Below are 72089 nucleotides of genomic sequence, written 5' to 3'. Positions count from 1 at the left end.
TATATGAATCCAGTTCATTAAGTTTTGCATACAAAATGATGAAATTGGCAAGAATGCTGTAAAGGACAATATTCTCAGATAAGAAATATAAGATAAATATATACCAAAGCAGCTGCCCCATGCTTCAGAGCTAAACATGCTGTATTAAATATAATGTCTGTGGAAATCCTGATGAATTATATCTGGAAGGATGATTTTTAGTTCAGTGAGTTTCTGAAGTCGTCCTTTGTGATTCTTGTGTATTACTAAAATCTTGTGTGTGCATCTAATTGGGTAGCTATATTGCAATTAACCTTCTGCAGGACAGAAAGCTGAGAGACTGAGTATCTCTAGTGAAGATCTTGGGAACTGGACATCATAACCTCTCTGTGAATCAGAATACTCTGACTAATGCTTTCATCTAGAATTTTCCTCACAGGTTTGGAGTGTGCCATACCAATAGCCTAGCAATGCTGTGAAGGTTATTATGGAAGCATTGTGTCCCCTCTTCACCATTTTGTTCTGCAGCAGTGGGCATTGTGATAAGCAGCAAAATATGGCAAAATATGGTGAAAGAGACATATTTCAAATCATATCCCAGAAACAGAATGTCTGTAAATCTGCTAGTCACTGCAAACTGGAAATGTCAATACCCAACAGTTATAGCCATGCAGAGCCATGTCTCACAGGTGGCAAAAGAAACCGTCACAAGCTGCCTTTTAGCTTGGCTGCAGAAAACAGAGTACACGTTTTAACTGGAATGTCTTCCGATGACTGGGAGGCAAACTAAAGCTCAATATGTAACTCTATAATGAAAATACATTCTGCTCAAACTAAAAGTTCTTGGGTGTATTTTACAAAAAGTGAGTAAAAGAATTTGTCTTACTGTTGGTTTCCGAAAAACTTGGTAACACTGAGTTTGAGATGAATGACCTAGCTTTTTAGGACCGAGAAATATCATAATGAATATCTGAAATATTTTGTTAGAAAATTCTTACTTTTCCTAATAACACAGTATATATGCACTACTTGCAAACTAACTTGATGGTGAGCACTGAAGGTAATCTTTGGGTTTAGACTTATTAACTCCTATTTCTTAGGTTGTAGCTAAGCTCTTATGAACACATCATTGGTCAACTAAATATTTAATAAATATGTTGCATTGTAGAAATAACTAGACTGTTTCAAAATACAGTATGTAAAATAAATATATCTTTTTTCATTAAACCTTATTAGAAGTGTTATGAATGTTATTAATAAATGCAAAGTTAGCATTCTTAAGCAATATGTCACTAGATATACAATGTTTATTGTCTGGTTAATTTTATCTATTATATCTCTGCTTCTAATATTTTACCTAGGTAAAATGTACACATATATATATGTAGCACTCATTCTAATGCCAAAGAAAATTGTGCTTAGTATTTTAAACCATAGATTCCTTCCCTTTTGGTTTTGATCTCATTCAAAAAAGATAATCTGTAACAGATTGAATACACTTCTTAGAAAGGTTTGTTTTGTTGGATTTTTTTTAACTCCTGTTATAGAAGATGTTTTTAAACTCTTATTATAAGAGAGGTGAGGGGAAAAAAAGAATGATCTCCTATGATCTGCTAAGAGGAAGAAATGCCTCAGATGTAAACCACTAAGGAGTCTCTTAAAGATTTGTAAATCAATTTTAATATTAAGGGTTTTTTTTTTTAATGCCAAGAATACACTGAAAATACCAAAACATGATTAGGATAGTGAAAGAAATAAAAACATCTACATAATACAACATGATTTTAATTTTCATGTAGTGGAGTCAAATCTGTTATGTTTTAGATACCAAGTAGTATTCATTTTAAAGTGATTTTCATAACAAACTATATAAGAGGTAATAAACTCTATAGGAATTATGGAGCTGGTAACAAGAAAGAATGAGAAATGTGCTAAGGTGACAGTGTAATTGGATTTGGGACCAGATCCTTGTCTTTTTTTGACTTCTATTTATTTATGGTAAAGCAATATCAGTCCAAACACCATTATTTTCCTTGTGCTAGGGACAACCTAAAACTACATGCTGCTTCTAGGAAACAGCTTCAGGATTGGAGTCTAAGGAACTAAAGTAACAACTGTGCTGCATGTTCATTTACCTTTTTTGCTCCTTTAATTACAGTCACTACTTATTTCGAGTGAAGATGTAGCCTCAAGTACAATATAATTTTATTAATCTCAGGTGTATTTTACATATTGCTTTGTGATAAAAAACACTTCAGTATATGGTAATGACTTCTTTAGGAATGCGTTGAACATTTAACAGAAAGTATTTTACACAATTCAATCTGAATAGAAGAAAAAAGAGAGCTAGAAAAAAAAAGAATAAAAAACCTGGAAAGATACATAAAAAATTCTATGCCATTTGCATAGGTAATTATTTGAAGCTTTTACCTTTCAGGTTAAACATGCCTAAATCTCAATAATCTTCTCCTCCATTGATAATTTTGTGGTCCTATCTAGAGATAGTTACATTTATTAGAGATTTACTGAAACTTCATTGAATTGTGATGCACCTTTTTGTTATCATTTATCCCCTTCTTGGCTGCTTTGAAGCTGAAATGTTACTACGTACTACATTTTTCCCAGTTGCTTTATTCAGTTGCTTTAATATTATTAAACCAAATGGTTTGAACATTACACTTTCTCCCTTATGATCAGCCATCCTGCTGCAAAATAAAGCAGGAGGATGAGGATGTTAGAGAAGAAGCTTATCTCTAGTTAAAATTTTTAGTGTCATTAAGAAAAATATTGACAAGCATGTTAACACGAAGCACAGATATTAATTCCTTCACCTAGGCTGTTGAATTTTGTCTGCAGTAGAAAAACAAATATTTCCAGAAGGTTTACTGTTCTCTAGTATTTAGATCCTTTGGCATGCACTGGCCTGTGCCTGTGTGATTGAATTTTCCTAACTCCCCAAAAAGGACACTTGTATACAGATTGCATACTGAGATCATCCCTCATCTTTGCTAACTCCTATAATGAGTCCAGAAGATGCCTGTGCGAATGCCTTTTGGCCCATTGCAAAAATCATGCCAGGGACCATTCTAATAAGATAAGATCATGGATGTTTGAATCTCAGCATCCAGGAACATTACCTGACATTATTCAATTTATTATTTTAGAGTAGCCAATAAGTACAACTAAAGGACAGGTTTTGCTTTCTTATGTGAAACTGTGGGAAACTTGACTTTAACAGGACATATAATGGTTTTCTTTGTGGAAATGTGAATGGTTTGTATGTTGTTCATCGAAAACCATCCCACCAATACAGGAGGAGAGGCCAGAGTTATGTCTCATCCTGTTTACTGCAATATAACGAATCTCTCAGGGAAAGTTATGGAGCAATATTCTTGCTTTAGAAAAGGGCAAAGGAAATCAGTAGAACCTTTACATATTCTGTCAAAGTTAATAGAATAAGAAACTAAGTTTTTGGATAGAGCTCATATGGTTAAACATAGACATCTACAACTGAATAATTGTGTTATTCTCTGCTTTTAGCTAGCAGAAAGAGTTGTTTATAGACTATGTTTCGTATCATCCTCAAATAGGTATCTGAAATAGGTTGTATGAGTCATATTCTAAAACTGTCAACACATCTCCTATTGAATATAGAGGTATCTTAAGTTTCTTATTCAGTAGATACTTGTTAGGTAACCTGAATTCCCACCTTTCCTCCATGCTAGTACCTTGCCTGAACTTTCATGCAATAGCCCACATTCCACCTATGCATGCTTTTTTAAACTGTCAGAGTAGGACAGTGTTACTGTCATGGCTTTTTGTTTTGTTTTTCCACTTTGTAACCATAATGTAAAGAACATCTATGTTCAGGGTTGCAATAGGAAACTGTGTGAATGGACTTGTCATCAGAGTCTGCTTAAATGAAGAAAGAAAATTAAAAGCTGTCTGATGTATTTCATTAAAGTTTAAAAAGACTGCTTAAATTTTGCCTTATTTTCTTTTCTTCAACATTTTAATCCGGAACACATATCTTATTTTCCTATCAAATGACTTATAGTTTCAATCACAAGTATTGCAACACACAAAGCAAATAGAATTATTAAAAAGGAAGCAAATAGAATTATTAAAAAGGAAGCAGTGAGGTTCAAAAATCTAAGAGAAGTATAATCTAAAAAGTAAAAAGAATTAAAGGAAGAATTGAAACCTTATTGAAACCTGTTATTTAATGCTTACTGTATAAGCATTAAATAACAGAATATACCAGTAACCTATCATTGGCATTTTTGGGGTGTGTTATTCACATTTCCTTTTGTATACTATTGGGATACGTACTAGACCTCAGCTCTCTAAGCTTTGTTTTTCCAATCTTGCGAAAGAGAGACAATAAAGATATGTTTCGCTTAGAACCTCCCAATGTAAATTTTTTTAATCTCTACTGTTGTTTTCTGTCTTTTTTTGCTTTTTTTTTTTTTTTTTTTTTTTTTTTTCTGTTTGTAGGGGGGTTTTGTTGGTTTTTTTTCCATTTTTCCTCAATTTTTTTTTCTGATGGTTTTGATGTTTTATCTGACAGTTTAAGAGAGAAACTCTGAAAGAAGAAAATGAGGGCTGCAGAGGTTCATGCAAATTATAGAAGAAATTTACTTGCTACAGAGCTAGGAAATGACCTTTGATACTAAGAATTGTTTGTTTTCCTTAGTTTTGCTGTTTGCTTCTTACCATTCATTAGTACATGCTTTCTTAAGTAGTTCTGGTCAGTTCTTATCAACTTCAACTTCAATAACAAAAGTTATTACTTAACTGGGATAACACAATGTTAAAAAAATCACGTGAAGTCAATACAATGCGTAGGAATGACCGTGTTGCTGTGAAAGCACTTGACTCAGACTCGCGTAACCTGAACTCAACTAGTAGTCTTCTGGATTGTCTTGGGAGAGCATTTAACATTGCTACTATGTGTACACTGCCTATTTTCAATAGTCTTAGATATATCCCCAAGGACAAGTTTCCTTTCTGTTTCCATACTGTTTTGTCCTTGGAACACATCTGAGCCATAATAGCACCCAGGAAGCACCAGTTTGAGTATATGCTCGAGATTGGGTATGGATTTTCCCTCTGCTACTCTGCTTATGACTCTACTGCCTTCTTGCCCAGCTATCCCATGCTTCCCATCCCCTGCATGCCCTGTCCCTCCCCAGGCTGAAAGCTAAGGAAAGCCTTTTCTTCCATAGGAGACTTTGAACTTCCAATCCATGCTGACACAGAAAATTCTGGAGTGTGCTAGGTACAGTTGCTAAATGTTTGTGCTGGAAAGGACAAAAATGGAAAATGCATTGGAGGATGTATTATGCACACACCAATAAGAAAGAACTGTTCAGCTGATGACAGCCTTGACTGAAGCAACTATGAGATGGCAAAACTTAAGAGTCTGAGGAAATGGAGTAAGGCCAGCTGCAGACAGGAGATCCCAGATTTCAGCAGAACAGACTTTGGCTTGTTCAAGTGGAAGGGCTTCCTTTCATGAGGCCTGTTTTTGGGGACAGCTAAACCAGGGCTCCTCCCCATGGAAAGTGAGTTGGGTGAGCACAGGTGACCCAGTGCTGCCCAGGCAGGGTGCTGCACTACTGCGAGAGAGCACAGTCTGAGCAGAGTGAGCAGGAGAGTGACAATGACAGCAACATGGACTTTCAATGCTCCAGTGATCATGGGAGAAATTGACATAGTGAGTCAGATCCATGATCACACTGGTAAAGCAAAATGATAGTTCAGAAAGAGCTGGACACAGGTTTACTTACAGCATAGCCTCACGTGTCCATGCAGGTCGGGGACTGGCTAGTTAAGGAGCTCTGTAAAAAAAGACTCTGCTGACTGAATCACCAGTACGTCTTGCAGAGATGAAGGCTAATTGAATACTGGACTGCATTATTAGGATTACAGCCAGCAGGCTGGAGGAAATAATTTTTCTTTCCTACTTACCACTTGTGAGTCTTCATCTTGAATATTGTACCACTTATGGGCTCCCTGGTGCATGAGAGATATTGATAAACTGGAGACAGCTGGTGGAGAGGTTAACCTTGGGGAAAAAAAGGCTAAAGGGAGATCTAATTGCTCTTTTCCAGTATCTAATGAGTGATTAAATAAAAAACACTGCTGAACTATTTTCAGATAGAAATGAAAAAAAGAACCAATTGTTGCAACAAGTTGTAAAAATGGAAATTCTGACTGGAGAAAATGTGGCAGTGGGAGACATCACCAAAAAACTTGTTAAATACTGGAATAGGTTGCCCCAGGATGTTGTGGAATCTGTCCTCAGAGATATTTAAAACTTGACTGATTACGGTTCTAAGCAACCTGATTTAACTTTGAATTTAACCCTGTCTTGACTAAATTACTCCAGAGGTCCCTTCTAATTTGAATAGGTGCATGATCTTGGAGTATAGCAAAGGGCTAGGAAGAGACTGATGAAACCCACATGGAACTGTCTCGTACCCAAGCCAAGTTTTAGTTAACTTTTGAGTATACATAAGAAAGCTAATCCGGACGTGTCATTCACATGCTGTGGATAAGGCACAACACTTGTAGGTCAATACAGTCATCTGCCCATGCCCAGGGTCTGCCCATGTGCCAAGTTGCTTCTCTCATCTTGGTCACAGTACTGCCCAGCAACGTGTATCCTGGCTTACATACAATATCCACCATCCAAGAAGACTAAAAATAGTGCTATCATCCCCTTTATGGTTCCTGGGATAGATCTCTTTTTCAGGGATGCTGCCAAAAACCAGGAGCAGATCTGGCACTATCTGCATGCTAAGAGTATCTCTTCTGCCACTGTATAATCATTATTGAAAGTCAGGTGTTGGGCCAGCTGGAAAATTTTGCTGGCTCCCTCAGGGAAGTTCTGGCAGAATAATGCTATTAAGACAGGTTTCCACTGTCTGCCTCATCTTCTCTTCATCTGTGTGAAAGATACCTGCAAAATAGTAAAATAACACTCTTTCCAGCCTCACCTGGAAATTCTGAGGACAGCAAGACTTTGTTGATGTTTCTAAAAATGAGCTAAGGGAAAATATACCCCAAAGCACAATTTGTCATATAGTTATCTTAGTTTATGTATGTCTGCATACCAGAGTGTCTATTTACTTTATGTACCATAGTCATGTCTGAAAAAATGAAGTTTATCAGTTTTCCATAGGCCTTTATGAACACCTGCTCCAGAAAACATCCTGAGAAATCAGAAACTCAAGCATTAAAAATAACTTCTAAATTGCTTGGAGAACAGCTAGAATTTGTGAGTAAAGATTTTGCTGTAATGACTTTTGGGGCCTGAACGAGGTAGAATGAAACTTCATTTTCTTTTTGGAAGGGGATGGTTTTGTACAGTCACACAGTTGGTATTTCCCCTCCTTTCTATTTTATTCCTGCTGGCTTTTCCTATATGGAGGTATTGAGATGTCTTCCAGAAGAATCTTTCTTTAAGATAAATATTGTTAAAACTTCAGTCCTGAAGAGCTTTCATTGTTGCCCAGAGGTTCCTGAGCTATGTCTGCTTTTAAAAAGATATTTTAAAAGATATGTAGAGGAAAATCCAGACGTTCACTCCAATATGAAGAATCTCTGAGGATTGGTTGTGGGAGTTTGCTTGGAAAAAGATGTATTCAGCTGGGAGAAGTGCTGGAGTTGGAAAGAATGTAAGTGGGCAGAAAAAAAATCTGTATGCAGTGAAAATGAAATTGGAGGGTTCACTCTAAATCCAGCCTCAGTGGCATGTGAAAGCCTCATTTGGTCATCTGTACCTTCAGCTATGCCTAATTCTGGTTGTTTTAAGGAAAAAACACCTTGAATTCCTTATTTTCCTCTGTCTTATATATATTCATTTAATGCTTTTTGTTTTTCACCACAGAAAAGACAGGGGTTTGAAATTAAATTATCCAATAATTCAACTCTGAACTGTGCACTGGAAGAAATTCTTTCTGACTCCACTGCAGTGAACAACTTGTGCCAGAGGCATGCTATCTAATTACCATACACTTTCTTGACTAGTATTGTGGGGAGGGAAAAGGTAGTGTGCGATCAACTGAAATATGAAACAATAAAATGAATTAAACTGCACGTAGCAAGAGGAGGAAAAATGAGATGGGAGTTGTTTTTGTTAAATGTTTACTGTTCATGCACTGCCTAAGGCTTAAATTTTTGACTGTTAGAAGATTTTACAGTTTTGTGGATACCATCATAGGATTTTAAAGTATTGTGTTTGTGTTGCAATTCTTGTTGAAAGGTCACATTCCTTGCTTCTCAAATACAATATGTGGTTTTGTGGTTTATTATTTATTTCTTGGAAAAGGATCCTTCAACCTTTCTTAGCTTTAAACCCAACTGTAACTAGACTGATTCACCCAAAAAAAAAAAAAATGTCACCAGAAACTCTTTGTGTTCTTTCTCTCTTTTTAAGATCTTACTCTTTTCTTTTGCATTTCACTCAGCAAAATCCTTACCAAAGCCTTTCATTTCCAATAAAGGAATAATTGTACATGGAGACTGAGATAAAATTCTGCTTCTAGTCATGTTTTTGTAATTATCTTCTTAAGCTCTGTCTTCAATTAGTTATGAATTTATTTAGAAAACATCCTGTCCATCAGTACTTAAGTAGCAAAGAAAAAAATAGTATCGTTATATGGAGGAGAACATGTGTCAAAAATTCCCTTAAACCTTGAAAATAATCTTTTATGTAGGGGAGATACAAGTCTTTGTGTCCCTTTGGGAAGTTAACGCAATCACAAGTCATTAGCAGAAGACTGAAACTTTTTCTCCTTTCAACTTCCTTTGTCTCATCACATACATTTCAACTAAAAGATTACCACATATTAACTGATGCACACAGTATGCATGAAAGCAAACATAACTAAGCAGACATAAAGTCTTTTGTACCTCTGAAAGGTACAAAGTGAGGAATTGCTTGCGCAGTCTAAATTCCATTTAATTTTTTTTGATGGGTAAGATACCTGATTTTTTATGTGCAGTAATGGAAAGTAAAGATCTGTAGACCATTTCCACAATAGTCCATATTTAACTTTGTTGCTATTACAAGCAATTTGCATGAGAATGCCAGTGTGGTTTATCTACTATGTTCTCTCTAGCTAGCTCATTTAAATTCCTTGAAAAATTTAAATTTTTACTAAATGAAGACACTGTTTCTTTTTGTGCAGATAATTTTCTAAGCTTCCTCAAGAACCTGGCCAGAAGTCAGAACTTTGAGTATATTACCTCGCCCATGCAGCAAATGGCAGTGATGAAAACACACCTCCTCCATGAGGGGCAGGCTTAAGATTCAGTTACAGATTGTCTGGATGAGACAACTTTTGTTAGGAAAAGCTTTTTTTAACAAAATCAGAAAGAACTTTGTAGTTTCATTTTAATGGCAGAGTAACCTTCTGCAATTCATCATGGTTAGGCTTCACGAATGAAGATTTGGGATGAAGTTTTGTTCTGAGAAGCCCCCTTGAGGGTTAATCTGTGTAACTCCAAACCAGCACTGTGGTTTCATTTGAAAAGCTGAAACTGTTGAAGTAAATCCATGCCTGCTAAGAAATCAAAAGAAAAATCACAGGGTCATGATCAGAAATAGAATATATAGATAAGACAAACCTGCTCCTGTATATCTTGCAATTAATCTGATTAACACTACATAAAGTTATGGGTAGGAAGGTTGGGACATTTTATGGGCTCAGCACAACAGCAGACTGGAGAATCTGTCAGTCCAAGAGTTGTCGGCCTGCCAAGGCAGTAGTATACGGGAAAGAGTGATTTTTACTTCTCTGTCTGAAGTCTTTTTTCCTGACTGTGAGGATGTAATTGGTCTGCATAGAATATTGGCTGCTGGATTAAAGGCTGCTTCAGAGGAGGTAGGACTGAATGACCACATGATAGTGTGTGGTAATGTATTTTCCATAGGCTAATGGTAAAGACAAATTATTGATCCTCTCTATTTCATTCCCTCTCTTCCAGTAAAGGTGGAATTAGTACATTTATAACAGTAGATTTGTACTTTTTATTTGAGATTCATCAGTCCTGCTTTTCCAGGAATGTTCAGACTCCTATACTGCACAGCTACAGGGAATTAACTTTAGGAAGGACAATAACTTTTGGGAAGGGCAGATGTCTGTTGCAGTTATAGTGCTTCTTGGGGATTACCTGCTTGAATTGTTCCTCCCTACCCAACTTCTTGTCATTTTAGAACTTTCAGAATCATTCTTTTTTGGATGAAGGCTATTTATATATGGCCAATGACTACTACTATCTAAAAACAAAATAGTAACTTTCTTTTCCTCTCTCACTTTCTGAAAATGAAACTAAAGAGTTAATATGCTCAGCGACTACTGTAATATAATCACTTCCTAACCATTATAGAGTTTCTTGAACAAAGCAATCTGGAAAAGTTAGAATGCTTCCCTTCTATGGTGATAAACATCTATGAAAAAATTTTAGAAATATTATTAGTCACCTAATAGCAAGGACATTTATGCAGTATACTTAAACTTAGTAGAAGCTTTTATGTATATTCCTTTTAGTTTTAAAATACAAAAAAAATATTTTCAGAAGCTTTTAGATTACATGTAACTGGTACAGAGTATATAAATGCAGAGAATAAAATAAAATGTCACACAAAACAGTGCCAGAGTAATATTGCTAATAAAATATTTTTTTAAAAAATTGCATTGTTTACTTGAAACAATTTTTTTAATTATTAAATACATATCTGGTGTGTTAAGCCAAGAATGTTATTTTTGTATTTAATCACGAAATTTTCCAACTTTATTTCAGAAAAAAACAGTAGGATAAGTCTAGAAAATGTAATATGTTCCCAACTGCACTCCTTATTTTAATGTTAATTTCCAAAATATTGTCGAATACTTGTACACAATAGCCATTCTTTTAATGAGACCTTTCATATCAGTGAGCAAACCAGGATCCAGCAGGGATTTGTTTTCCTTTTTTCACTTCATTAGCAGCACTACAAATGGGGCATATAAAGTCAGCTGGAAAAGCAGAATACTTTTGCTTGCATACCTTCTTCCTAATGACACCACAGGACAATATTAAATTAGCTATGGAAGCTGATACCTTATATTGTAGTAGTTGATAGCCTAACAGTCTCTCTTCTAAACTACAGCAAGTAAATAAATTACTTATTCCATTTGACCACATTTCAATACCCTATAAATCTGTGATGAAAGATTTAACTTACATAAATAATTTTAGATAACAAAAAGCTTTTCATATGGAATTCCATGACACTACTTTCAGTCTTGAAAAAAACCCTTCAGATGAAATTGTAATTTATATTAATGAAAAAGCAGAAAAGGAAAAAATATATCTCCCTACTCCAATAATAAAAGGATGTGGTAAAACATCCTCTTTATGTAGAATTCCCATTGATTCCAGTAAGAACCTCTACCTAACAACTGACTGGTAGTAGGAAATGTCGATGTCATTATCTCTACAATAATTTCCACAAAAATGACCCACATGTTTCTGAGTTTCACCTCCACAAGATGAGGAAATGAACAACACTTTATTATAATAGCATATGTCAAATAAGACAAAAACTCCTACTTGTTAACAAGCTATAATACAAACAGAAAAATTATATGCAGTTCTTCAGAAGAACTGATATCTATGTGATATGGGAATAGGTAGGGAAACGTTGTGTATGAAGTTTTTAAAAATAAAGATCACAGCTGCATGCCTATTTCTTAAGCTCTACTTACCCCAGAGTGGATGGAAAGGACAGAAGAGGGGAATGAGAAGACACGCTGCAGTCTCTCACATGTGGTAAGAAGCCAGTGAGCAGAACTGGCCAAGTAACAACCTACCACTCTGCCTGTCTCTATGTACTCCAACAACTGCTAACCTGAAGTCTCAGGATTGTTTATAAGTCTCCTTTAAAACACAAGTCCTTAGGTTTCCCATGATATCATTAGCCAATACTGGTCACTCCAGCTCCCACGTGACAGAAAAATTGACAGGTTTTGGAAAAAGATGAAAATGCACAGCAACCAAAGGGACGGAGCAGGAAAATTGTCTCAAAACCTCGCATTATGATTCAGTTTAACTCCACACTTCCTGCTAACGTGTCTGCACAGGAGAAAGATGCTGTGATGAGACTGATGATGCTCAGCTCTCATTAAGTGCCAGCGACAGTTCCATTGGGTCAGACTGCAGCTCAGTGAACTTGAGCATTGCGAGCTTTTGGTTCAGGACAGAAATGTTATTGAAAATGTAAGGCAGTACCTGTCCCATTTTCCAGTCTTATCTGTCTTTTTGTCTTTCATGGAACATGTCCATACTGTTTCTGTAATGCTGCCAAGAAAGTAAAGGATCCCTATAGGGCTCACTCAGAATTAACAGTCCAGCAGGAGTTCCTGTCCTAGAAGAGATTTGCAGTCATAAGTCTATGTCTTAGCATAGTCAGAAATGTCTTCCTAGCCAAGAAGTTAAGGCCAACACTGGGACTTATCTCCAACAAGTTACTGCAACTTTTTGCCCTGCCCTTGGCACACAGAATACATCTTTATCTAAAAATTATGTTAAACGTCTTCAGAGATGCTCTAAGGTTGCCTCAGACTTCTGGAGGCAATGTCACTGATTTTCAGGATGACAGAGACCTGTTCTCTAATGGACCAGATCCATTGGCATATGCCTCTGAATGAGTCAGAGCATGACTGAGCTTGGAGAGAGGATGTGGACCTTTGTGGAAAGAAAATGAGGAGGTGATGAAGAAGGTGATTTTGGGTAAGAGTTGCCTCATGGCTATAAACTACATAGATCAGACTGTATATGTCATGTATATGTCATCTATAGAGGCTCATCATGATTTCTGAGACTTACCAGCACGGGCATGTGTACTGCTCTCACCACCCAAATATCAAGGCATTGTTACTGAGAAGCCAACAGCTTCAGGGTTTGGTGAGGTCCAGTTATGTCTGTGTAGTCAGTGCTCACTGGTGAACCTGAGGAACTTGATGCTTATGTCTACAGCCCTTCCCGTGGTCTGCAGCTTCTTCAAGACACATTCACCTGTGCCAGCATAGGTTCCTCCATGGACTGCAGTGTGGGTATCTGCTCCCATGCAGTCCTCTTCACGGGCTGCAGAGGAATCTCTTCTCTAGCCCCAGGAACATTTCCTCCCTTCCTTCTTCTTTCTACTTGGTGTTTGTATTTTTTTTCCTTCACTTCTTACTACTGTGTGGCATTCTACTGTTTCTTGGATATATTTTTACTCTTGCTTAGATATATATTTGTGTAAGTGTCAAAAGTATACTGTAGATATCACAAAGTGGTAAATGAATGAGTGTGAGAGACTTGGACTGTCCTTACTAATCATGTGGTGCAAGTATGGTAATACTGACATATGTCACCATCTGGTAACTGAACTTAACTGCCTTGTGAATGCTGATGCTACACACAGTCCCAGAGTCTGAGGGAGCTGTCAAGACTGATTTCTGCCAAGCACTAGGATGTCTGAAACATCTTAGTAGATGGGAATTATGTGCTGCTATATGAAGATCAATGAATGATAAGCGACTACTAAAAGCAATATGCTCAACACACAATTCATAAGGAACCTATGGACTGAAATATAGTTGCTTAAAACATGTCATAAAAAAAAAAAAAACAAAACACACAAACAAACAAACAAAACCCTCAGACAATTTGTACAAACAGAAAACTTTGTGTTTTGAGTAGTAGAGAGTTTAAGGTTGCTGCTGTGGAAATGGCTTACAGCAAACAACTCAGTCTAGTTTCTGCTAGTATACTCTGTAAAGATAGTTCATCTGTGGACACTGAGAGCTGAATCAGCCGTCTGCAGATTCAGGCTTTAACGAAGTGACTTTTGTCTGAGAGTGTATGGTGCCACAAACTGCTGGAAGTTACCTGGTAATGTTAAGTGATCTCTACAAAAAAGGCAGGAATTAGGAAAGCCAAAGCTCAGGCGTAGTTAAAAGGAGTAAGTGATGTGAGGGGTAAAAAGAAAGGATTCTTTAAAAAATGTGCATCCAAGAGAAGGCCTAAGAAACTGTGAATCTATGGCTTAGTGTTACAGGGGACATCATGAAAGGAATCGCGAGAAAGGCAGAGATTCTCACTGCCTACTTTGCCTTAGTTTTCATGGATAAGGTAAAAGCTTGCCCACAGGTTTAGTGAAACTTTGTAGGAATGAGCATTACCGAGAGCAATGTAAGATGGAGTGAGGGAGTACTTCACACTTTTGAGCATACACAAGTCCATGGGACCAAATGTGTGCATCCAAGGGTGATGAGGAATGTGGCCAATGTCACTGTGAAGCACTATCTATGATCTGAAAGATATAGTGACCAGGGGAGATTCCTGAAAATGTGGAAAAGGCAAAGTTCACACTCCTCTTCAAAGAAGTGCAGAAAGGGGTGTCTAGGGAGAGACAGACTGGTCAACCTCATCTCAGTATCTCAGAAGACGATGGAGCAACTAATTCTGGAAGTGGTTGCCATCCTTAGGAAGGCAAGGAGGTGACTGGGATCAGTAAACATGGTTTTGTGTAGAGGAAGTAGTGTCTGACAAAACTGATTACCTTTCGCTGTTAGATGACTGGCACTCAGGACAAAGGAAGAGCTGTGCGTGTTTATCTTGACTTCAGTAAAGCCTTCTATATGGTCTCCCATAGTATTCCAACAGACAAACTTTTGGCTTATGGTCTGGACAAGTTAGCTAAGAGGTGAATTGAAAGTCAGCTGGATCACCAGGAGCAAAGCATTGGGATGAGAGGTGCAAAGTTACAGTGGTGAATGGTTAGAAGCAATGTCCCGCAGGGGTGAACACTGGTGCTAGTAGTTTTTGATTTGTTTATTGACAACCTGGGCAATGGTGACAGCGAAAGTCTGAGCATGTTACAAAACTTGAGGAGAGAAGGGCTGCTATGTTTCTGTGATCTGGAAACAAGTAAGGAAGCAGCAGGAGTCTAATGGCTGAATGAGGAATCAGATGCTGAGATGAGCATCTGGGGAGAAATTTGAACTGCACAAAGATACTAGATTCAAGAACTGTGAAAACCAGGAAAATGGTAATGGGTAATCATTAAGTTTACATTAATTATAAATTAATTGTTCATTCCACCTTTATCTTTGCATTTCCTACCTTTTCAATGTTTTATTCAGTAACCTTAAAAAATATTTTCTTTTTTTTTTGTACAGTCTGATAGACACGAGTTGTGTTTCTATTGCATGTATTAGAAAATACTTATCTTTTAGCATGAAAGGAAAGTCAAGGAAAGTTGCAGTATTGAAGTGTTTATTTTCTACAAGAAAAAAAACAAACCACCACCAGCTGTAATTTGGAGGTTTTCATAATTTATTTTTTCATCCAAATATGTCCTAAAATACAGTAGAAAAATAAAAAGTAAAGCTAAGCTATACAAAAAATTTATAGAAGACAATAAAAACAGTTTAGTAGGTGGGAAAAAGGAGCCCTTGTTCACTCATATACTACTTCATATGTCATATAAATTAAGTCAGTAATCCTGTGTGTCTTGAAGTGGTCTGTAAATATCATTGTCTTATAAATGCATTTATTGGCAGATGTTTTTCCATAGTTTGTAGCAATCCAATAGATTTTGCTGACAATAAGCCATTCTTCAGAGGATTCTGTTTGAATTCAACATGTAAGACCAGAAAAGGTTCTCCAGAAATGACTTGAATCAAAAACAAAGAAGACAGCTGGTGGATAAACAGGTCCATTTTTCTCATTACGGTACAGAAAAAACAGCCTGCTGCATACAGCCTGCCCTTCTCACCTACTGCAGTGAAGGCAAAACAGTCTTATCAGGTAAGGTCATTCTGCATGGCAGCTCTGCAATTTCTGTCTCACCCTTCATTAATCCACAGGGGCAACCAGTAAGAATCCAACAACTCTTCAGTATCAAGAGGCATCAAAACAGGTTGTCAGGAACCTCATTTCCTTCCACTCTATGTGAATAAGTAGGAATCGCAAAAATCCAACAAAAACAAACAAAAGCCCACAACCAGTGGAGATTTCACTGAGGGGAGGGAAATGTTACCTTTTTTAAATTTTCTGTCTTTCTTATTCTGATCATTAGGACTGTGATCCCCAAGTCTATTTTATTTATAGAAAAAAAACCCCATACAATAATTTCAGCATCTTTTTGCTGCTTAAAAACCTTTTTTATAGACTTATTGTAAACTACTCTCTGCTTAGAATTCAATGAAATTATGTCTGTCTACTGAACTAAATAGATACCTCTTTTTATAAGAAGAATATGTTAGAATGTGGACATTTAAAAGACAATCATCATCATCATACATTTTTACTAAAGAGTTTCTCTCTCCTAACATTTCTATGAACTAATAGTTTAAATTAGCCTTTTGCCACAAGACTTTCCATAGAGATCAATGCTCCCGGTGTGATGCATCCTATCATATGACAACCATGCTGAATACTAAAATTTCATGCTAGTAAAGACATATTGTGGATTTTACTATTTTTAGCATAGCAACTCAGAAGAAACGTAAGCAACATAATAAGAACCTGCAACAGTATTTGGGCAGAAATTGTTGCCTGGCACCAGGGAAGAAACATCACTAAGAATATGCTGATAAATTCCCAAATCATCCCCTGCTTGTAGCAGTGCGGTGTGCTATGTGTGTTTCTTCCATCCATGATGTTTACTTCAGCAGCCCAACGTTCCCCAGTGATAGTACATGATTAAAAGAGCAAACAGTAAACTGTCAATTTATCACAACTCTACTAATGCAACCTCCGTATGGTATTCTATTCCTCTTGTCTTCCTTAATGCTTCTTATCAATGTTTCAGAGCGGTTGCCAAAAGCTGTTCAAAAATCTGTTATTCCTAAACATTATGTAGCTTTCCATAGACTGCAGAACTCCAGTGGAGGCTGTATAAACAAAGCACAATTTGGCATCCAGTCAACACAATTTTTAAGAGGACATAATGCAATTTTATATGGCATACAATGTAAGTTTTAATGTAAAACTTTTTTTCTATTGATAAATGTTGCAAAATATAGGTTAGTTGACAACAAAGGCAAAGAGTCAAACCCCATAACATGTTTTTTTGGATCAAAACTGGGAAAAACTAGGTCAGTAATTAAATAATGTAGCATACTTGTTTCAGAAGGCAGAACCTGGATTAGAAAAATGTTTGCATTAAACAGTATGAGGGTAAGTGGTTTGAGAAAGCATGCTACTAGCACCAACACATGGCCAAAACTATTTATTAAGCTTTGACCTGTTTGATGTTTTCCCTTTGCACTGAGTCTTCTGTGAACAAGTAAAATGAAGGAAAAATGAGAAAATAAAGAACTGTCTGAATGAAGCAAGTTACAAAAGAAAAAGAGAGCAAGATTTAGAAGTAAAATTCATTATGGTTGAAAGTCTTTACCTCAGCTCCAGTACACAGCTGTTTTTCCTGCTTGAGTGCATATGCTAAGAAAAGCTTTTTTGTTTTAACATTGCTCCAGTGAAAAGTCAGAACAGACAAAAGAACATTCGAAGTGGATACTTAAGTTTTCTTAAAAATATCTGATCATATACCTAGCTGTCCAAATAGTTTAGGTAAGGAATACAGGTTACCTTATCAATGTAAAATTTAACTGGATTCTGTAAAAGAATAGATTTTCCTTTCTATATGACTTTGTCCATGATGTTCAAGAAATGTGTCTTGATTTTGTGGGAATTTTTGTGCCTCTTGCAATAAATCCCAGCAGAAACAGTGATTGTTGGCCCCATGGTAATTTATTGTTAGTTAAATAGCTTTCTCTGAAAACTGATGCTGTCTTGATACCTTCATCTTGTCATCAGTGAATGGCAATCAGAACCTTTTTTGTGCTTTTTTAGTTGTTGATTCATTCAACAACTCAGTGTTTCAGGAAGTCAGTTATTTTGTTTAATTTCGAGAGTTTCAGCCTGTGGTTTTTCTTTCCTTTCATGTTATGGTGATATTTTTCAACATAAAAATCTAATTTTTTCATTAATTACAGAATTTTTGTTAGTGGTCTGTCATTTAAAGCTTGGCATATAACCCTTAGTTTAAGAAAAGCAAAAGGGAAAAAAAATCCTAGCTTAACAACCCTAATATGAATCTGATTTAGCCAAAAACTTTAATAGACATAATTTTAAAAGAGCAGGGACAAATCAGGGCCTAGGATCCAGGTGTATGCGTTCTCAGTCTTCCTGAACCTATCTTTGTTACTTAAGAGAGTCTGCCTATTACCCCTACACACTGCAAGCCTCAGCATGTGAAGCAGAGAAAAACAGGGAGCTAAGTAGCAGGAAGGAATGCCAGTGGGTCTTTTTGGTTTTAGGTATTCCAGATCTCCCTCTGTTGAGCACAGCAGGCACACCTCATCTTTACCCTATCTGGGTGCCACTTTCAAACTGCATATTCTAACTTACCAAAATGGAAGATGTAATTGTGGGAATCTTTATGCCTCTCTCTGAAACCAGCACTTCTCTGTTGATCTTATCTTATTTAAATGTGATTGCATTTGAGGCTCTGATTATCAGGCGAATACTTCAGGAAATTTTTTTTGCCTATTTATCAGGCATTCACTTCTTCACCACTCGTGGTCTTTGGTACGTTATATTACAGTCACAGGTCCATATGCATCCTATTCCAAGAAAAATTGTTACCCAAATCTATCTTTCTTTTTAATAGCACTTGAACAATTTGTATTCTTAGGAATAGTGGGATTTTTTTTTCCTTTGATCTAAGGCTCCCATGAATATGACTTGTGCTTAATGAATGAAAAAGGAACTGCTTTCAACTTTTTAAACAGAGCCTGAAGATACTTCTTTGTTTTCCTCCTCTCTAAATTTTACTCAATACTTCTGGTGAGTGGGTCAGTATGTCTTTAAAAATCCCCAACATATTGCTAATACTTTTTGTGACTTTCCTGGAGAAACTAAAATTTTCTCTCCTGTTTTTCCTTTTGTCTTACTCTTGAATATGTGTCACATTGGCATGATGCTTTTAATTTTTTGCTGAAATAAACCTTTTAATGACCTTCATAGAACAGTAGAAACATATATTTCCAAAATGTAACCATTCAAATTCTGTAAATCGATTGCAAAAGTGTCACATATATAATGCAAATGAGTGGAGGGAAAAAAAAAAGAAAGCTTCAGCTCTCTTATACAATGTCTTCTAATAAAACTCTGTCTCTAAAAGACTTGTGGAGCAGAAAGTCTACGCTACTGGCACATTATAATGAGATGAGGTGAGATGACAGCAGGAATGTGAACACAGCTTTAGAGAATTGTCTGGATGACAAGAGAAGCATTTCAAAGTGTTTTGTGGAAGTCACTCTGCTTTTCGTTTTTCATTGTTACATTTCAGGTAGGGGCTCCCCCAACAGGGATTGAGTGGCAACAAGGATAAAGGACATTGGCTGTCAAACCAACTCTCTGTTTCTGTTTCTGTCTGTCTCTGTTTTACTCTTTCTAAGAATAGAATAATCCCATCTCTTCATAATACAGTGACATTGCTCAGATCTTTCATTATGCCCGGATTAAGAATAAAAACCAGGGGTGGAGCTGCAAGGGGAGCTGCAACTTCAGTTTGATTCTTCTTGTTCCACCACCTTCCCTCTTTGACTCGAGATGCAAATCAACTTCACCTTGTGCTCTTTTTGATTTAAAGGTTATTAACAACTACAACATTAACCTGCTCAAACCTTATTTTCATTACTTTTGATAAAATGGCAGGATTAAGCTAGCTGGAACAAGCATGATGTGATTTAGTTCTGTTTGATGCTTCTGCCTTAGTAAATGTCAGAAGCAGGGAACACAGTATTAATAATCATTTGCATCCAGTATGCTAACAGCAGATCTCCAAGAGAATACACTCTGTAAAATAAAGCTCCAAGGAAGCAATTGCCTAGCCTTGCTTTTAACTCAGCAAAAAAATAAATGCAAACAAGCCCTTTCAAGACATATCTGACAAATGCAGGGTTAAATAAAAACACTAGTATCTATTTAAAAGCAGAGAAGCAGTTTGCTGGAGCAGTTATTTCATGTTAATCACTTTGTATTTACTGCAGCTTGAGAAAGACACATTTGTTATGCAGACAGTGTTCATTGTCGTAGCTTGATCATTAATGCACTGCTGCCAGCAACAAAATGAATTAGCTCTCTGAATACTAAACTGGGAAACCAACGTTGAACCAGAGAGCAGCACAATGACACTTAGAGGATTAAAATATACTACCCCACTATGAGAGGGTACATTTGTAGCCTTTGTTAACTACCAACTATTTTTAAGATTAGTATTAGTAGGAAACCTCTCTGGAATGGTTGAAAATTGTAGGACAAACAATAGTGATCATTTATGTTCCCATGGAAGTTTATACTCTTTCTGGAATACAAGTCTCCCATGGATTATTTCCCATGCTTGACCACAGTCATTTTTTCCCCATCAACAATTTATCATTTATCCCTTTACATGCATGCTTTGAATTTCTGCAATTCCTAGCATACTGTAGATTCATAGCAGCACTGTGGAAAGTACATGAATACAAAACACCGAGGAATCAAAGCCCCACTGTGTCTATGAAGAGATGTCACAGACATGTGCAGAAGCAGAATAACAAAGCAAATGCCACCTGTCACTCTGAATGTTTTTATACTGCTTTTCATGTCCCTATGTCACAAGAATAACAATAATCTCAGAATGGTAGGTTGTTACTGTTAGCTATATCTTGCTCTGCACAGGTCAGTAAACTAGAAACATCTGATTGTACACTTAAAATAAAACAAGGGGGAGGGGCAGAGGCCAAGTAAGAGGAAGAAAGGAAGAAAGAAAGGAAGAAAGAAAGGAAGGAAGGAAGGAAGGAATAAAGAAAGAAGAGGAAAGAAAGAAAGAAAGAGAAAGAAAAAGAAAGAAAGAAAGAAAAAAAAAAACAGGAGTAAAAACAACCTCAATCAGCCAAATTTTTCTTTGTGGATTTACACTGTATCTATTTTAGTAGGAGCTCAGGGCTTGCCCTGTAGTAAAAAGTGTTAAGGCCAGAGCAGAAAGCAGTAGCTCCCTATTTCCTAAAAACTATGGGCTTGATTCCCTGAGGTATTGCATGTATGACACTCCCAGACACTCAAAAGGGAGGAAAGGCAATAGGAACCTATAAAACACTCATTGTATCTTTTAGAAAAGGTATCATGTTCATAAATGGGGCATAAATTGAAGCCTAGGCATCAAAATCTTTAACTTAGGTGTAGTGAAGAAATCCAGATTCTTCTTGAATCTTGAAGTATTCATGTTCTACTAGAAAGGAAAAAAAATGATCATCACAATATTCCCAACTCCTATGAGAGTTCTTTCCCTTCCAATTAGAATTCAAAGTTGTTTTAACACTTACATGCAAAATGAAACATGTCAGAAAACACAACACAGCCCAATCACCTGATGCAGAGAAATGGTTAAAAACGATTGTATAATTGATGCTGATGGCTGATTATTTTTTTGGATTAGTATATTTTAAATCTCATATTTTATAATTTAATATATAATGGAATTTCTTGTTCTGTTTATTTGCTTACATTCTTTGTGAGAAACGCCCACCTTCATGTTTAAAAAGGAATTAATTCAAGATTAATCTTCAAGAATGAAAACAAGCTATGGGATAGGGAAATTGTCATCAGCATTATGCAGATTTCTGACCTCAAAGACTATTATCTAAAATAATAATAATGTTCATTTACTAGTGAAGTAACACTCTGAAGTTAATTAAATATTTGTACAGTACTATGAGATTATTAAATAAGTATATACCACAGATACCAGATTTTCATGGAAAAACAACATCAAGCTCCAAAGAACGTCCTTTGCATAGTTTGCCACAGTGCTCTAGTCAGTTTTTAGTGGAACATATCAGCTGATTAGCAGTAGAACATATGACTTGAAGTAACAGAATATAATAGAAAAATATGTTGTCTAAATTAAACCTATGGTAATTTCTGTAAATAGAATGTAGATATCAAAAGTCGAATCTGATACAGTTGCAGTGACAAACTGTTAAAGAGAGATATTTCATAACCAATAAGCTTGTGAGAAAAATATGTGCTGAAAAATTCTCAAAGGTGAACATCGTGACAGTGAACCCAGGTGACAGTTGAACCCCACACAGCCACTACTCACCCCTAGTGGTAGAGGGAGAGAATCAAAAGACCAAAAGTGAGAAAAATTGTGGGTTGAGATAAATACAGTTTAATAGGTAAAGTGAGAGCTGTGCATGCCAGCAAAGCAAAGCAAAGAATTCATTCACTGTTTCCCACTGGCAGGCAGGTGCTCAACCAGGCTCCACCACATGTAACAGTGTCTTGGGAGGACAAATGCCATCACTCTGAAAGTTGCCCCTTCCTCCTTCTTCCCCAACTTTACAGGCTGAGCATGATACCATATGGTGTGGGACATCCCTTTGATCAGTTGGGATCAGCTGTCCCAGTTGTGTCCCCTCCCAGCTCCTTGTGCACTCCCAGCCTGCTCACTAGTGGGTTAAGTGAGCAATGTCATCTTTTGTCTTGTAATAGTTTTAGTTATATTGGTTAAGCATCTTGAAACCTAAAGGCACTGAAGTTATGGTTATAACTACTATTAAGAAAGTGGACTTCACATTTAATTATTTATCTTTCTCCTGAAAGATTGTTTGAAAGACAAAAATAAGTAGTATCAAAGTTCCTTTTTTCATATCTTAGATCAGAAGTTAAATAGCACACTGTCTATAAATGTATATACCACTGAAAGAAAAGAAAAGTAATGCTGGAGGCTATGCCATTGTCACTTTGCAGGGAGAAATATCCCTGCATAGTAAGGAACAGATTTCCTTATCTTAAGGAAAAGTAAGCCCATATCCTAACACTACCCAAAGCTGTGTGAAATAAGAGAAAATAGGTATAAAATCTACTGAGCCCAACTGCAGTACAAGAATGATTTCTTATAGATCTTTTCCTATGTAATGCTGGAGCTTCCACTTATGTTCCTAAGATAGTCCTTTGGATTGCTTTGCCTAATCTTAACAGTGAGTCTAAAAAATACTTCTTAAATATATATATATATTATGTTATTATATTTATATATTTATATATAAAAATTATTTTTTTACCCCAAAGTCATCCTATTTGCAGTCTTAGAAACAAATTCTTCTATGTCTAAAATTAGAAAAAATATATTTTTGAAAGGAACATTGGCAAGTCTCTCTTTGGCAAGTTCACCGTTGGTAAAACCAAGAATTCAGTACTCTACATTGGTAATTATGGGTAGATTGGGGCTTTTCTTCTCTTTTCCTCCTCCATTACTGATTCTTGGCTTTCATTCATTCTAGAATTTTTAGTCTTGTAAAGAGGCAGAATAGACAACTGAGTGAGACAGTTAGGTCTTACTCATTCTTTCAATAATCTTTTCTTAATACATTGTAATGTTTGTATTTCTTGCATACTTAGGCCTTTTCAGACTGTTGCTATGGGTCTCCACAGTATTAATCTATATGGGACTTTTATCTTTGCCTTTAAGTATTCTAAAATATACGTATTGACATTTTTCATAGAGTTTAATATTTCTGTTATCTTTTTTTTATTCCGACATCATAAAAATCCTGATACTTTTTTCGTTGACATAAATAAAAGGTTGAAATATTTCCTTTAGATTTCCCATCCATACACAAATTTCTACCAGTTCCTCTCTGCCCACCCTCCTTGTACACAGTTTCTTGCTTAGCAAAACTTCTCTTTTCTTCTCCACTATGGAGTTCTCTTCAGGGGGTTTGTAGATTGTTCTATCTTTGCTTCATTAGGTACTCCTAACAAGATCTTTCAGAGACTGTCTTCAGTCTCATAAATTTTATTAGTTCCTCTCACTGCCCCATTAATTTTGGTCTTAATTTTGCAAAATTTCCACTCATGAAATCTAACTCACTTGTCTGGTTGCGTGAAAGGAATTAACTCCCTCACTGGGGAAAAAAGCAATCTCCAAAACAACCAAAAATATTAAAATTGGGGTTATTGGGTAAATTCCAGCTGTCTGACAAATATCAGAGGAGGACAATTTCCGTAAGTGGTTACTTCATAATGGTTACTAAATATTACACATACAACAATCACAAGGTATGATAACACTTTTATTTTATGTGTATGATCTGAAAATTTTATCTGCACCTCAGAAAACACCTGTCTTTTACATTCAATTTTAAAAAGTCTGTCTGAAGCAGCTGCTGCATAAATGCTAAGGGTACTTGCATGCTGGAGATGCATTATTCACTTTCTCTGCTGTTGTATCTCACTGTTTATCCATCTCCAGGTACTGTAATACAAGAGGCGCTTGACCGGGAAGAGAGATCGAGGAAAAAAATAGAAGGAGAGATTAGAATTAATGGAAACATGGAGAAATAGCTCCCACTGAAACAATTAAGAAGGCTTATTTTTATTTTCCCACTATTTTTCATCACAAATTATGTGTCTGCTACTAACCATACCACCCATTTCCTTTTCAAGCTGCAGAAATGTGCTGATAAGTAATTTCTGGTGAACTGCAAGCATTCAGTTGTAGAGGAATTCTTTTAAATAACGCATATTTTTATAATAAAGAACAAAATATTGTTTCACACTAAGAGACAGAAATGAACTATCTCTGAATTAGTCAAATAAATACATAAATACATGTGTATGTGATTTTGTGTGCAATCCTTTTTCTGCAACAAGAAAGCAGAATGGAAAAATTATGAGAGGAAAAGTTGTGAGAAGAAAAACTGAAGAAAAAAAAAAGAAAATTCCTTGAATGAAAGTTGCAAATGTAAAGTTATTTCCATGACTTACAGTACTGTACACCAACTGTCTTACTCATTATAGTATGACCTAAATCTTAAGGGTTATGTTTATGATGTAACAATTGGGGCATTACATTGGCAGCAAATTTTTACTACAAACATTTGACACACACAGAGTATACATTCACTCTGTGAAATGGCCCAGTAGTCCCTGATATTACCAATGGAATCACTGATCACAGGTTCAGATCTAGCTACCTACATTGTAAATATTCAATATTAAAGGAGATGAAACCCACCTAATATCCATGAAAATCTGATCATTACATCCTCATTTGCAAAGTGGACCTAAGTTTCTAGGTAGCTAACCAAGTCTACAGGTCATGGTAGGCCTGTGTAAAATTGTCAGATGTAGTAGTCCTCAACAACTGCACAGGTATTTTTAAGTTTTATTCTTCCAGCATGTTTTTGCTTCATATCTGTAGTAGTCAGTTCACACCTCTGACTTATTTATTGCTTCAGTATTATCAGTTCTTATCTTTTCTGCCACCATCGCTGTTGAAAATATAAATATCATTATGTTAATTGAAAGTAAGAGTGTTTTTCTTCTTTTGACATGTAAAATGTAAGGAGAAGGGAGACTGTGATTTCAAGCAAAAATTATCTGCTATGGTCTGTTAACCTTTGGGGTTCACTTAATACATGTGTTGCAATGAGTTGGTCAATTTTTTCAAGGGAGAGAGAGAGGGAAAGAGAAGACATACTTGCACTGTAAATACAATCATACTTTCCTTTGCACATGCAAGAGTTTTAATCAAGTATCCCATGCTCATAAAAGTACTCCGGTTTCTTTGAGCAATGCAAATAGTTTCAACAGGCTACTGTTGTTACTGTTATCAATAGTGTTAATCAAAAACAAACTCATGATTTGATCTGCAAATGATCTAAAAAGGCATGAAAAGCTTTTTTATTTATTATCTGTGAGAATCCACTCACTTCCCATCTCCCAAAACAGGGATTTTATTGATCACTCCTTCTACCCCTTCTGGCCTGCTTATTCTGTCTGTAAACTAAATCACCACAGAATTGTGTTGCAACAGACCTAGAACATATTTGCTCCAATTTCCAGTCTGTGTCTTGTATTAAATCTATGATTATTCTATTGTCCTCTAGCAAAAATACGCCTTTTGGTTTTCTTTGTGTACCATCCTAAGTATATATTTTGATTCTGTAACTATTGGCTTAAATAATTATTAGAAATTAATATATTAGAAATATAAACTTTGATCTTCTCCATGGGATTAGTCATTTTATTCTTAAGAAAAGGTCAAAGGCAAAGCGGACAAAACTTAGTTGTTTTCAAATTCACTGTCATGTAATTTTAATATTGGTGCACTTATTTCAGCACTATTATATTTTAGATTATAAAACTAATTTGATTTAGTTGCATTTAAGTCCAAGACTGAAAACAACCCAGAATCTTCAGGTCAGGTAAAGTGAGTAAAAAGGAAAGTGTGTAGAGCACAGTTCCATCTCATATGTTCTTTATTTTCTCTTGATAAAACTATTACAGAACAGGTTTTAACACACAAGAACAAAATGACAAGAGCTAGGAAATTGTTCTATTGTAGGAGATGATTCAAGAAATTAAAGGTTCCTGAGATTAAGTGACCAGTTTTCTCCTAGATATAGTAATATAGGAACTTTGAATGTTATAAGTAAGCAACAGATATGGAAATTATAGTGCACTGGTTAGATACTAAACCAAGATTTCAATTCCCCCATCCTACCTAGACTTTTTCTTATTTCAAGAAATTTGCTAATTCAGCACACTTAATTCTAGGAAACCACTCAGTAGTCCAAACATGGATGTCTTGTCGTATTTCAAGAGGTACTTGAGACATTCACAGAGGTCTGGAAGACAAGACAAAACAGGGAATACCCTTGTCCTTCTGGAGGAGCATCTTAAGGCTGGAGAAATTATTTAAAACAACAGTAGACCTCCTCATGCTTTGAGATTAAATATGTACTTCAAGCTACTCATATAGAGTTCAGTTCACTTTCTCTGACATTGCCTTGCAATCCTGTTTCATCTAAAGTCGACGCTCAGATGATCTGTGGACATCGTACCCACACTCGGAATCAGAGAATTGTTAAGTTTGGAAGGGACCTCTGGAGATCATCCAGACCAATCCCCCTCCAAGGCAGGGTCACCTAGAGCAGGTTACACAGAAATGTGTTTTTTGAATGTCTCCAGGTAGGCAGACTCCGCCACCTCACTGAGTAGCCTGTTCCAGTGGTCTGCCACTCTCAGTGTAAGAAGTGCTTCCTCATGTTAAGGTGAAAGTTCTTGTGGTTTAGCTTATGGCCATTGCTCCTTGTCCTGTCCGTGGGCACCACTGAAAACAGTCTGGCATCATCCTCTTGGCACTCACATTTGAGTTATTTATATACATTAATAAGATCCCCTCTCAGTCTTCTCTTCTCTAGACTAAAAAGGTCCAGTTCACAGGGTTTCTCATCATAAGTGAGATGCCAGACTCCAAATCATCTTTGTTGCCCTCCACTGGACCTACTCCTTGTCTTTCTTGTACTGTGGAGCCCAGATGTGGACACAGAATTCCTGATTTGGCCTCACTAGGGCTGAGTAGAGGAGGAGGAGGATCACCTCCCTTGACCTGCTGGCCACAGGTCTGATGCACCTCAGATACCATTGGCCCTCTTGGCTGCAATGGCACACTGCCAGCTCGTGGTCCACTTGTCATCCACCAAGACTCCCAGGTCTTTCTCAGCAGAACTGAGAAGAGGCCTACATAGCAGCCTCCTCTGAAGGTCTGAATCACTGTCCATCAGGGCTTCTCAGTTTCCCTGGCCATGCAAGCACCCTAATTTACTAACTGAAACTGATGGCTTAACTTCCTGTATGAATAAAAGTGCATGAGATGAATGCCATAATAAGTTTTCTTTCTTGGTGTTTCTGTTGACTATCTTACCTCACAGGGTGATATGAGAATAGATTCCCTAAAAACCCTGGAGCTATGGCATTGATGAGTGGAGCATAAATACTTGTGTGAAGCTCTGCTCCTAAGTGAGAATGGGTGACAGATGCCAAATTAAAATGTCTTTCCAAAAGAAGAAAAAGGAACACTCAGATACATGGATTTATAAAGTATAATGCTGAAGATGACTGGTTAAGCCAACAATAAAAAAAAGGGAATTTTTTGTTTTCTTACTATTTTTCACCTTTATATTTTTACCTGAAACTTGGTTCAGAGGATCACTTAAATAATGTAACACAAATAAATTACTTCAGTACTTTACTCCATATGTAACTAGTTATATGATGCTGCTCTGACCTATCAGCTACTGAAAAAATCTCTCCATATGATATTCATCTGAATAAGTAGAAATTACACAATACATTCAAAGGTCTTTCTGTTCCTCAGATGTAAATAATTTTATTTCATTGACTTTACTGCATATTTTGTATACTCATCCATAAAATAGAAGTAATTTTTTTTTTTAGACACATATACACTTAAATTTGAGTTTCTATTTTAAATTTGACTGATTAAACAATTTTGTGGAAGCAAAATATAAAACAGTATTAAAATACTGACAAAAGCAAAAGAAACAAAAATATTTTCTGTAAAAAGGAAACAATGCAATGTTTGGGGAAAAAAATTCCTTTCCAAGAAATGTCTTCTAATAGGCTTTTGTAAACTTTTTTTAGAGCCTAATCATATAAAAATATATTGTACTATAGGATTGCTGTTCTTGAAAATAATTATTGTAATTCAGTACTACACAGTGCAAAGATAAATTAAAAAAAAAAAAAAGAAGAAACCTTTGTGTCAGACATCCTTGTAGCAATCATTAGTTCTACTTTCAGCCACTGTTTCACAGGTATCAGTCTGTACGGGATGTCTGAAAACAGAACATTTAACCAGATTAATGAATTATTTCATTATGTGGAAATGCTTGATGAATACATGGTGAAACTGCTGTTATCTTGGTGACAGGAGCTGTCTAACTCCACTAACTCTATGCAGTAAATTTCAAGACAGAATGATGCAGTACAACAAGAGAAATTCAGCATTCAGAGGGATTATATAAATTGTTTAAATTTATCATAAAATATAGTAACTATTAATATTCCAGTAGTAAAGGACAGAATGAAACATTATTTTAGCCAGTTTCTGACTGTACTTCTCATGCACCTGAAAAGGGCAAAATATTTTGGCCTACCATTTATGGAGTTGAATCCTGTGGGTTTTTACGTGCTCCTAGGAACACATGGTAGACAACTGTGTGCCTACACATTCCTTTATTATTTTAAACACACTTAAAGACTAAAAAGGTATAGAATGAACTATCACTAATTTTGTAGTGCATATCATTCATTTAATTTCTTGGTGTTCTTTCATTTGACTGCTGTAAGTTACAAGCAAAAAATGTAATTGGAACAGGACAGAGCACAATGGTTACAGCATGATTTGGGAAGATATCATTTGCACTCACCAGGTAAAGCAGCATAGAGTGAGTGAAAAAAACTGAGAGCCTAAGGTTAAAAGATTTTTGAACACTTAGTTTTCCATGTAGGTGGCAATGAGGCTCTGTCCTCAGTAGTAGTTCAGGAAGAGTAAATTAAGATACAAACCCCAGACAATATTTTCTAGGCAGACAGACTTAGCTCTTATGGAGATAACAATCTTCATACTAAGATAAAAATACATTAATATATTTGCACTCGATCTTCTGATTTAAATTCTTTCTCTGAGTGATATGTCCCTTTGATAAAATTTTGTATAAAGTCATCCAGATGATCTCCATGGCCAATGTTACCTGGCACCAGAGTGAAATTTCCTGTGGGTAACTTGGTAGTAGTGGTAAATGGTTTTTGAAAACTGTTAGGACATAACAAATACCAATTTCTTATTGGTCCAGTAACACTAAAGGAGTTCAGCAAGCCAGACATGAAGAAAGCAAAATATATGTTGTTCACTTAGGTGTGGTGAAATTATAATCTTCCATTAGAAGGAACTGGAAGGAAATCAGATGTGGTTATTTCCTGTTTCATTAATACCTTCACAGTTTTGTGATAGTACCCAATTCTGTACAGTGAGTGGGTACAACACTGTACTGCAACACTGTACTGTAACACTGTACTGCAAATAGGAGATGAGTGAAGTCTTCGATGTGTGAACCGTCAACACAAGCTAAGTAAAAAGAGTGTATAAACTGAGATTCCTGTCAGGTAAAATACAGTGCCCAGAATGTATGAATAAATACCCATAAATTTTGAAAGACTCTATAATAATTTAATTCTGTTAAGAAATAATTATTTCATTTTTGTGTGACCAACTGTTGCAACACTGTTGACTGGTAGACTTTTTTTATAATGCATTGCCTCAATAAAAATTTTATTGCATTCTTATATACCGTGACATTTTGTGAAATCTAAGGAATCATACAATCATTTACATTTAAAATACCTTTAAGCTTGTTGAGTCCAATCATTAACCCAGCAGTGCCAAAGACACAACTAACTCATGCCCCTAGGTGTCACATGTACAGGTCTTTTAAATGCCTCCAGGGAGGGTGACTCCACCACTTCCCTGGGCAGCCAGGACAGTCTTCTTCCCCTAGTCTTTCAGGACACAGGGAGGATGCTCCTGTACCTTTAAAATTTACTTCTTGAAAAATGTCCAGCCTTTCTGGGATCCTTTGCTCTTCACGACTGTCCCCTAAGGGACTCTAGCAACCAGTCTCCTAAACACGCCAAAGTCCAAGGTAACAGTTCTGCAGACCCTGCTAATTACTTCTCCAAGAAATGAAAACTATCATTCTGTGATTGCTGTGTCCCAAGACAGGCTCCAACCATCACATCACCTACCAGTCCTTTTCTGTTAACAAAGAGCAGGTCCAATGGGGTACCTTCCATAGCTGACTTCCTCACCAAGTGTCAGGAAGTTTGACAGAAGTTAAATCATGTCATTAATAAGAGTTGTACAAAATTTTCCCACAAATACTTCCAATACTTCTCCCGGTTGTTCTTAAGACACTTCCATTCACATCCTAATATATTGTCATTGTTTGTGGACAAGCTCTTGAAACCTTACTCATTAAAATTCAATAGAAACCAAGTAATGACATGAGAACTTTGTGATCTTTAAGCATTCATTTTCTCAAATATTCTGTATAACAAGTACATGTGAAGTACATATATGCTGGTTGTTTTCTGCAATTAAAAAAATAAACAAATTATAATTACATACTCATATAATTACACATCTGGGTTGCAAGTGCACATTGTCACCTCACGTCCGGCCTCTCATCCACCAGCACCCCCAGTGACATGTACTGTTCCAGTTGATTCAATTAAAATAATTCCTTTTATACATTCATATCAAGTGGGGAGAAAAAAAGAAGCACTTGGCAATGACAAGACTTAGAATAAAACCCCCCATAATCGTCATTTTAGATGCTGCATTTTATTCAACTGCTGAGAGCTGAGAATGGATACAGGTTTCTTAATAAAACGAGTTGAATGAATGGAGCTTAGATACTGTATCATAAATGAAGCATCAGTTATGCTCTGTCACATTTTCCCATTACTTACCTCATGTTTGCCATAGAACTGATTTTTTGATGATTTTTTTTCTATAGCTGTTGTTAAGCCACACATTTTTAAACATTTAACACCAAGTAACAAGTTTGCTTTCTACACATCCTTGGCTTATTAATTGTTTACTAAACGATGCTTAAAGGATAAAAATTATATTTTCATGCCAATACTTATAGTTTAAGCTCTGCAAATTGTATTCTTATTGTTACTGAGCATACTGTAAAAATATTTAAAATACTTTCAATACTCGTATTCACAGAATTGAAAAGTGTTAAATCCATTAGGCAATTGGAAATTGGTCTGTGTCAGCCATTACTACTTGTCATCTTCATACATAATCTTCTCAACAAATCAATACAATACAAGCTGATTTCTAGCTATTGATCTAAATCACTTTACATATAACAAAACCTGATTCTGAAAAATGACAGTATAAAAGAAGAGGATGTATAAATTGCTGTCATTTGACAGCTAGCATTTTTCAAAGTGTTTAAAAGACTATCTGCTGTTTGAATGCCTGTGGATATTAAGTAAACTGCTGTGCATTGCTGTACATAACCTTATAGGTTATGTCATTGATCCTATGAGCACCAGAAATCTACTGGAGTGATTCTTGTGCTGTAGTTCATGGGCAATCTCTTAGATTCAGAGCTTATCCTCTTGCCAATGCTGAGATCTGTCTCTCAAAAAGTTACAGGAAGACTGAAGTGACCAAAACTTTTTTCTGTGTTTCCCAGTATCTTATCAAAAAGGCAGATACTTTCCACCAAATTAAACTTTGAGGTTTTTACTTATGAATGCACAATGATTAACAGACAGAAAAAAAAAAAGTATTGATGGTGGCTAATTATGACAGACTTCAACTCCCAAATTACATTACTTTCAACTTATTGTATCCTGAAGATGACAAGACTTTGATTTCTTTCTCTCTCAAAAGTTTCTCACTGATGGTGAGCAATTACTATAAACTGGTAGATGAAGTATCATTTAAGACATTTCAGATTTCATTAAATGTCACCAAAATCAAAAAAAGGAAAGGGAGAGACTAATTTATAGCCGGTAGACTTGGGGTCTACCCGGTGCATGCCTTAAAAGTGCTGACTTCTGAAAGCATGAGGTTTTGGCGCATTCTGCCAAATAGCCTTCCTCGGAGTACAATAAAAACTTCTGCTGCTGTCACTGGCTATCAAAGTCTGTTCCAAAGCCAGAGTATTACTGAAGCAACACTTCCTTCTCCCTTAGCTTATAGGTCTCTTTATTTCAGTCTTGAGCATTTAAACTAACCTAAATGTTGCTCCTATAAAAAATCTTACTGATTTGGCACATAAATATAAGTGCATATTTCCCTTCCCCTTATGGACTATACCTGTGGATTTTTCCCTGACAACAGGATGATTCACTAGCTGGGATTCAGGGCTTATGGCTTTGAACAAATATTTACAGAGCTATGCTCTACCTTTGAAGACTCTCATCATCCGTGGGAAAAGTAACCTAACAATCGCAGTAGTCTGAGATTGTAGCCTGATGAAAATCAAATAAATTTATGTGAAAAAAGATTATGGTTCTTTAAAAGTACCATAAACTAAACAGTTAAGATATTAATAAGAAGTAGTTATGAAGGCACTGTACATGTATTCATATTCTTTAATGGTGGGTCCCTTTCGATTCAGAATTTCCTGTGAACTCTGTAACTGTTGGAATGTTACTGTGAATAAGGTAAATGTGAAATCTGGGAATGCAAAGAATATGTATTTTGCCAAATATACACTGAAACTATCTTAAACCACATTTGAAAAAACATGTGAAAGATCTCACATTTTAAAAGAATGCAAATGTGTATCTGAGGAAGAAACCCACCACCTTATTTCAATTACAGATAGAAAGGTTATCTAAGAAAATAAACAGTCCATGTATGAAGAGGTTATGCAGAAATAGGTAGGATATGGAATAGGTAGTTTATCTAAGAAAACATGCACTGCTAAATAGCCCACATTAAAGACAATGAACAGCTCTGAGTATATGAGTTTTACAAACCCCATTGAATTTTGCATATGCCTCTTCTCTATGTGCACCGACATTTTTAGATCCAGTACTAGCTGTGACATAACCATTTTTATTATTACAAAATGGATTTCTAAAGTATTTGGTTGAAAGTTTTGTTGATTGTAATTAACTGGTCTGTTTAGGCTCCTCTGGGGGCTTATTTATAAATCTGGCTATAACACAGACCTTCACATCTGGTTAAACAATATGAGGACCAAGGCTGCAAACCTCACAACTCTTACTGGTCCTGCAAATTAAATACAGAATTAGTCCTGGTTCTGCTGTGAATCTAGGACTCTGAGCATGGAAGCTCCAGTGTTGGTGGCTTCAGTGAAACCTTTGTCAGAATAAAGCCAAGGACCCTGTACCAGGGTTGAAGAAAACTGTTCTCTGTGTCTCCATGATACCTTTTTTCTTGGTCCAAAGTCATCCTTTCTTTACTCATGTTTTTGCTTTTACAATAACTCACTGTTTTTACTCCCACCATCTGGGTGGTCAGTTTCTTGACCACTCAGAAAGGTGGTGTCCAGAGATATGCTGGGTAGTACTGTATAGCCAAGAAATTATTTCATTTTTTAAATGCTCTAATTGCTCTGTCTCTACTTCTTCTGCAATTCAGTGATTCCCAGGAAAAAAAAAAAAAGACATTGTTAGTAAAATAGCATAAACACTATTAAAAATATAACAAGAGAAAGAAGTGGCACTTTTTAAGTGTCTTTGTGCCTCGCATCGTCCTTGCAAATCTGTTGTCTTAATCCACTTTTCCAATCACAATTGTTTTAGCCCTTAACAGGACTTTGCTCGTTTCTTCCACTTAAACTTGATTTTCCTTTACTAGTTGAAGGACACTTAGACAGCATCACATTAATTTCAGTGGACATTGAGTTTTATCTAATTCAGCAAGCCAGCCTTTGTTAATTAGGCCTCACAGGGCGAGTGATTGTAAAGAACATCTCTAACTGTCACTGATCAATACCCGCAACAGAAGCACTTCTCGCAGTCAATTACTTGTGCTTCTGAGAAGGAAGAAGAGTTCTGTTCTTGTTAACTCCCTGCACTTTTTTGAAATCACAAGGCCCCTCAGCCTACCTTCCTCTCAGGTTCAACTAGATGCATACAAATTTTATCTCCTCCTCCTACCACTGGGATGGGTTCACTGGCAGCAAAGTCCTCTGCAGCCCAGTAGATTACAGCTAATAGCATTCCCTGGTCATTTATTTCAGTGAGGATATATAAATATACATGCATTTGTACATAAATTAGAACTTTAGGCATTTCTAATGATTGAAAATAGTCCTTTCTGCCTTCTAGAACCTTTTTTTTAAATAAGCTCCTGTTCTTTTCTGGGGAAACTATGAAACCGTCATCTTTGTCTTTGAGGATTTAGGATTAACCCCCTCCCAACCTTCTAAAGCCATTAAAACAACATCACTGAGTTGTTTTAATACATGATAAACAACTAGTCACTCTAAATGAGCTGGGTGGAAAGATGTTTTCTCTGTTCATGAGTGAGCCCTGAGAACTTTGAAATTTTCTCATTGCACATCATGCGTTTTAAAAACCAACTGGTGACACCCAAAAGTATAAGACTGTAAAGAGACTCTCTCTTCCCTTATACACTGAGATGTTTAAAAGTGAATTTAACAGTGGAATGATATTTTAATTTTTTCCTATGAATCCCCCTTGTAGCCCACTCCAAACAGCTGTTACTAAGGGCATACAGAAAAACGTTGCCTGTTAAGTTGTACGTGAGAGATTGTAGTTCTGTTGCAATATCAAATGGAGTTATTAGCAGAAAAGCTAAACATTCAGTGGAAGATAAACACAGCTAAGTTTGGATGTTCACAGTGAGCATACCAAAATGCCTAGCAAAGTCAAAGGATAGCTAACCTGTGCACTTAACTGACTTTAGAGCACAATTCCACCATGAGACAGTAAAGTTGCCCATGCATAACTAGTTAGTATCTGAATACAGGAATCTAAGATGCCTAAGATATCCTGCCAACCTTCCAGCTGCTGTCACAGAACATCATGTCTTTTCCTAGGTTTCTAGGAACTAGAGCAGGACTGGAACACCTACCCTGTGAAGGCAGGCTGAGAAAGTTGGGTCTGTTCAGCCTGGAAATGAGAAGGTTGTGTGGAGACCTCATAGCAACCTTCCAGTAACTGAAGGGGGACCAAAGGAAAGCTGGAGAGGGACTCTTCATCAGGAACTCTAGTGGTAGGACAAGGAGTAATGGGCACAACTGGAAAGAGGGGGATTTAGATTAGATATAAGGAAGAAATTCTTTACTGTGAGGGTGGTGAGGCACTGGAACAGGTTGCCCGGGGATGCTGTGAATGCCCCATCCCTGGCAGTGTTCAAGGCCAGTATGGATAAGGCCTTGAGAGACCTGGCCTAGTGGGAGGTGGCCCTGCCCATGGCAGGGGGTGCTGGGACTCAATGATCTTTAAAGTAGTAAATGTGTCTATGGTCTTGACCTACTGATCCTCCCAGAGCTGGTTGATCAAATTGGAGTTATTCAGGCTCTGTATCATGAAATAGCCAAAAATCTGTCGTAGCTCTGATACCTATGTGTCATATTAGTAGCAGTGACTGTAATGATAGAATTATAAATCTAAAAGGGACTGAAACTGTAGATACTCTGGAACATGTTGGTCCTGCCAAGAGAATCAGAACTCAAACTGAGAAGTGAAGAATGTTAGAGAAAGGTCAAACTTAAAACTACAGAACAACTGGAAAATTGTTGATACATATCATAGGTAATGTAGAAATTAAAGAGTTAAGAGGAACTAATTATAAGAAAGTTAGAATTTTAAATGGAAGAGCTATGTCTTTGATTGCTGTATATTAGCATGACTATTATGCACAATTTTTCAAGATAAGGTCAGGCCAATTGTCCATCAAAATCTATTTAGGAAATTTGGGGGCTTATATTTATGAAGTTGTTAATGCATAAAACCTCCTATCTATAAGCTTGTGTAACCAGTTTTAATCTTGTCAATACACAAATTCATATCAGAACTCCATATTACACTAAGGCATGGATGCTATGGACTACTGGTAATTTTTACACAGTCACCTCCCTAAATTTGTCCAAAAGCACCTATTTCAAACTTCTTACTCTCGCTGCACTCCTTGTTTCGTGTTTTGTATCTTGCACACTAAAAGTAAGCTATATTTAAGTTTCAGCATGTAGGTCCTCTAAATTATTTTTTTCTCAGCTTTCATAACTAGCCTTCATTGCACATCTCTCATTCATGCCTCTTTAGCTTTTTTTCCTGGTCTGATATTACCCTTCCCCCAGTGCTGGAATGATTACCTATCTCTAATACCTCAAGTCATTTTCTCCTTTATAATTTTTTGTTATGTATAATCTTTGTTATGCCTTTAGACTCTGTAAGCTATTCCTGTCATGGAACAGCAAGTAACATCAATGTATTAGGCCTCAGATATTAAAAAAAAAAAGGAAAACTGGAGACTGTTATTTACTTTCATGGTTGTTCTAATCAAAGCATCTGTTTTAAGAAGAAAAAGAAGTTGTACACCATATATACTTTTGAGACTAATAAAATATGTATTTTTTGCAAAAGAAAAGATATGTTCCTGTTTTATCTATGTGTAACTTAAGAGAAGGTTTTTTGTTTTGTTTTTTTTGATTTTCCTCAATGTTTGAATATCACAAACATCTATGGTGGATCAAAGAAAGGTTCTCCTTATTTTGTAGGTGTCAACAACACCATTTACTCCTGCAAGTTAAGACAACCCCATCCTTCAAAAACTTAAAACAAAAGGACAGTTCTTAGGACAAGGGGACAGCAATTAAATACTATATTGAAATCTGCCTGTAAAGAACTCTAAGCAAACAACTATTTTTTATACCCTGCATTAAATTTTTCAAATTCAAGTTGACCTTAAATTGCAATGTAGTATTACGACTGCAAAGAGCTATTATACTATTTACAATACTTACTGAGACAGAATACATGATCTTGAGAGTCTGAGAGATTTTAAAAATTCTTTGCAAAGTCACTGCTGGCATAAAAACTTATCCATAAAAAAACCAAAAAAGATTACTATTCATGTTGATAATGAGCAGAGGTTTTGACAATCATATCAAATGTTTCACATCTAAAATAAAATCAAAGTTTCAGTAATTTGTCCTTTAAAACAAATCAAATTGTACTGTACTGTTGTTATGCAAATTGACTCTATTAAAAGAACCATTTGCAAGCTTCAGGGGTTTGCAAGTCCAATACAAAATCTTAATATATTAAAGAAGTGAAAAATATTGTATTATGTGCCATTATGTCTTAGAAGTTCACAGTGTGGTAAAAGCAAAAAAAAAATTATTCAAAAAAATTGTAATTTGAAACAATGTACCCTTTTCACAATTTCAAGAACATTATGACCAGGATATGAAGACAATATATAGCAAAACACAAATAATTTATTGTTATTGTGCAAAAATGATTCCTTGGTATTCAGTTTTGTTTATGAGATAATATATACATTATGACTGAAAAAGCATCCCAGGACAATCATGAAGTACTGCGTTCTTAGCAACACTGTTTACATCTCTCCACAGATAATACAAGCTTATTTGCAAGACGTCTGCTTCGAATCAAAAGGCAAAATTCTTAAATTTAGAGTTTATAAAAATAAATATATAATAAATAAATGTATGCATTTAACACAATAAAATATTTTTATATCATTTGAATATAAGATTTTGGCACTATAAATATGATATAGTAGCCATTATTTTAATCAGGTCTCAGAAATTATCTGAGCACTGTGACAGGAGCCAGAACATCATAACTTTTAAAATACCTAAACAAAATGTGCCATGTGGAGACTACACATCCCAACACCATACTCCACTATCCAAGGTTTTTTTCGAAAGGGATTCTGACTTTTTAAATGCATAAATAGTACATATAACATTTCAGCAGTATGACCCAGAAATGTGTACTACTCTTGGCCTTTAGGCTACACTTAGTTACCCTGGATTCCAAGAATGACTTATTATGAAAAATTTTATAAGTCAAGAAATGGCTTTTACGGGTGACTACATCAGAGCAAAGCAGATAATCACAATAAAAGGTTTATAGTGAGTACCTCTAAACCCCATGAACATTGTAATAAGACATCAAAAAAAGAAAATTCAATGAACACTAAAATCTGCCACAATTGTGTCCTCGTCTTTGAGAGTTTAAAGGTTCAAACAGCAAATCATCATTCAACAGAACAGCCTGTGTGGAAACCTCTTCATATGACAAATCAGGGAGTAAGTAAGGGTGCTGGCAAGAGTGGAAACAGGACAGAGTCAGCTCTGATCAAAACAGATCTTGTTTGGTAGGAAATGGACCTTGTTTTCAAGGAAGAGGCAGGAAATAATCTGTATTACTAAAGTTATGAAAAACTCACAGAATTGTGGCAGGGGGGTTTCATAAGGAGAAAACTACATTTTTATGTCATAGTTGCTAAACATATAGCTTGAGTTTAATAGTATCCCATGAAAAAAAAATTCAAAATAGTATAAGTCTGCATATCAGCAGGTGTGCTAGTCTTATTTCCCTGATTTCATCAGTTATTTTATATCTTCCAAAAACTTAAAAGAGTGAGCCACCAAAGATTAAAAGTTAGAAGTTGTCCCACCAGAACAAAAGATTTAAGAAAGCCTAGAGAATTGAATTGTCATCTGATTCTTCTCTCAAACTGAGAAGAGTTTGGGGGATTTTTGCACATATAAGGCTGTGAAAAAATAAAAACAACTGGAAATTCCAATCTTCCCTAAGAAGTTTATGATGCATTCCAAGAACTTCAGCTATTGTTACCATTTTGATAATAAGTCTATGACAAGAAATATTGGAAATATTAATTATGACAGTAAATTAGTATCCACTGTCATTTTTTTCTGTCACTTAAAGGAAGTGAAAAACAGCAATTGGCACTCTCATGCTTCAAGAAGGAGAAAGCCCTTGTATTGGATTTGTGTGACCAGGTTTTGGTAGTGGGGTAGGCGACTACAGGGATGGCTTCTGTGAGAAGCTGACAGAAGCTTCTCCCATGTCCAATGGAGCCAATGCTAGCTGGCTCCAGGATGGACCTGCGGCAGGCCAAGGCTTAATCAGTCAGAGATGGTAGTAACACCTCTGGGATAACATATTTAAGAAGAAAAAAAAGTTATTGCCCAGAGGTAATTATACTCAGAGATGAGAGGAGTGGGAATATATGAGATTAACAATTCTGCAGACACCAAGGTCAGTGAAGAAGGAGGGAGAGAAGGTGCTCCAGGTGCTGGGGCTGAGATTCCCCTGCAGCCTGTGGTGAAGACCATGGTGAGGCAGAGTGTCCCCTTGCGGTCCATGGGGGTCAACAGGGGTGCAGAGATCCACCCACAGCCCATACATGAGACCCAAGACAGAGCAGGTGGATGATGACCCTGACATTAGCTCAGTTGGTTAGAACATGTTGCTGATAACACCAAGGTAATGGGGTTTGAACCCCACATGGGCCATTCACTTAAGAGTTGGACTTGATGATCCTTGTGACTCCCATCCAACTCAGAATATCCTTTGATTATGTGACTAAAATAAGGCTTTGACCCTGTGGAAAACATATGCTGGAGCTGGTTCCTGGCAGGGACCTACACTCCCATGGACAGAGGAGCCTATGCTAGATCAAGTTTCCTGGTAGGATTTGTGACCCTGTGGGGAACCCATGTTGGAGCAGCCTGTGCCTGAAGGACTGCACCCTGTGAAAAGGGGTCCGTGCTGAAGCTTGTTGAAAGGACACACACTGGAGAAGTTTGTGGAGGACTGTTTCCTGTGGGAGAACCCCACACTGAAGCAGGGGAAGGACTTGTCTCACTGAGCAGTGGCAGAAACAACTTGTGATGAACTGACCATAGACCCCATTCCCGTTTCCCTGCACCCTAGGGGGAGGAGGCAGAGCCTGGGAAGGAGGGAAGGCTGTGGGAGAAGGTATTTTTAATATTTGTTTTCCTTCTCATTATTCTGCTCTGATTTCCCCAAGTTGAGTCTGTTTTGCCCACGACAGTAATCGGCGAGCGATCTCTCTCTGTCCTTATCTCAACTCATAAGCTTTTTATTGTATTTTCTCTCTCCTGTCCTGTTGTGGAGGGGAGTGGTAGAGCAACTTTGGTAGGTACCTGGCATCCAGCCAGGATCAACCCAGGACTTTAAGGCATTTCGGTAAAAATCAAAATATATTACCACTATTAAAATGCAACTTCTTTATGGTATGATGTTTTCTTCAATGGAATCACATACAAAAAGAGCAGAAAATTACCATCAGAGGTTTGAGTAGCTAATAAATTGTGTTAAGTTGGATAAGATGCATCAATAATATTTATATAAAGAAAACGTAGTTTATTTTTGTTTGAAAACTCAACTTTGCAGCATTTGCCCTCTGATAAAGGATGTCATGTGCAGAGATGTTACTAAAGAATCATATGTAGTCTGTAACTGTGAAGAGAGATTGCATGAAAAGCATCTTATTGCCATTGTTTCCTTATCGCATTACTTTCTTCTCTGAGGACATAACTAATTTCTCCATCTGCTACTGTTTATACTGGATTCATACTATTGAATGTCCAATTTGAAAACAAATAGGTACTAATTCTATTTGAATAACTGAAATTGTCTTCTCTCTTTTTATGAAATTGTGTAGAAAGAACACAGAATGATTTCCATTAGAATATCCTCAAGTAGGATTTCTCTTTCAATATTATTTGTGATTCTATGTTATCAAAAAAACTTCTTATGAATAAAGATTATTTTCTACTCTCGCACAGCTTTGATCGACTCAGAAGTTACAGGAAAACTAAGGGTACATTTTTTATTCTTAATGTTATTTTTTATCTTCTTTTTTGTTTTAAATAATTTTTGGAAGTTGCTAATCTTCAGTGGAAAATCCGCCATGTAAAGAGACAAACCTTTGTCATTTTCTTCAATAATATTTAAGAAATATTACAGTGCAACAAACACCTACTGTAGAGCAGGAAGATTATTTTGAACAGTTCTTGAAACTCAGTAGTTCCAAAAGCACACACTGAGCAAATTATAAATACAGTTGACAGAGTGAAGAAAGGTCTGCAAAGATTATCAGTCTGATGACCTTGTTTACACTTTGCTTTCATCCCAAAATACCTGTGATACATGGAGTTAGTAATACAATATAATATTTTGCCCTTATGCAGCAGTTTTCATCTATGTCAAAGAAGTTTATCAACATGCAATTCATCTCTGTAAGACTGCTTCAGTAAATCTTGTTCCACCCAATTGCTTAAGGTGAACTGAACCACATAAGAATATCTACTTTGAAGACACAATGAATAGAAAACAATGCATGAAGGAGCTCTAGAATGCTTCCGTGCCTCATTATATCAAATATATCTGAATATTCCCAAGTGATATTTACCCCATTTTATTATGTATGCATACTTTTCCTGTAGAATACTCTACTACATCACTGGATAAGCTAATTTGCTGATTAACTAGTTTTGATTAGGAGATTTCACTTAAATGTCAAAACTAAATACCTTCTAGAGTGATTGATTTCAACAGCTACTTTTATCTACTTTGAATATTAAAAATTAATTCCTCTTATTTTAGCACCTCTTACATTTATTTAAAATTATTACATCTTATTTTCATCTTTTATGTCCTAAACTTTGGTCGATCACTGGTTTTGTTTTCAGATTTTCTTTCTTCTTCAGGCTGGTGTTCAGTCCAGTTTCGGTATAGAATATATTTTTCAATAATATTTGTATTTGTGTATACACGTATTAGCTGAATATTTCTTTCTACACAACACACAACAGCATGATATTGCTAGTGCCGCAAATTACTATAACCATTAGATTGTTTTCTATGAAAAAGACCCCAGCAACACCTCAGTGGTAACTACCTTGATTAGATAACCAGTTTTATACCCTTTTAGAAGTTTAATCTAAATATGTTTCTGCAGATTCCATGTCTTACATTATGTATAAAAAACACTGTCAGAATCCCAATAAACTCAAAATATAAAGTACACGTTTGTTCTTATTTTCCCAGAAACCCTGATGTGTTTTCTGTAGGTGAAAATTAAGTTTGATATTGGTTTGTGTTACTCAGGTTCTTCTTAGCTGTCCTTTATCTCTTTTCTAAAACAGGCACTAGGTTTATCCGCCTGTATTCCTTTTTTTTCTGTTCGGAATTTCCCTCATAACTGTAATTATTTTATTTCGTTCTCTTAGTATCCACAGGTAAATTAATAGTGTTAAGATGATTTGATATCTTTAAGCTTACCAGAGCACTTTCTTACCAATTTGGTTTGCATGTACAGTTCAGACCCCTCACTGTTTTACCTATGTGATCACAGCAAAGTAGTCTCGAGAAAAGTAAAAATTCATTCAAACTTTTTGGCCATTCAGAAAGATCTTCAACTGCTTTACATCTCCCTTGTGCAATGAACTCTCTCTTGTTATTTTTTTCTTCAAATATGCTAAGAACGCCCTCTTGGGTCTCTTGTGATGGATGTCCTTGGTTTGAGGTACCTCATTTTGTGCCTCAGCCTTTCTGATTTTGCTAACATTTTGCTAGTGTTCAATTAGTAATTCTTAGCCTTTCATTACTTCTATTTAGAAATTTTATTCCTTTAATAATTTAGCCTAGTATCTAATTTTTGTCAACTTTTTTCTTGTAGTTTAAGGTCATACAAGATCCTACATTTAACTCCATTTAGTTTCATTATAATTCCTATCATGCTTCTTCACAGCAATTCTCTGTCTTTCTGTTCCTAACATTGTTTTTTTAAGGAATCATTAGCTGTCTAAAACACCTTCTTTCTTAGACTTCCTTCCTATGGGACCTTGCTTCCCAGAGTTTCTTTGAATCTACAGAAGTCTATTGTCCATTGTCATTAGTTTGCTCTTGCTTTCTCTCCTTTATAAGGATTAGGAATTCTTTCATTTCAAAATTATTCTCATTCAATTTATTCCTGCTTAAAAATTTCCAAAATTTCTCCCTAGTGATTTCAGTTAAGCCTATAAAAACCTTATTTTTAGCCTTCATTTCTCTCCTTTCAGACTGCAAAAAGAACATTTGTGCATTTTGAACTGCAAGCTCTGGTTATATCTACAAACACAGAAATACTCCCAGAAATGTCTAAGATGCATTTGTTCAGCTGAATAGATCTTCAGACTACAGTCAGCATGACTCACTAGTGTAAATGGAAGAATTGATGCTTCTCTTTAAGACAGCCTCCTGTAAGCTATCAGGTGTTTCATTAGCTGCCTCATTACTTCCGCCATTTCTGGGCAGCTGTCTTGGACAACTTTGGGTACTCCTTCAAATGGCAAGAGGTGCATATCTCCAAGGGACTGAATTAATAAACCACTATGCTGACTAGATGTTCAATAGCAGTGGGATTGCAGGCACCTAGCTCATGTAATACTTAACCACGTGCTGACAACTACATTGTAAGTGTATAAGCCTCATCCATTGCCACTCATTGCACAATTTAGCTGCAGAAACATAAGTAATCAATCTAATATTAGTTCTGGTGCCCTTGCTTTCTGACCTTCAGCTGCTGCCTCAGAAGGGCAAGGTAGTTCTCTCTTAGGTTTACCAGTCAAATACTGCTATCTCACATGGATAGCAGAGTGCCTTCAAGGACACTGGACACAGATAGTTTGGAAAATTAATTTATTCCTAAAATTAGGTAAAATAAATCTGTCCATTAGTCTTCATCACACCAAGTAAATTCTAATATTGATTATATATTAAGGATTCTACTTCTTCCTACAACTGTTCCTCATCCTTTTCTATTCGTAAATAAAGACCTAAGGTTGGCAGCAAATCTACTGACTATATCCTTTCTCTTCCTCATCTGTATAATCAATATCTCTAAGCCTCTTGGCTAATAGATCTTTGTCCAGAATTTTGTGGGGTTTATTCTGGTATTTCCTTATCTGATATAATTTGTTATTATCTCATTGGGTTCATCTATATTTCTGAATGGTGCAGCACAAAGAGGGAATGACAAGTGTTAGACTCGTGTTAGATACTGTTAGATCCATTAAGGTTCTAACATCATGTGTAATAATTGCAGATTTGCTAGCAATGAAATCTACAATAATTTCCAGGGCTAGATACATATTGCACATCTACAAAATGCAAAGGGATGACAGTTCAGATTGCTAATGCAAAACAGATTTCCATGTAACCTTACAGGTTGTCTTGCCATTACTGCCGGTATCAGATCACCTTTGGTTGTTGATGTTGCTGTAGACCTCTAAATTAGCTGTATATATGGTGCTCTGAAATTTTTATACTTCTGAAGCACTCATATTTCCCAATGCTCTCAGACACTTCTTTCTCTGGTTGTGCTCCAGCCCCTGCTTCAGATAATCTATCACCAAGAACTAGGTATACCAGACTTTTTAACCTACTCTTCCAGGGACTTAATGGCATGAAAATTTAGGCTGTAGACCTTATAAATGCAGACAGAATACAAGCTAAGGCAGCAAGGCTTGAGTGTTACACTCACAAATACAGTTAGACGACTAGATAGGAGACAAGGTCCTGATGCTGCTACACACATTCAAACCTCCTGCTATGAACGCTGTTAGCAGTTCCTCTCCTCAGGTTTGTGCTGATTCAGTCTTGGTTGATCTTGAACTTTATTGTCTGGATCAGATATCTTCTGTCATGGGGGACAATGCCTTCTCCAGAAACCATTTCAGTGCAACACAAGAAGACTTGAACTTGTTAGCCATGTGCCATCTTAGGGACTAGGGACAATCCAGGCATAGGAACAAATAGGATCACAGATTACCATGAGAAGCAGAGAAGAAGTTGTAGGTGCATTGATGTAGGCACCATAGAAGAGAAAATAAGTGCCTTTTTCTATTTCAGTGACATATTCAAAAAGAGAAATGCTCCTCCTTAGATGTTAGCAATTAATTAAAACATAATGAATTTTAGACAAGTGATAAACAACGGACATAATTTTTTCTCCAAACTAATTTAATCAGTTTATCAAAAGGTGCAGTTCTATTTTCTGATAAGGGTTAGAATGTTTTTCCCCTGTTCATTAACTATTCTTTGTGGCAGATAGTTTATTGCTTCTGTTGGAAAAAAATGCCATGCTAGGGTGTTAATATAATCTTCACTATATTCTTTCATTTTGAAGTAATCAAGTGTGTTTTGCTGGGTTGTGGTTTTTTGGGTTGTTTTTTTTTTGCAGACAACCGCTCAGAAAATTATTCTCAGAACATACTTAAATTTCAAGTCTCCCATCCTCCTTTTTATTCAGGTTACTATATATCAGTAGATGATATATTGTATAGGTTTATACTTAAAATAACTTTATGCTAATAAAAGCACAAAAGATGTGCAAATTTCTCTTATACAAATGTGTTGAGAAATTTAAATGAGATTAAGGGGAAAAAAAGGCTGTAAAGTTTGAAAGACTGAAGTAGTATTTCTTACATAATGCTAATATTAATAAAAGTAACAGGAATGTAATAATCCAGATTGGGGTTTTTTTGCCATTAAACAGTTCTGTCCTGACTTGACCAAGAAAAATTTCTTAGAGAACAAAGTGAAAATAGCACCTCTTTTTTTTTCTTAAACCATTCCACTACAAACACAAAAGTACAAAATAACTCCAATTCTTCTCTCATTTCTGTTTAACCAGTCTACATGAATCTCACTGGTGTTAATCATGGCTTTTTGGACACCAGGAGAAAATATGGAGTGTGAGGGTAGAAAGAAATTACAGCAAGTGGTGTAGCATTTGTGAAGAGATAAGACCAGACTTTTAAAAAAACTATCGTAATTGGCCATTTCTCTATATGTAGCAATCAACTATAAGTCATACTCGGGTCACAAAATTGTTCTCCAAATGTCTTCATCATCAGTGACACTTCCCATCTGCCATAATCATAAGTCTGACAGCAGTGACAATCCCATTTTCATGGTTCCAAGTTAAAGTTGTGTAGAAAAAGAAACAAACACAAGGAAAATCATAAAGTTTACTTTGCAACTAGTCCATAAATTTGACTTTAGGGACAGTCAAAATACAGGGAATATGTCTAGACTTATTCTATGTCTACCATCAAAGGAACATAGTGTTGTTGTAAACAAGTCCATACTCCTTAATTTCAGAGCCAGTAACTAATATTGGGTTTTTTTATTTTATACAATAGACATAACTTAAGGAATTTTTCATTGTCGTGGATCTGGGTGTGCATTCCATTTTGTATTCTGGCTCCATATCTGGTGAAAACATACAGCAACCTGTCTTCTGCATCATTCATTCTATACGGTTCAAAACCGTGGCAGAGAATATTGGATCATTTTAGAGTACAAGCAACTTAGTTATATTCTAACAATTGTTTTGTTTGTCTATAAAGTAATAATTTACTTCTTATTTGTAGATTCTTCAAGTTCTGTTGCAATTTTTGCACAATTCTTATTTTCCTTCTGTTGACATAAGTGATATTTTTCTGATTTCGGATATAAGAATTTTTCTTTCAGCAATGGAGAAGCACAGTTGTCTGACTCTCTTACAAAACAAGCAAACAAAAAAACCTCAAAATAATCTTCAGTTTTCCTGAGTTTTCATTTTACTACAGTGACTCTACTTTTGATTCCTCTGTCACAGAAGAAACGGACAATTAATTTGACATGAGTTTACTTGTCTCTTCATTTCCGGCTGGCAAGCTATGAAAGGATATTAATTCATTAAGTCTACACCCATTAGATTAATTGCTTTTGCACTTTTTACTAAAGGGTTGCCTCTATTAATCAAGTTTGATCACACGCCTATCTCTGATCCCTAAACTTCAGTAGTTCTATATTTCACGTCAGACTCCTGATTTCTTAAGATCTATATTTTGCCAGAGCCGGATCATAGAATCAGAGAATGGTTTAAGTTGGAACAGATCTTAGAAATCATCTAGTTCCAACCCTCATGCTCTGAGCAGAGATACTTTTCACTAGAACAGGCTGCTTAAAGCCCCATCTAACCTGACCATCAACACTTCTAGGGATGGGGCATCTACATTTCTGGGCAACTTGTTCCAGTGCCTCACCACCCTCATAGTAAAGAATTTCTTCCTAGTGCCTAATCTAAACCTATACTCTTTCAGTTTAAAACCATTCCCCCTTGTCCTATCACTACATGTCCTTGTAAATAGTCTCTCTCCATCTTTCTGGAAAAGAGAAGGCTTTGAGGTAACTTTTTTACAGCCTTCTAGTAACTGAAGGAAACTTACAGGGAAGATGGGGCAAGACTATTTACAGGGCAGGTAGTGACAGAAGAAGGGGGATAGGTTTAAATTGAAAAAGCATAGGTTCAGAATAGATATTAGGAAAAAATTCTTTTCTGTGAAGGTAGTGAGGCACTGGAACAAGTTATCCAGGGAAGTTGTGGATGTCCCATCCCTGGAGGTGTTCAAGGCCAGGGTGGATGGGGCTCTGAGCAACCCAGTCTAGCTGAAGGTGTCCCTGCCCATGGCAAGGTGTTTGGAAATAAATGATCTTCAAAATCCCCTTTCAACCCAAATCACTCTATGATTCTATGATCTTGTAAGCTCCCTTCAGGTACTGGTATAATGGGTTCGTTACTCTCCCTGAGAAGGAAACAGAAATAGGATAGGTCATTTGATGTGTATTTTACCAATAGGTGTATTCCATACCATGTTACATCAGCTCAGATATAAAGTAGACGGAAAGGAAGCAAGTGGCCCTTCTCTTCCAGGTAGCTTAGCGGAGTGGTCGGGCAGTTCCTCTGGGGAAGAAGAGTGTCGGTTGTGGGGAAGTATCTTTAGTTTTAGTTCTTTTCTGTGGGTATAGTGTTTATAACATCTTCCCTCTGTGTAAATATAAACACCCTTTCTTAGCAGCTTCAATTCCGTAGTTTGGTTTTTTTCTCTTCTTTTTCCCCCTTCCCCCCCCCCCTTCCCTCCTGAGGGACTGGGCTCAGGGCCAGTAGATACCTGGTGTTCAACCAAAGTAAATAATAACCCCAAAGCCTTCTCATCTGTCATAGGAGAATTGCTTCATCCCTCTAACTATCTTCGTGGCCTCCTCTGGACTTGCTCCAACAGGTTGATGTCCTTCCTGTGTTGGGCACCTCAGAGGTGGATGCAGTACTTCAAATGGAGTTTCACCAGAGCAGGGTAAGGGGCAGAATCACCTCCCTCAACCTGCTGGTCACACTGCTTTTGATGAGGCCCAGGACACAGTTAGCTTTCTGGGCTAAGAGTGCATAGTCAGCTTGTGTCCAGCTCCTCAACCACCAGCACCCCCAAGTCCTTCTCAACAGGGCTGCTATCAGTTCTGTTCTGAACTATACATTACTTTGCAAGGGATGTGCAGTTGTTGCAGCTCACAAAATGAGAGATAATTTTGAATTCTATATGATCATTGGAACTGTTTTAAGATTATTATCCTTAATAATTTCACATTTATCATTGCTTCAGCAAGATAGAAATGTTTTCTTTTTTAAAGTTCCTCTAGTTGTCCCAAAGATTTACTCAAGATTTCCTGCTCAGACCCTTTCTAATATGTGCCTTATAAAACGGTTTGGGTTGGAAGGGACCTTCAAAAATCATCAAGTCCAACCCCTATGCTGTGGACGAAGGCACATTTCATCAGGATCTTCAAAACTCCTTTCAACATGACTTTGAACATTTCCAGTGGGGTTTCCATGACTTCTCTGGGCAAAATGTTCTACTGTCTCACCAATCTGATGGTAAAAAAATTCTTTCTAATGTCCAAACTAAATCTACATCTGTCAGTTTAAAACCATTGCCCCTTGTCATGTCACTACAGGCCTCAGTATCAGTCTGGGTTTTTTGTAAGACTTCTTTAGATACTGAAAGGTAGCATTAAGATCTCCCTGATGCCTTCTCTTCTCCAAGTCAAACAATCCCAGCTCTCTCAGCCTGTCTTTACAGTCACTTCCCTCAGCCTTCTGGTCACACTGCTTTTGATGCAGTCCAGGATGCTGCTGGTTTTCTGGGCTGCAAGCGCACATTGCTGCCTCATGTCCACTGTACTAGAAGTAGTCAGCATTTTTGTTGACCGAAAGTTTTATTAAAAGGTTTTCCAGATGCAGAAATGTTCTGCAAAGATTTCATTTTAATGAACATTTTCTCAATGTATATAAAAGTACTTTTTACTACATTAATTGCTAATTTGGTTTTGGAAAAAAAATAGTAAAAATAATTATCTAATATAATAATATTCCATAACTTGTTCTTTTAGCTGGAATGGTTGCTATTCTCCCATATCACAGAAATCAATAAAAGCAAAAATTTCTCTTTACCTGAAAACAATAGATTTTCAGTGAATGAGTCTATGGGGAGTATATGTTTCTTTGCCAAACTACCAATCCTCCAAATGTTATTTTGAAGATATTAATGTAGAAGTGTCCTTTTCTGTCTTTACCCCACATTTCACTTGGCTTTTGTTTCAGTTTTCTTTCTGGAACACATTGATAATGTATTTCATTTTCAGCATGCCAGTCAGCAAGAATTTAACATGCACACCATATGACAGATGTCCTTAATGATGCATGAACTTTCCGGACTCATTTCATTAAAGTTTTAATAGTAGATCCTTGTAAACGTTAAATTATCCTCATATGACCATCACACATTTACACACCTATAAGAATGCATATTCAAATACTTAAACATTTCCCAATGCTCATCCCTTCCCATTAGTCTTACGTATGTCTGTATGTTTCTCCCACTTGAAATTAGGCTTGAGCAAACAGGTCAACATATGTTGTCTCTGGAGAGCACCAGGAAACAAAAGTCTAAAGTAGCAACTCCAGTAATAACATGTGTTCACCAGTTCTAAGAATATTTAAAGCAGATTACTTAAACTCCATTAAAAATTTATCATGAAGTTTTTTTCCATACCCATAGTTCTTTCTTGAAATCCAAAACTGGCATATATCTCTACTACACAATATGGTTTCCATAGTATCACATAGGATTCTGTCAGTTATGCCTGGTAGTTACAGCTCAGGTAAGAGATTCTGAGGTTCATTGAAGTCATGGTCTTATTATTCATGCTAGGAAAGAAAGGTATCTGTCATGGTTTGAGATAGCCCCAAAATCCAATTCCCTAGCTCCATTCCCCCTCCCACATCTCAACCTAATGTGAGATGGGTTTTTTCCAGACAAAACACACCAGACTCAAAGTGGGGGAAAGGGAATATATTACAATGACTGTACAAATAAATACCATATCACATTATACACACGATCACAACTATCTCTACCATGACATATAGTATTTACAATGGATCAGATCTCTTCTCCCCTCCAAATAAAAGTCCAGGAGGGAAAGAAGGACAGATCCCTTCCAGTCTTTAAACAGCAGGATCTTCTAATGCAGCAGGTTTCTCCTCATCTCATGCATGCAGCAGCTGATAGCTGGCTTTCTGCCAGCGTCCACGAGGGAGGTATCCAAGCCTCTCTCTCGGCCCCATTGCCTCACAACCGAGGGGTCTTCCGTGGGCTTCGTAACCCCAGACAAGGTCGTTTCACCACGTCATATCACGAAGACACAGGGGGGTCTTCGTGACGGTCTGGTATCTCTTGCAGGGCCTCTGTGCCCTGTTTCTCAGGCTGCCACCGTGGCAGCAGTGCAAGGGGGGAGCCAAGGTCGCCCCCCACCCTGCATTCCATCTGGCCGTCCCGGTCCAGCTCCAGGACGCTCTGAGCTTCTCAGCTCCTCTCTCTCTCCGGTGCTGCATGTCCAAAACTGCTCTCCAAAATAGGAGTCCATGTCCCTCTTCTCCAAGAGGGGTCTCAAGGGAGTTCTGGGGGAGTGTGGTACAGTCTTACCCCCAGAAGTCTGTCTCTTGGCTCTCCTTTCCTCGGCTCTCCTTCCAGGAGTCTTCTCTGCGGTGCTGCATGTTGCTTCTGCTGCTCCTCCAGTTCAGGTCTTTATCTATCCTGGCTCTCTGCCACCGTTTCTCTGGTCAGTGTTGGCTGCTGCTCTGTGCCCATGGAGAAAACATCTCCCGGCATAACTACAGACACTTAGTCCAGTCTAAGACTGTTCCAAGTCTCTGCAATCCCCCCCCCCCCCAGCCAGGGGCTGGGAGGGCCCAGAGGCCCCGAGGGGCTCAGAGCCCCTTCCTCGTGGCTCTACAACATGGCCACCTCTCCTACAACAACCAAACTACAACTCATCTCTTCCGGTGAGCTTGTGGATATGTTTACATTTTTGCAGGAGCGCCCATTGGGCAGAACTTCAAAACTTCCAGGGGTTTCCACCCCTTGGGGTCTACCACTTCTCTTAGCCTCTGGGGGAAAACAAGATTCAAACCACAACAGTATCAAAATATTGTGCACCAGAGAAAGGAGACAACAGAAGATGGGGCGTCAATTTACCACCTTAAAAGAGCTTGTTGGACCTTTTTCTTGGGTACTGTGAACAGGTTTGGTTTAGGCAACTCAAGACAGTTGAAAAGGAGTAGAGTGGACTTATAGAAGGTGAAGAGAAGAGCAGCAAAGAAGGGGATGGAAGCATCACTTTCCAAGAGAAAAAAAACAAACCCTGATATTCTAAAATTTGGCGAGAAGAATGAAGAATCATGATTCACTAAAACTCAAAATACCAGAACTTATTGCTCTTGCTGAAACTTGTGAGACACCAGTTCGGAACAAACCAAGGAAAGAAGTTTTTCTTCCCAGTGGATAGCAAGCTTCCACAATTTATTGCCACAGGAGGCTGTGGAGAGATCAGCAGGTTTATTAATAACAAATCCATGAATGGATGACAAAGGGATTAGGCAGAGTCATACCTATTAGAATCTTGCATCCAACCCTTACAGATGCTGGGGGAGTTAGGAGATGGAGGAAGAAATGTGGCCAAACAGGCTCCTCCAAATTAGTATCTCCTTCCAGTACTTTTTAATTAATTATTTCTTGTGTTCACATGTCTAACAGCACAATACTGAAGCTAAACCATAGAACACAGCAAAACCTCTAGCAAACTCTATGTCTTTATTTTTTTTTCCCCTGAATGACTGCTCGATGATAAATGGAACATCTGAAATAAATGAAGGGAAAAGATGGCAAGTGACATAAACGTGAAAGATAACTGGAGGATTTTTAAATGAAATGTGATCTATTAGCAACACATACTAGAAAAAGGAGAAGAGTCAGATGACAACCTGGAAAAATGACAGTAACTTGGTTGCTTACAAGTTGCAACTAATACCATTCTAGATGTTCTAGACTACCTCACATGCTTCTGCTGGGCTGGCAGATACAGCCATGTGAATATCTGTTCCATCCTAGAATGACAGATGAAGAGTATAAGAAATGTATGCCCTACAGGTATTTAAAATGAAACAAGAATCATGTGTTTAGATACATCAATCAGTTCTCTTTCATCTTTAATAGAACACTAACAATAAATCTACAGTGCAAAAATTTGAAATATTGATATCCCCTGTAAAGATAAAGTATGTGAGTGATGTATTTTTAAACAGAGAGAATGCAAAGAAATATGGAAGCTTTAGTGACCCTAATACAAAGTAACTGTGGTGGTGCTTGTAAAGCCATTCCCTCTAAAGTTGTACATGGTTACAAATTCCTGCAAAGTGCTTTTTAGTAATACTTTGAAGCCCTCTGGTAATTTGTTTTACTCTGTACATGGTAATAAGGAAAACCATTCTGAAAGTTGAGGAATGTTTTGTAGTTGCTATATGAACTTTGCTATCATATTATTTTATCTGTTTGTGGCAATACATTAGGTCTAATATAAACTCTAAGAGCATAGAGGTAAAGAATATATGAACACAAGAAATGCAACAGAAACTATAGGGAAAATATCAATGGTAGAAATTCCAATCAAGCTTTCTAACTTCCTGGTTTTGAACAAACTAGCAACTTCATTCAGAATATTTGGAAGTTAAATGAAAATTTTTAAGTCAAGTCTAGCAGAAGAGAAATACCAACTATTAATTGAAAAACAATCCAGTTTGGAAGACTTTACTATCTGTGTACAGAACTACATGTTCAAAAAGTAGTATCACAGGACTGAAAGTTTCAAGTCAGTTTAGGGAACGCTTTGTGGATTAATTTTTTTATTGAAAAAAGTATTGTAATCAGCTTACATGTTTTGTTTTTAGTTAATTCTGCATAATTTAAAATTTTAAGGCAGAGTTAAGAAAGCAAAAGGGATTGACTATAGACTTCACAGTTTTGAAGGAAGTCCAGAAAAAGCATTTCTTGTACTTCAATGAAGTGGACTTAAACAAGCCTAAGAACTTGTACAGAAAGTAATCTAAAGGAAAAAGTGTAAAATAACTGTTATTTCTTAAAAAACAACATTAAACACTTTGAGGTAAACTACCCACATACAAAGTGAAAGTGAGCTTAGGAGGTCAGAAAACAATGTAGTTGAATGAAAAATTGTTTGATAATCTGAAAACCAAAAGGTAATCATGGAAAAAGTAAAAACAGTGACATAACAAAATGCTCTGTGAAAGAAAAATAAAAGTATACAGGGTGCAAATTCAGAAACCAAAGGAGTTAAAACTAGCAAAGGATATTAACAGCAATAAGATGTTCTCTAAGCACAGTACAATTTTAAGAGATATTAAGGGAAATAGGGAGGTGTTCCTATATGAGGTGAGTTACTGAGTGAAACAGAAGACATTTAAATGTTCGAAGGCTTTTCAACTTCAGCTCTAACAAAAAACAACATCATGAGCCAATACTCCAAAATTTACAAGTAAAAGCAAGGGCATAAGTGAACACTGCAAATGGTAGCAAGAAAAGACTAATCTTGGCAATGTGCCTATGAAATTCTATCTTTGCCTCAACAGGAAGAAATCCACTTAACACAATAACATAATTTCACAGAGTCAAAAGAAATACCGTTCATTTATATTCTTCCTTTCTTCCAAAGTGTCTACGGAACTTAAATTCAGAGGATTTTGGTGCCATTAAGTTATCTTATGTCACATGCCCTCTCTTTCACTGAGAATAGAGACAATTAATGAGAATTACTTTGTCAACACCTGCTTGGAGCCTCAGTTACTATCAGAACACTTTTTGAAAAAAAAGCCAGGGGCTTGGAAAACTGAAACAGAAATTAGGGATCACAGGTACTTGACTAAGGCTATAAGAATTCAATGGACTGAACTTATTGCTGTGATCATCAGACTATGAAATGCTTCCTCCTGAAGCAAAGGGATTCATGAGCAAGAAAAAAACCTCTAATCTTGTGATTCTGATGCTACAGAGCATGCTTGGGTAACTAAGATTAATCTGGGGAACTTTCAGATTGGGAGTCCAGTGCTGGGTTGAGTCTTTTGGTAATGAATACACTTCATGACTGCAAATGTTCTGTAGAAAAAATTTAATTTAGAATTAACAATATAAGAACAATTATCTGAAATTTGTACTTAAAGGTAGGGTTCAAGGAAGAAAGAAAGCAGCATTGAATGAAGATCAAGTCATGGGGACCTGACAGACTTGCAAGACCACTCTCCATCATCTTTGAAAAACTATGGAGATTGAAAGATATTTCTTACAAATAGAACAAAGTAGATGTCATAGTCAACTTCGAAAGAGGCAAAAAGGTCAGTCTGGACCACAGGCTAATCAGTTGTACTTTCATCCCTGGAAAAATCACAATGAGTATCCTGGAAGCCAAGGAAGTGGAAGTGACACGGAACAGAAAACATGGATTTACTAAAGGTATATTGTGCCTGACCAACTTGATTGCATTCTATGATAAAATAGATATGTAAGTGAGGAGAGAGGAGAGCATATCCAATATCTTGACTTAACAATGTTTCCAATACATTATCCTGCAATATTACTATGGACAAATTGGGATATTATAGTGCATGAGTGAGCAGCTAGATGAGCAAAAATGTATTTTGATGGTTGGACCCAGATGGTAATGGGTTGTACCCTACCAAGATGCTTCTTACAAGAGTCTGTGAGAGACTGAAATGTTTTTTGGCTTAAACATTGTTAAGATCTGTCAGGTAAAACATGCGCAGATATCTTCCCAAGAATGCCAAGGCAGTGGAAGGATTAAAACAAGGTTTATTTCAGATGCAAGGACCACTTAACAATGCTGCACACACTGGGCCCCAGGGAAAAAAGGCAATGCCCCGCCTTCTCCAAGGCTTTTTGTCTTCTCTCTCCCCCCCGCCCTCTGGCCGAAGGAGGTCTTGTACATGTCTGCAAACATGTTGTCTCTCTGTATACCAGGGAGAGAGAGAGGTTGCTCACATCTTCTCCCTGCAACCTTCTCTGAAATGCAAAACAAAGAAAAAAAACATGTAACTCGTTTGAGAAAGTGTTTTACAGTTTTCCTAAGTGAAATCGAGTTCTGGCTTTCTGTCACAAATTCTTCTGGAATTGTCCCTATCTCCACAAGATCACTGACTTTTGTCCACTGTAGCAAACTGTGCAAAGAAGCAACTGCTCAACAAAGCCCACCCCTCCCTGAGGATGCCTACTAATTTGGACTGTGATGTGAAGTGGAGGTAAGATGAAGGTGGTACTATTGTCCAGTTATCCCAGAAGAATGTATCCACGGGTTCCTCGAGGAAGCGGTCACAGCACCAAGCCTGTCAGAGTTCAGGAAGCATTTGGACAATGCTTTCAGGCAGATGTGATTCTTGGGGCTATCCTATGCAGGGCCAGGAATTGGACTTCGATGATCATTGTGGATCTCTTCCAACTCAGGATTTTCTATGATTCTATGATATTCATAACTGCAAAATATAATTGTAGGCATCTCTCACTGTGTATGTTTATGAATAAGTTTAAATATTTTTACCTTGGTTCTCAAGGATTTAGAAAAGAATTTTGAAATAGAATTTAATTTAAAATTAAGAATACTGTTTGCTGCTGTAACTAAGAAACCACATGATTCATAAACTGCTACTGAGATGCTATAGAAATATTTTTTTCCTGGAGCAATAACAATTAAATTCTCTTCAAAAGGTCCTGTGGTCTCTTCTGTGACTAAGAGGCATATGAATTAAAATTAAAGCTTTTCTGACAGATATTTGTCTAAGCTGTTCTTTAAATTCCTCTCTTTGACAGTCTCCTTCAACCATTTATTCAGATATTGTATTAAAGTGTTTTCCTTTAGGTGAACCTAGGTCTCCTTTGCTTCAATTTAAGAGTACTGCTTCTTTTCCTATCTCAAATCCTATGAGATGGTTTTGACCAAAACACTTCTATATTCATAACACTCTAAAAAGTAGAATTAAGACCTCATATAGAATGTAATGTACTGTCTTGGTTACCCACATTAATGAACTTAAATTGAAACAGGTTCAGACATGTCAAAATAATTACAGTAACGAAAATCCAAGCTTATGAAAAGAGGTTAAAGGACTTGACTTGTTCATATAAGGAGTCATTTAATTTTGATAAGCTAAATATTTGGGGCTTTGGAAGAAGTGAGAAAGAACTAATTAAATTGGAAGATAATGCTGGTGAAAAGCAAACAGCTATAAATTGATTATGAATATAATTCCAGACAGAATAAGAAAAAACATTTACAATCATGAAGTAAATTTTCAGATAAGCCTACATGCAGGACTATGGGGACAATTAACTTAATTGCTCTAAGATAGTATTTGATAAAATATTATCTGGGCTACATCAAAAGAAGGGTAAGTTTATGTTAGATATTAAGAAGAAATTCTTCATTGTGAGGTTGGTGAGGCACTGGAACTAGTTACCCAGAGAAACTGCAGAAGCCCAATCCCTGGAAGTGTTCAAGTCCAGGTTGAATAGGGCTTTGGGCAACCTGGTCTAATGGAAAGTGTTCCTGCTAATTGCAGGGGGTTGGACTAGATGACCTTTAAGGTCCCTTCCAACCCATAATACCCTATAATTCTATGAAGACTTATGAAAGAAATTCTGATGATCCAAGATTATAAATTTCACATAAGCATCTTTTGATATCAAACCTGAATATAGTCACAAGAAATAATTTTATGAGTGACTGCAAAAGTTTTGTCTCAATCATTTTGTGTAAATTCCTTGTTTCAAGAATCCCATAGAAAACAGACTGAAGATTTTTTTGCAGATTCATTTCTGGGGTACTTTTTCCCTTAATGATCTAGTGTATAAATGCAACGTTGCTGACAGGGAGCTGATTCTCCAAAGGTTCTCCATTTGCTTGCAGTATCTCTGGTGTATAACTAAAATCCCAAATATGAATTCAAATCAAGAAAAATCCTTTCCTACCCCAAGAACAACTACAAGACTATTTAAAGAATTATTGAGATCTTATGTAATTGATGTTCATAATTGGTTTGCTGCAGTTTCTGTCTTACCTGAATAATACAGGAGATTATCACAAGACCACTTACATATTTGTATGAATTGATTTCTTGTTAACAAAAAAAATAGGATGACAACAGTGGTCTTGATTTCTCCTGTTCTATACTGTGCATTGATGATGTTGCTTGCAATGTATGTCTTAAATTTCTTATGGGCTGTAGGAAAACATTTCAAGCTTCGTGGTTTGTAAGATTTGTTTAATGTTCCTTCTGTACTAATGTTTTTTCTTTCCTCATTTCCTGTGGCTATGAGCATTTAGATGGGTGAAAGGAGAGGGTAAAGTAGATGAAATTTTAATTCCCTCATCTTAATGTTTTTAAATCTCATTTTTACATAATTTCAGATCCTCAAAAAACTGTCTAGTTCATCTAGACCAATTTAGTCACTTTCAAAAAAAATCTTCCATGTCACTGCTGACTCAATAAGGATGTGTGACATTCTTCAATAGCTGAAATTGCCTGCTTTAAGGAAATTAGATGTGTTGTTAATATGTAATGACTTTATTCTCAGTATCAGAATGCTAGTGATTAATCAGAAGAAAAAATTATGAATATATTTGTCTGGCTCAAGGGTTAAATACAAATAAAACTAAACTTCTAGCAGTACATTTTCAATAACTGCAGTATCACTTAGCAAGTCCGGGTTTTTTTATGGATGTTGTTTTAACAACACCCAATTGTTAATGATAGGGAATCCTCTGACACCTATTACCAAACAACAACAACAACAAAAATTCATATTTTTGTCAGAGATTTTAAAATTCATATTTGAAATCTCTGTTTTGAAGATATACTTGCCTGGTGAGATTTAGTATACTGAAAGGGGCTAGATTTGTTTGCTTGTTTTTAAGTCCAGTTGAGAACAAAACTGAAATATTCTTTTAAGCTTCACAGAAAGTTTGTTTAATATGTAAGTGCTTAGAAATTAGCATTTTGGATTTTACAATCACAGCTTTGTACTGATAAAATTTTTAACATTATTCATTTAGAACACCTAGTGAGTTAATTTTAAAGGCAGAAATTTTAAAGGCTAAGCAGAAAACATAAAGACTTCAGTTCTACTATTTAACTAGAAAACAGCTCACAACATAATGTCACATATAAGCCCACACTATTTCAAAATATGTCATCAAAAATTGATATTTTACCACTGTAATTTTTTTTTACCAAGAGCTGTGAATAACATCATGTAGAGACGAATCTTCAATGATGACCTGATAAAATGGCTGGTACCTACCAGTTCCTTCAATTGCTTTTAGTTAGCTGTGAATGGGACTGCAGTTGCCCAGGATTTTTTAAATTTTTTTTCTCCATCAGAAAGAAACTGTATCTCATGCCCTGTGGATTAACATACCGAATGTTTCACAGTTCAATTGAAAGGAATACTTTTGAGATCTAGTATTAATGCCTGCTTCCTTTGTATTTGATAACAAACACCATTAAATGCTTATGCTATCAAAATTACTTTGAGTCTTTTAAAACTTTACTGCCACATATCTGAAGTAATTCTGTAGCCTTCAATATCATCTTTTCTATCCTGCTATTACAAATCTAGATACAGATTTATGTTCTTATCACTCCCATGGAATTCCTTATTCACGCACATTCAGAAAGAAATGTTCAATTATATCATTGCAGATATTAATGTAGATCTCTACTGGGTTCTTTTTAGACATTAGTATTGTATTTAATTCCTTTTTATTCACTATGTAGGATGCCAAAATGTGCAGGCACGTCTACAGGACTTTTTGTCCTATAACTCATTACAAGGAATTAAATAGATTCAAATTCTGAAGAAACAGATTCATAGCTAAGGTAACACTATCCAAGGAGCCTCATAGTCCCTACCCACTTCCTACACACGAATCATGAGAAACTTATAGTAAGTGTAAAGAATAAAATATTTAAATGACACCAGCCTCCACATCCTCTTTTCATCCAGGAATGACAACATTCAAGCTTGGGGGAGGTGGTTCCCTTGTACAAATGAAAGAGAGGAACCAGACATATCTGACTTTCTTTTTCATAGTTCTTTAAAATAATTTAATAATTTTTGTCTTATAACAAAATAGTTCTGTCCCTCAGACAACATCTGTGATCTTGACATATGTCCATTAATACTGCATATTGCAAAGCATGAACTCATAGTAGTCACCAAGGAGTCCTAAATTTGGTAGAACGGTTCAGGGAATAGGAGTATGAGAGCAGAGTGAAAAGGAAAAAAAAAAATTTCTTTGGAAAGTCACAGAAGCCAAAAGAGAAGTGACGGAAAATAGCAGATTTTTTTTTTTTTTTAATCAGAAGTCATAAAATTATAGAATGGCTGGAAGGAACCTTAAATATTATCTAGTTCCAACCCCCCTTGCCACGGGCAGAGATGCCAAATATTGGTACTAAAATAGTTATTTCTGTTCTGCTGCAAAATAAACCTGTCCCTTAATGAAGGACCATTTAGTTCTGCATCACTCAGAGAAAACACATTTCTACCACAGGTTAATTTTTGCAATTGACTGACTTTAGATTAATCAGAGGTTTATACCAAGATAATATATTACCAGAGCATAACTGAGAACAGTGATATTACAGGCACGTTACAATAAAACCAAACATAAATTAATTAATCTCATAACAGTAGAGAGATAACAATTTTAATATATTAACACATTAATATTATATCCTTTAATATGAAGGGAAGATGTAATAGTTGATGACCTCTTGGACACAGATGACTGAAACTTAAAGAGAAAAAAATAAATATCGTAACTTTCAAGGTGTCATTAAGAATTATGTTTCAAGGTACAGTTAACTAATCAATGTATCTATAACAGCTACTAGAAGAGCACCGAATATGAGAGACCACTTATCTGAAAGTAATAGACCATCCTCAGGATGGTACAGTCAGAGGACAGATTATTAGGCATTATGAAAAATTAATTTCTAATTGTTAGTCTTTCCATCAAGGCAAGTTGTGTATTTTCTATCTACAGGAAGTAAGAAAAGTATATCTAAATTTCAAAGAATTACAGAATCAACTAGGTTGGAAAAGACCTATGAGATCATCAAGTCCAACCTAAAGTAATCGAATCCCACCTATTTGTTAATAGGTTGAATAGGTCTGACTAAACTACTTTTAGGGTAGCACAGGAAAAGAAAACAAGTCAAAATGTACCTCACTTCAACAAAAATAAACCATGTCAAAAGCAGGACCTGGGTTTACAGAATTATGACAGTGTTTCCCCCATGAAAACTTGTAGTCTTCCATGACATAGTATGGTACCAACAATCTCTGGAACCAAAAACGTAATTATACTTTATCTTTCATTTCTCCTGTTTCAGAATCTTATTACCAGAGTTTACAGAAATGTTTGTGTTGTAAAAATTACATGTGCTACTGTAGAAAAAATTTTAATTGCAGAAAAGTTTTTTCAGCAATGTGAAAGCTGTGATACAAACACAGGCATAAATAGTATATGGACCAGAGAAAAAAAATAATATTTTCCTTATGTCTCTGACTTGTTTACTGATATTAGTATAACATCAGTGTTTCCTACAGTTTTCAAGTTCTTCCATTTCAAATCTCCCCAAAGTCTTTGTTTCACAAACAAACTGTGCCTAACTTCTTTGAATAAGGTCATCACTTAGCAAAATTTGGATGATAAAATCAGATACCACTTGCCGCAGTCCGAAGAGGGGATGGGGCCGTGGCACAGCACGGGTCCGGGACACAAACTAGGGTGCAGGTAAAATCCTCTATTCCAACACGCACGCAGCTTTTTATCACTTCAGGAGGGGAAAGGGCCAGAAGATGGGGCGGAGCATGAGACAGACAAGCGGGGGGACAAACCAGGATAGGGACACCGGCAAAAGGGGGAGGAGGACAGGAGGGACCAGGGAAGGAAAGGGCGAATGGGAGCTGTCTCCTCTCTGCAGCTTCTCCGGCCAATCAGCAGAGAAACAGGGGAGCAGGGGAGTGAATAAGCCGGGACATGCCTAGGAGATACAAATTCTGGGGAAATATACAATGTGTATATACATAATGACTGTAAAGTCTGCATCATAAAGTCTGTTCAATCACTGTACGTATTTTTCCACTTCTGAAATCGTTCCCATTCTAATTCTTGGTCCTCAACATCTACCCCTCCGTTGTTTGAATCATGCACGGCTAAAAAGATATTTTTTGTGATAGTCTTCTTGCAGCATGCTGCGACACAGGAGATGGTTAATAACAACACAAACAGAAGAAGCAAAATTTCAAAACAGGTTAACAGGATTTGCTTAAGCCAATTAGGTAGACTGGGTAAACTTAGCTTGTCAAATAAGTAATCGGTGGAGAACTTTGGTGACATTCATATGTCACTGACCAGATCTTGTAAGTCTTTGATGCTTTTGAACACAGATTGGGAGTGGTCAGAGAAATTGAGACAGCACATGCCTTCCAACTCCTGACACCCATGGCCATGCATTAAAAGGAGAAAGTCTGTTGTGGCCCTGTTTTGGAGGGATACCTCTTTCAATTTTAGGGTGTCTTTAACCAGGCCCTCCAGGGCAACGCTGGTGGCATTAGCCTCTTTAGCCATCCAGCATCCCAGGCATGTTAGGAGGCCAAGTGCATCTGCTGTCCCAACCCCTGGGAACACCGCAAAGGCGCTCCAAAAATTCATGGTTTTTGACCATAAGGGTATACGAGGGTCGCAGTTTTCTGGGATTGGCTGAACAATACTACTCACTGATTTATAAGGGGAGGATCTTTTAGATCAAATTGGTGCTGATGGAATTTGGCTTGAGAAAAGGAATTTGCCGGGGTTAAAGACAGAGAATGGCACTATAGTACAGGGGCCTCCTACCAGGTAAGAGGGGACACCTGCCCAGGCTCTCTCACCACAGATTAAAAACTTTCCCTCTGGCAACACCATTGGTTTTATGCCAACAACCTCAGCGATTATTTTCTCGGGCACGGTGTTGTTGCACCAGAGGGAGATGTTTTGATAAATTTCTTTATAGGGAGTCACTTTGTGGCTATGAACTTTGACAGTGGTGTTTGGTGTAAAGAGAAAACAACGATTTGTAACTATTGATCCCATAATTTCAATTTCCATGGGCTCCTCAGTCCCATATAAGGGAGATTCAAAATGTACCTTTGAACCTTCATTTGTGGGTATTCCAATTAGACACGTTTGAAACAGGTTATTAATGTTCAACAGGGACAGGCAGATGGCCTCATTTCCTGTCTCCTGAGCTAATTTTACCCAGATGTTCTCTGAATTGGTATAAGCCCAGTTTGGAAGCACAGCTGCAGTTCCCGATGTTTGCTTGGTTCCTATGTCGAGGAGGATGACGAGGAGGCAGGCACAGGTGTAACGCATGGTGGATCCTGGTAGATCTTGACTCTCTTTGCTGGGACCCACTTCGAGCCGGTCTCAGTGGAAACACAGGCATGTCCTTTCCCCCACGTGATGAGAGGGAAAGGACCCGTCCATTTGTCAGTTAAAATACCTTTATATAACACTTTGACCTTCCTTGTATCCTGGTTTGATGCTGAATGGAAGTGCCTTTCAATGGGACTTCTACTCACGGGCATGTCAGGTTCATTCAATTTATTTAAAAGATTTAAAACATACGTGACTTTGTCCAATCTTTCTTGGGGAGTCATACCTATACTCCCCCTGTTTTGTTTTCTGATTAAATTTTTGATGTTTTGATGAGCTCTTTCCACAATACCTTGTCCCGTAGGGTTATGTGATAAGGTGGATACTTCAGGTATTAAAGAATGCCTCAGTTTCTTTTGATACATATGAGGGGGCATTGTCAGTTTTGGCCTGTTTTGGGACCTCCATTCTTGCAAATGTGGATAGAAAATGCCTCTTGACATCTCGATTTTTCTCACCTGAATGCGCTGTTGCCACTATCATTTTGGAAAAAGTGTCAATCGACACTTGCACGTATTTTAATGTTCCAAATTCTGGTACATGTGTCACGTCTGACTGCCAAATTTCCAGTGGCTCCAGCCCTCTGGGATTAATCCCCTCAGGTTTAAGCGGGGCCACTGCCTGGCAGTCGGGACAGGGCCTCAGGATTTCTTTTGCCTGATTTAATTTTAATCCGAATTGTTTTTGGAGCAATCAGGCTTAATGAAATTATCAGAGGACAGGACCATGGAATCTGTGAGTTTAGGGTCAATCACTATGGCTGAGCCCTTGCAGTTTCTTGCTGTACTTACAAGAGGGCTGTTAGACTAACCCAAATATCTTACAGAATTACATCCAATCTCTTTCAGAGAGACAGCTGCTCTCAGATCTACTTTTTGTCTCTCCTCATCTTTAGCTTTAGACTCCTCAATCCCCAGCAGGAGGTTTCCAATGTTTTGACTGTCAATGAATGAAAAAATTATTTTAATAAGTGTGTGCCTATATGTATGTACATCCCTTTGTTCCACTGTGGAAAACTAACATTTTTCCCCTTAACGTACAAAGTTCATGTGTCATTTTCTCAAATTCCTCCCACTGGTTAAACACACAATAGCCATGCTAATTTGAATTTAATTTGAAAATTTTTACAGAAATAATACAAGGCATATGTGAGCAAAAAATTAATAATGTTATGCAAAACCTGTTTTTTTAAGCTATTTGATGAAGGAAAGCTGTTTAGTTCAAATGTGATTTTGCACTACATCCCTCAAAAAATTCTTTTTTCCAATTGACTCTTTCGGCATTCTACTAAATAATATTCCCCTTATATCTCAGTAATTTTTTCTATTCTATTTAAAGAAACAAATATTTAGCAAAACTTACTACAAAAAAAATCAAAAGTTCATAGATATTGCAATGAGTGTCTTTTTACTTTTCTTCAATTATTTTTATCTGTAAATATTTGCCAACATTTATGGAAACACAATAATAGGTTTAGTATTTCAGTTATCTTCTCAAATATAAATAGGACTCAAAAATATAACATAGGAACTGCTGCATGAATTTGTATTAACACTTATGGTACTGTTTTAATGAGTTGAAATTTATGGCCCCATTTTCTAATATTTAAACCTTTTACCAACATTGTGGTAAAAGAATAATACAATTTTCGTGCAGGGCTCTAGGATATTTTCTGGAAGGTGACACTTATTTCCAAACAGATTTAGAGTTAACTAGCATTAAGTACCATGGCTGTCCATGTCACTACAAAAAAACATGGTTCTCAGAATTAAGACAATTGAGAAAATGCGTCTCTGAATTCGACGCTTGAATGGCAACTTTGCTAATGAGATCTGCTGTTCCAGAAATGACACTTAGCAAACTTGAGAGCTAACAAGAAGGAAAAGAATTTTAATGGTATTAGATATCCTAAATCAGATAAGAAGATCAGCAAAAAGAAGTGAAAGACTTTTGGACAGATGAGAGACTTTATATGCAACTACAACTCAAAAAAGCTAAATTCAAAACTCTTAAAGAAACCACAACTTCTACACTAGTAGTTGTCCTGAGTAAAGAGAAATATACTCCCGTCTCTCGAGTATTTTTCTTTAAACTAGAAGAATTAATGTGTCTTACAAAATATTTTTTCAGTGTCTATAGCAACACCACCCTTGCTTTTCATTGGGACTGTAGGGATTATTGACATGCAAACAACAATGAAACTTTATTATAAATGTTTTATATCAGATATTTAATTTTACATACACCGACAAACAACTAATGTGCTTGATTTCAGAGTAACATTGTGTTTATTAAATTTTATATCCAAATTTTTCAAAGACATGAAAGTGCAGGAAAAGTCTAGTTCAAAGGAAATGTGATTTCTAAATTGATGTTTTATCATTTGTTTCACATTTGTTAGCCATCACATGCCCAGTATTCCTCCAAGATACTTGTGGCACATTGAAGAAAATGTTACAGTAGCAAAATCTGAGGTGTATGATGAGTAGTTACATTTGAAACCTGGATTTACAATTAACTTTACTGGGGGTTGTTTTGGGGTTTTTTATGATAGTACAAGGACAATTAATTTTTTAGTTAACAGCATTACAGTTATACCTGAAAAGTCTTCTCATTAGATTTCTTTTTCAGGTGCTTATATCTTTGCGAAATAAAAGCTCTTTGGGCTAAACTTGTCCTCAATTCTTATTCTTTTTCAGTTCTTTGATTTTATTAATAATAATTTACTATTAACAGTACATATAACTCTCAGTAATTTGCATATGCTCCCATTGCTTCTGGTTTCCTTTTCACATTTTTCCTAGATGACTGCAGTTACACATTTTGGGCAGCACTGAGCATCACATATTAAAATGCAAAAAGTTCTGGTTAGCTTACTCTGTGTTAGCTGACCTACTAATTGACCCTATCTCATCCTTGCTACTTTTAAGCACAGATAGTATGAACAATTAGTCACTGGGGGTCCTATTACTACTTATTAGTCACTGTTTTAGTAACCAGTTGCTCAAAGGTACGGTTCTAGATCCATCTTAGACATCTGATTCTGCCTGGTCTCTCTATCCGTTGCTCCAGATGGACATAGGTTCCTTGTAAATCCTATGTCATGTTAGCTACACAGAGGTCTCAAATACCTTGCATACAGTGTTCTGATTCATGTACTTCACAACTGGTCAGCCAAATGACTTCCAGGCTGAACAAACCCAATTCTCCCAGCTTCTCAGCCTTCCCTCATGGGGCAAGTGCTCCAGCCCTTGGGGGCCATCCTCTGAGCTCGCTCCAATTTGTAGATACCTTTCCTGTATTTGGGAGAGAAAAACTGGGCACATTATTCCACATATTTTCTCTGTTCAGTAGAGGAAAGTAATCACTTCTTTCAATATACCAGAGACATTTCTAACCCAGTGTGCTGTTCGTCTTCATTGCTGAGAGGATGCACTGTTCGTTCAGGTTCGATTTGTTCATTAGGACACCCAGGCACTTTTCAGTAAACCTGCTCCCAAGTTAGTCAGTCCCCAGTCCAGTCACCGTAGAAGTCTGTTTCTAGTAATTCCCTTAGCTAGACCACAAGAATGCAGCTTAGATAAAAAGCTGCTTTCAAGGATTGTGCAAACATCAAGGTAGATTATATTCACCGCTCTCCCCTCATACACAGTCACCTCAGAGTTCAGTTTAGGAACTCAAACTGTGTGTGCAACAAGTTGTATCTTTACAGAATGCCCAAAACAGCAATGACAGCCAGTTTGAAAATGAGACATTGTTCCACAGTGGTTATTATCAATATTATTATAATTTCTCCTTTTCAAAATTGATCAGTCCATCTATTTGTACATCTGAGCTTTGAATCAGACTTCAGAATATATATACACACTCAAAAGTAACCTTAATACAGAATCAGTTCTTCATAATGCAAATTGTCTAACCCTAGAGGTTCAAAACCGAATTTTAAGCAGTGGGCCAAATTAATCTTTAATGTAATTTCACTGATGTCAGTATGCATAACATCAACTATTAATTTGACCTAATTTATTAGGAAGACTTTGGGCAGATTATAAATGCTACTGAGTTTGCACTCTGTATAAAAATACATTATGTATGATCATGAAGCTGAGTGACTTTTATTTGTGGCAAAAGCCATTTGGTTAAAATCTACACATATTAAAAATAAAAAAAAAAAAAGGAGAAATATTTAATTCATCACGACTCCATATTGGCAGAGCACTTAAAAATACAGTTCAAGCTGAAGACATGCTTAAATACTTTTTCTGTTGGTCCAAATGATTGTTTGGAATTTGTATTGTCTAACCATTTTTAAAAAAAATGTACTAATAGATCTACAAGTAAAAAAAGAGTGCTAATGCACGAGCAAAGAAATAATGTTAATCTAAAATGGGGAAAATCATCAAAATATAAGTATATTCACTTATCATCTTGCAAATATGGGTAAATATTAATTATTCCATCAGGGGGGATACTTGTAATTTTATTCATAAAAGGGTGTTATAAAAAATAGACTTCTAGAAAAAATTAATTTAAAAAAATAGGAAGGAAGAAAAAGCAACATTCTATTTGCATAACTCTGAGTGAACATATGAACAAGCTTAAATAACGAATAAATGCCAAAATGTCTCAAAGAGCACTATAATGATATTCAATTTTAGCTTTTCTCCATAGATATTGACATGACTTTAGGCAAAAATTGAAGTATCAAGCGGATAGATATCAAGTACTTTCTGCCACACCCCCATAATCTCTTTTTATTCACTTATGAACAGGACTATAGCTTCAAATTTTTCCCTTTCGTTAGCCAAAACAGACTATTGCACTTGTCCTGTACTGCTAAATCCTTTTGTGCCTCAATTAAAATTAAACTTGAGTTTTGGTAAGAATCCTGCATGTGAAAATTTGAGCTTTTCTCTAAATTCATTATTATTTAGCAATTTCTTTTTCTTTTCTTTTTTTTTTTAGGTCAGTCTTCCCATCCTTAGAATTCTTAATTGCTGTGACAGTAGATATTTGTGGGCTTTGTTGTATATTCAAGGATGAAAAAGCCACCATTGCTACGAGAAAATATGATAAACCGTGTGCCTCTTCTTCAACCCACTGATAAATGTATACACTGGAGTTTAGGTATTTTGCCTGCTGCCATCTGAAGTCCTTGATCTGCAGAGTCCTATGTATTCTTCATAGCACTTTCTAGCTATTGGTGCTGTCTGTACTACATGGTATTTTCCTGGATTTTCTCACATTTGCCACAAATTTGCAACTCATCTACCTTCCTATACTCATTTTTCTTTCTGAGAACATCTAAGATTCACATAGGACATAATAAATTACCAGTCTTATTTTAGATATGAAACTATACAGAACAATTTTCAGAGATTAAATTTCTTAAAGCACAGTTTCCAGCAATTTCAGGACAAGCAATTCTGCATTCACAGTGGACATTAGTCATTGGTGCAGCTGAATTTAGAGGATTTAATGCAGATGAATATCACAACTTGACATCCCTCATATCATACAGTTCACTCTGTATGTCTTATTGCTAAGATGTTGCAATTACAGAACTTTTAACTTTTGTGATGACAAACACAGCTTTGAAAGTTGAAGGGTTGGAGCTGGTCTTCATTTTTTGCTGATGAGATGTCTGTCTTCTAAACAAAAAAGAAAAAAGAAAAAAAAGACAAAAAGAAAAAAGTAGGTTTTTCTTCTAATTTCCCGGGAGATAATATTAAGTCACCACTGACTTGTATGTTTTCAATTCCACAACTCTTACATTCTCAAATGTAAGAGTTAGTTTAACTGACATCCACATTGCTTTTAGGACTGGACACACACAAGGGAGAAAGCAATTTTAAGGAAGCAAAAGGTGCAATACATGACACTTCTGTGTCTCTCTTACTCTGGACAGGAAAAGTTAGTCAACCTCCCCTAGAGTGGTAAAACAGAAAACTGTAGAAACAGATTAATTTTCTTTTTTCAATATTTATTATGCTTTCAACCAATATTTATTATGCTTTCAAGCACCCTGAAATAGAAACTCTGAACACTTTGATTAATGGCCTGAAAGATTGTCTAGTGTTGTCGCTGTTTCAGAACATATTGCTGTGTCTTTAGCTCTAAGATTTTCGTAACTCCTTCTAGGAGTTGTTCTTTCCCAACTCAAAACAAATACGTGGTCCAAGAAGAAAAATACATTTGACTACTGATTAACCCAATCTATCTGTCTGTTGGACCATTATTTCAATTCCAAGTCCAAATCAGTAAAAGGACAGTATCTATGTATAGCAATATAACCTTGGACCTTGAACAGAAATGTAAGCTTAGAGCATCTTCAGACAGTTATGAACCAATGACTCAGGCCCCAATTTGTGTTGCATTTAAACTGTCAGACTGACTATCCTAATTCTGCTTTCAAAGCCCACTGCTCCCTCTGGGACATCAGTGTGCCAGTGTAATGCTACAATTCCTTGTAGTCTTAGGGTGGATTTACCTAAGGCTACTCTACTTCAGCTCCCTCCTGCCTGGGGTCTTTAGTCTCTGGCTGCTTTTCTTTCAATACTTCTCTTTTTTGCTTCCTGGCGATAAAAGTATCATGTCAGTCCTGATTTGTCACTTCACAAGCTTTCTAGTAACTACTAAAGCACTGAAAACCCCAAAAGTCTCCATAGAGTTAGAAGACAAAAAATACTCAAAAATTAGCAACCATGAACACATTTTCTTAGGCAAAGGCAGCAATTTCTAACAATTTTTTTTTCCTTGGCCACGACTATTTCTGAACATAGATGCTTCTACACGTGAACCTTTGAATTAAGTCTAACAATCTGTATCACAGCAACTAGTTCAAAAGCAGCAGTTGGCAAACACCAGCCCTTCAACAGAAATAAAATATAGTTTAATGGTTAGCACTACACAGTTAGAAATGTTCACAGGGACATTTCATGTTATAACATCTGTCACGATTCTGTTTTCCTGTAGGGTATGAGCACTAAAGGAACACTTTGACAGGGAATATCAGTACGATTATTTTTATTTTCTATTATGTCTTAGAAGAGGAAATCATATTATTTCTACATCATTGATATCTGATTTCAGTTCTGAGCTAGCTTAGACTTATTTTTCTGCATTATATTCCATTAGGCTAGAAAAAAAAATCCCCCAAAAACCAAAAAAACCACCACCACAACAACAAAACCACACAAAAAAAGCCCCAAACAAACAAAACCAAAAAAAATCTTTTCTCTCTAAACATATCAAAATTCTGAACCACCGACTACAGCATCTTGTCTCTACTGAATACAGGCAACCTTTGCCTGCAGCAAGTGGTGTTCCCACACTGTTTGACTTAATTCAGTTCAAAGACTTCAGCATGCTTTAGAGTTACAATCTTTGGTCACCATAGCAGGCAACAAACAACCACACTTTTAGAATTCAGGTCTCAAGCATGTGTCACTTCCTGTTGCTTTTTTAATTGATGTACTACCATAAATTAAGATTCCTAAATGATATCTCAAGGGTACCCTTTCTGTAATGTCACATCAGCACTGTGTTTTCCTATGCAAAGTATGTAACTTGTGTTTGACACATTGTTTGATTAACTACTGAAACTGTAAACTTTTTTATCATTCACAAACCCTGTAGTTATAAACTTAGACTGTGTATACTAATGTGCCTGGAAAAAGTAGCATACTCCGGTTAAAGCGACTTACTCTGATGAGAAGACATGGCCTTACATTTAAATTTCAAAAATCTTTCCCTACAGAAAGGAAACTATTCAAGAAGAAAAGCATGCTTTTTCACTTCTTGGACATCCCATAACAGTAGTCACTAGATAAAAATTTATGGGCTTAAATTTAAAGAACACCTTAATATACATTGCTATTGAACATGCAATGTTGCATGTCTTTTTTGCTGTTGAAATTAGGAAAAGAAGTCATCTTTCCAAAGAGAAGAGAAAAAAAGAAACAGCAATAGCAGATGAATACCACGCCTCTGGAATAAAGGATGAAAATCTAGACTCTACCAGCCTTTTTATTTCAATGTCATTTAAATCGTCATTAAACATTTTCAGAAGTATATATCAGAGACAGGTGAATTCTCAAAACTGATACAGATTTTTTAGCAAAGAACAGTGCTAAAATTATACAAAAATTAAAGAGCATTTGATGAATATTTCTTCCTTTTATCTCCAGTCTTAAGGGTGTACTCAGAGCTTACAATTCATAACAAGTTTTCCACCTTTATTGTAGACCAGCATGGACACTAAGAAGACAACAGCTTTCAAAATATGCTAATTAGATTAGTAGATTTTCAGTGTTTTAAAAATAAAATAGGTCAAAAAGTAAAAAAGGTCAAAAAACATTTTTCAAAATTAAGGACAGTAAGTAGAAGAGAAAGTAGAGTACTCCACGAGCTCCAAATAATACACACTGGAAAAATGAAAAACTCTGGCAACTTAACATGGGTGCTGAGGAAAATCACTGGAAGGAAGATATGGACTACATACCTCTTTCAAAGTAACTGTGAGAAGCATTATTTATGTCAGTGCATGTCATGGAAAAACAATTTTGTGAAACATACTTGTCATTCTTATTTAAGATTATACCTTTGATTGATGATTATATTTATCATCCAAGGCTTATTATCTTTAATTTGTGTGGAGCGTTTTGTTTGAAAATAAGTTAGATATGCTATTAAAGAGAAGATTAGACTAGATTGTCAGAAAAGTGTTAAGACATAGTTTTACAGCCTTGAAAGAAAGTATGTCGATCAATATCACTACTGTCATTGTATTTACATTTTTATTTTCTTTT

General features: G+C 36.5%; 1 long non-coding RNA gene across 1 annotated transcript; it reads right to left on the bottom strand.

Annotated features, from left to right (window-relative positions):
• Positions 1–55572: 55572 nt before the first annotated feature.
• LOC120323648 lies at positions 55573–59483 on the bottom strand. Its single transcript, XR_005564307.1, has 2 exons — positions 59091–59483; positions 55573–55799 (listed from the first exon to the last, which is right to left on the bottom strand). It is a non-coding gene; the product is annotated as an uncharacterized LOC120323648 (long non-coding RNA).
• Positions 59484–72089: the final 12606 nt, after the last annotated feature.

This window comes from Pipra filicauda, unplaced genomic scaffold (genome assembly GCF_003945595.2).
Source record: "Pipra filicauda isolate LSUMZ 115617 unplaced genomic scaffold, ASM394559v2 scaffold308_size869403_pilon, whole genome shotgun sequence".
Classification (NCBI taxonomy): domain Eukaryota; kingdom Metazoa; phylum Chordata; class Aves; order Passeriformes; family Pipridae; genus Pipra; species Pipra filicauda.
Note: the sequence above shows the minus strand (reverse complement) of the source record. Positions and strands in the feature narration are given on the sequence as shown.